Source organism: Schistocerca americana, chromosome 6, assembly GCF_021461395.2.
Source record: "Schistocerca americana isolate TAMUIC-IGC-003095 chromosome 6, iqSchAmer2.1, whole genome shotgun sequence".
In the NCBI taxonomy this organism is placed as follows: domain Eukaryota; kingdom Metazoa; phylum Arthropoda; class Insecta; order Orthoptera; family Acrididae; genus Schistocerca; species Schistocerca americana.
The window spans coordinates 326,274,671-326,346,759 of record NC_060124.1 but is presented as its reverse complement, the minus strand read 5'-3'; positions in this window follow the sequence as shown (position 1 = coordinate 326,346,759).

Genomic DNA, 72,089 nt, shown 5'->3' with positions numbered 1-72,089 from the left:
CTCTCTGGTACCTTTACCTTTCTTTTAAAACCAAACTGATCGTCATCTAACAGATCTTCATTTTTCTTTTCACTCTTTTGTATTTTATCCTTGTCATGAGATTGGATGCATGAACTGTTAAGCTGATTGTGCAATAGTGTTTTCGAGAAGTCCTCCCTCTCTAGAAGCCTTCCATGCCCTCTTTCAAGCTCCCCCCTCTCTGTTCTGCTGCTAACAGTAAAATTGCCACTGTAGTATTAATGTCACCTCCTTGCTTTCAGTTTCTATTTGCTGATTTCTTCACATATTTCCTACAGCCATTTCATTTTTGCTGCTCTACAATTGCTGTTTATTTTATTCCTGAGGGATTTCTATTGCTGTTCTCCTGTCTTTATGTAACCATTTTTGTACTTCCCTCTTTCGTCGATCACAGTTGAAGTGCCTTCGCAGTTAAATTCGTTATACTTAAGTTCCTCAGTCCAACATCTGTGACTGCCCTTTTTAAAGGTGTCCACCCTTCTTTTACTGAACTGCTTGCTATGATGATCCTTATCGCAGTATCCACATCCCTACGTTCGAACTTAAGGCAATTTTAAGTAAGTCTCGGTACTCCTGCGTACTTCAGCATTCCACTTCCTTTAGCTTCGATTTTATCGGACATTTCTCATGAAGTTCAGTCTACTCTTCGTCATTAATAAATTGTGCAGTCTATATCTGGACGTGAGAACGTTTTATTCTCGAATATCTGCTTTCCAAATCTCCTTCTGACCATAGTGTAATGCAGGTGGGAAGCTCCTGTGTCTCCGGGCCTTTTCCTAGTCTACCTCCTACTTTTCGTGAACAGAGTAGTCGCTACTAACATCTAAAATTAACTGCAGAACTCAATTAGTCTTTCTCCTCCCTCATTTCTACTGCCAAGCACACATTCACTCTCATTCCTTTTTTTCATTCTTCCCACTGCAACCTCGTTCCAGTCCCCATTGACTATTAGATTTTCATCTGCCTTTACATACTGAACTAGTCCGTCAGTATTATTATATGCTTTATATTTCTCTTCCTCTGCTTATTGTGGTGTTGGCAGGTATAACTGAACCGTCGTTGTCGGCGTTGGTTTTTCGTCGATTCTGATGCGAACAAATCTATCGATTCGTTTAAAACTTTCGGGCTGATAGACCATCACGATGCGTAAAACGTTCCTCTACAGTTCGCCACTTTACCTGTGAGGATGTCTCTTGCACTCGGAGATGAAGCATCAAGGTGAATTTTTGTTTATCGACCACGGAAGTTTCAATTGAAGTTAGTACCCGTCGTGAAAGCCTACATGACAAGACCAAACCTATGACTGAAATATTCACATTAGATCCCTCTATGCCTTGCCTTCGTACACATAACGAATCCTATTCACGCTCCAAGTGACAGCACCCCATATTTATCTGACCAGAAGGCCTTACCTTCTCCACATTGCACGTAGGGGGTGGAAAACGGTTCATGATCAAACAAGTCATATACAGAACATCAGTACATTGTTTCCTTTCGATATTACTGGCTTCCCATCCCCTATGGCTGGAACGTCTTAACACTGCTCAGCGGCAGTCAGTAACACCAGCAAGTAGCATCGGTAGTGGCGAGAGCCGGAGAGAGGCTTTTTATTTTGTGATAGGCGGCATGCTATTTGTGGAGCGCGCGGCGTGGTTGACATCGATCAGCTGCAGCCGCCGGCCAACGCGTGTTTGCTTTCAGACCTGCTCTGCAACTTTCATTTCCGTGACGGATGGCTCTCCGGCTCGCTTTATTAGAAATGGCCCCAATATCTGCCCGAACGTATAAGTGGGAACCCGGAGGAAGGTAATCAAAGTTCCTACAACTTTGGCTACACTTTGTTGTTAGGATTTAGGATTTTAGCGTCAGCAGTTATATGAGAGTTGAGTGATGAGTAACTCGTCCACTGAATAAAAATTCTTGGTTTATTCAGCGCGTAAATTTCAAGCAAAATTCCAGCCCTTCGACGAATGTCTTCACCATCGTCGTTAGGGCTAAATCTGACTGTCGTGAGACCTTTTTCTTCCTTTCATGTTATTTCATCCCCCTCCCACATATGAGCTGGGCTTTGGCTGTCAGTGACACATTCAACCTGCTCTTCAGAAATAAGGCGAGAGAATACTTACTTACGATACAAAGGGATTTCAAACATTGTCTGCGAATGGGCATTGATTTAAATCGCTGGGGGAAAGCTGAATATTTGTCCCTGATAGGGATTTGAACCCCTGCCCTGTTCTCTAGACATTTGCATTGGCCACCATCTAACAAAGTGGTCATCGCAATCGCACGAAATACCATGGCACACCTTCCGTCAGGTTCAAATTCTCGACTTGTCCACACCCATGTCCTTTATCCCCTTTACTCGCACAATTTCGCTGATTCCCATACTAGTTCCAGTCTGATGTGTATCTGCACTGAATGGATCAGTGATCAATGGTCTCTATAGTGCAGATGAACACCAGTCTGTAACTCTTACCGGAACTGGCGGAATGCCGCAATTAACGATGATAATGGGCTATGGGCAGTAAATTCGAAGGGTGTGGATAAGTTGAGTCTGACGGGATGTGTGCCAGGGTATTCCGTGCCTTTGCGATGAGCATTGTGTTTCTATGATGCATTAGTCAGCGCATGTGCCTAGCGAGCAGGATACACCGGTTAGAACCCTGATTCAGCACAAATTTACAGCTACCCCACTGATTTCAATTAATGTCCACTCGCAGTCACTGTCTGAAATTCCTCTGCCTCTTAATTCGTGGTAGGTTCTTAATCAAAGTAGTGACACGTCATGTGTGTATAAACACTTACTTAATGGTGAGATCTTTGAGAAAATTCACCTATTACGTTGATAACTTAAATGTCAATAGTAAAAAGGTAAAATGGTAAACAATAAGAACACACTTAAAGAAACAGGTAGAAAACGCTTATCTTAAGAAGGAGCACTCCACTTCCACTAAAACTGGAAGGGTGCCCCAGTAACTGTTGTCTGTTGTTGAAGAGGAAATACGTTGGCGCTGCCAGATGCTTCTAATAGATTCTACTTCAAAACACTGCCTCGAAATCTGACGGAAAATACGAGATAGTGGTCTTGTATAAGGTACTCCAGAAATAAACCCTCAATGTCTTCACTGCATTGCAATGCTATTGATGACACTGCCCCCAAAGCACCGTTACTAAACACGGTTTTCCGAAACTCCTTCACCAAAGAAGACGAAGTAAATACACCAGAATTCGAATCAAGAACAACTGCCAACATGAGTAAATTAGAACCGGATATACCCGTAGTAGCAATGCAGCTTAAATCACTAAATAAAAGAGAGGCATTGAAGTCAGACTGTATGCCAGACAAGATCGTTTCAGAGTATGGTGATGCGATTGATGCATAATTTGCAGCCATATATCACCGATCGGTCGTCGAAAGATACTTACGTAAAGACTTGAATGTAGTTCGGGACACGCCAGTACTCAAGAAAGGATGTAAGAGTAATCTGCTGAATTACAGACATGTAACACTTGCGTCGATTTGCTGTAAGATTTTGCAACCTGTTTGTCTTTGAACATTATGAATTACCTCGAAGAAAACGACTCATTGGCAAATAATCAGCACGTATTCAGAAACTATCGTTCTTGTGAGAGACAAGATTCTCACCAACTAATATGTGCTGCCGACTGGAGGTGTCAAACTGACTCCATGTTTTTAGATTTCTAGTGGGCTTTTGACCACGTTCCTCACAAGAGGTTTCTAATCAAAGTGCATGCCTACGGATTTTTGTCTCAGTTGTGCTACTGGATTCTTCATTTCCTGTCATAAATATCACGGTTCGTAGTAATTGACGAAACTTATCGAGTAAAACAGAGCTAATATCTGGTGTTCCCTAAGGAGGCCCTCTGATGTTCCTGGTCTAGATCAAAGATTTAGAAACAATCTGAGGAGTTCTCTTAGATTGCTGGTAGATAAAGAGGTAATTTCCCGTCTTTTAAAGTCATCAGATGATCGAAACCAATTGCAAAATGATGCAGACAAGGTATCTGTAAGGTGTGAAAAGTGCCAATACATTCTAAATAGTGAAAAGTTTGAAGTTATCCACATAATTGCTGAAAGTAATACACTAAATTCCTGTTACACTATAAACCACGCAAATCTAAAAGTGGTGAATTTAACTAAATAGTTATTGATTACAACAACGGATAACTATTAGGATCGATCTCATACATAAGTTTGTGGGGAACGCGCCTCAAAGACTTTAATTTATTGGCAGAACACTTGTAAATTGCAACAAGTCTACTAAAAACCTGCATGTAGTACCCTTGCCCTTCCTCTTATGGAGTATTATTGCGCGGTATGGTATTCGCATCACATATTACTGTCCGAGGACACTGAAGAAGTCCAAAGCACGGCAGCTAGTTTTGCATTATTGCAAAGAAGTGGGTACTGTGACATAGATATTATATGTGAACTGGGATGGCTATCATTAAAACAATGGCGTTTTTGGTTGTAATAGAATCTTCTCAGGGAATTCCAATCACTAACCTTTTGCTCCTAATGCGAAAATATTTTGTAGACGGTCACCTGCGTATAGAGGAATAATGTTCATAATAAAATATGAGTAATCGGAGCTGTCAGGGAGATATTTAATTATTGATTTTTCCTGTGCACTGTTCGAGAGTGGATTGGTAGAGGAATAGTTCGATGAGCCCCTTGGCAGGTGCTTAATTGTGAGTTCCAGTGGAAGTATGTAGATGTAGTTGTAAGAAGCGTGAGATGGAATTCTCGTATGTTCAGACTTAATCTTATGTTTGCTTATTTGATTCTGCTCGGTTTCAGTTGGTTATTTAAAATTCCTGTACTTCAGGTGAAGCTGATGTACAACACAGCAGTAGCAACAGTTCGTATTGACTGCCCGCGCCACTGCTGCCACAATGGCAAAAGAGTATTATAAATCCTGGGTATGCTTATGTGGACTTTATCTTCAACAGGTCGCAACATTAATTATTTTGGGTGGCCAGACAACCCATCCTATTCCATACCTGTATAGGACTCGTTCTGATCATACTCGTTATTTCACCACCATGTGCTTTTGTCCTCTTGGTTTGGTTGAATATCATCGCAGCTTGTTTCGTTGAGAGAGTTTTTAATTTTATTTTATTCTATTTTATGTCTTTTGCTTACGGTTCCTGGCCATACAGGCATTTCGCGAGTGGAAAGCTGATGCAACCGTGTGTTTCGAGGGGACCTTTATGTCAGTTTTGACGATACCAGACTAAGGTCATCACAGCTCGCAGTTCCCACCGGAAGATACCTTCGACCCGGCCCGGAATGGAACCCGGCTTCCTTCGGATAGCAGCCCGCCTCCCTGACACTGAAAGTCGCGAGCTCTATCTTCTTATCTCGTGTTTTCTACTGAAAATCTCGTGCTTGTACTCTTGTTAACTTTACTAGTACAGGGATCGCCAAAACTTTATTTTTTTATTGGTCCTGTGCGCAACAAATAACTTACTTGGTCTTTCTGCTGCCACTGCTTGATCTGCTGCATTCCATTATTTAACAAAAACATAAAAAAACCTATTATTCATGCTGAGTGCAATGCATGTTCTGTATGGCGGCTCCGGCTCCTGCTGTTGCTGCGGCTGCTGCTTACTACGACTACATATAATTCAAGAGAAAGGGGTTTGGTCAAATCTAAACTCGATAAATGATAACCCAAACAAAAAACTATATTCAGAAAGCAATTCTTTCTCATTCAATTAAAAAACGCTAGAAGTTCTTTGAACAATCGCTTCGTTTGTAAATCTGCCTCCAGTGGCATTAAAGCAAAATTACAAATTAATCAAACACTTGAGACAGAGTGAAATACTTCTCAACTGAATACATAGTGAAAAAATTCCCTGACAATTACAAAAGAAATCAGTGACAAAAATCAATACTTACTCTAACAATGGTTTCCCCTTAAGAATTCAACTTCTATCATTATCAAAATTACCGTTTGCTGCTACCCACATACACAAACCCTTTTCTTTAAATTAATAAGCGCGCAGCAAATTATAAAAAAATATCAACTCAATACCAAATCCTGTGTCGCTGCCGGCGGACACGGCAGTACGGCAGCTCGGCGACGACCCCTCGCCTAACACACGTGCGCACCACAGCAGGCGGGCTCCTACACTGGCTTCAAAACTGCCACTAGTTAATCCGTGCGCTGCGAGGCGCGACAACAATATCTTAGATTCCAGAGCTTGTGTGTGCGCGCTGTAGCCAACCTTTACATCCTAAGAGAGTATTGCCAACTCTCAACACCGCAGCTACCGAAGCTGATCCTCGACAGAGTTGACATATGGATATCGTGTCTGGTCTTTTAATGTCACAGACCGAGTACTCGTTCTTTCTGAACACCGTCGTCAGATTATAGTTCTAGGAGCCAAAGTGGTACTTTGCCAAAGTAGCACAGAATCTTTGTATTGAGATTTTCAGCACAGGTCTCTTTTGAGTTGTAGGATAAAAACTACGCTTCTTTGAGATACCGGAAGTCAGTATGCATTGGTTTTCTATACGCAGAATGGCCAGGTACTTTACCTGCTTCCGTTCGACCAGCACGTCCAAGAAAGACAACTTCCCGTCTTTCTCTACCGTTGCTGTCTCACGTTGGGATGCATACTGCCGTTATGGTCTATGAGCAGCTGCTGCGTCGGACTGCATTATGACCAGATAAAGAATGTATCGGGAACTATTCTGCAAAAATAGGATGGATGGAGGAGGCACTATACAATACTCGTTCTTCGAAATCATCCGTGATAAAATTAGCCATGGGTGATATTAGAGGCGAACCCGTGAATGTTCTATCAGTCATTTCCTAATAATACCCACAGTAAAAAAATGTGTGATCGACAAGATGTGTCGAAACAATTTTAAAGTATTCAGGGAAGAAACGAGCGGCCAGTAGTTTAAATGTGTCTTCTACAGACACCTAGATAAAAAGGGATACCACTTCGAGACACATCATGATTTCACTTGAACTTATCCACATGCGCCCTCTACGCATCTCATCATGACGTCAACCAATCAGATGCAGTCTTTTAGGCATACGAGTGGAAGTCTCGCCAGCTTTACGACGATGGTGGAGGCAGTCATAAAAACCTTGCGATTTTATCAGAATTTAACGCTGCAAGTTAAACGAGAACTTTTATTCAAGAAATCGTCCGTCACGAGTGACAAGTGACTGGATACGAATATTTCAGTAATAACAGAAATAATAAAAGGAGGCATCGACGGGCTGGGATAGAGTGATCGTGGGAAACAGAGTACGGGTAAAACAGCAACGGTTCGCGTATTTATTTCGACCTGTTTCACTCTTCACGTGCGAGATGCTTCAGATATTGCTCTGGTGGCAACACGTTCGAGGTCGTCAATGGTACGGCTCCGTGCTTTAAGTATATCACGTGCTGGCCTCATGGCAGTGAGAGTGTGTCTCGGCTTGCTGCTGATGAGCGAAACCGGTCATATAAATCAAATAATGGGCATCCTGTGGTTGTTTGATCTGTACATAAATGACAAAAGTTTCCTTAGAATTTCCTCTTCAATGGGACTCAATCTTTATTTCAGTATAGTCGCCGGATTATCAGATATACCTTTTTCAATGATGAGTAAGTTACATGAGCCGATACGAGGAAGTTCCATCTTCCGTTTCCACAATCAGTTCCTCTGCACCACTTGGATTTCGTCATAGGAGCCATAATGTCCTCGACAGGCTTCCTACATTTTAACAAACATATCAAAATCAAAGAAACACTAAGTATTGGGTGCTTAATGATGCCACATGAAATTAGCGGTCTAATGCTGTCTCGTTGCAAAAACACCTATTTCTTACTTCGATTTCTCCAAACGTTCTTTCTACAGGTTTTTGAGTGTTTTTCTAACGAAGTATTGCCACGGACCTTCCCGCAGTAGTAACACCGTCTCCCGCCATGTCGATGAAGCTAAGAGCTGTTGGCTAGCACTTGGATGTGTGACAGTCCGGTCTGCCGAGCGCTGTTGCCAAGTGAGGTGCACTCAGCCCTTGTGAGGCAAATTGGGAAGCTGCATGGATGATTCTGAGAAGTAGCGGCTCTGGTCACGAAAACTGACAACGGCGGGGAGAGCGTGGTGCTCACCTCACGCACTCGATACCTGCATAGAGTGACGCCTATAGGGTGAGGATGACACGGCGATCGGTCTGAAAAAGTTGGGTGTTCTGAGACCCGTTCAGATGTAGTTTCGTTTATATTAATGAGGCCATGTAATGGTATTTTCACTTATAGAAAATCGAAATGGATGACCTCATCGGAATCCCAAAACGTGGACGCTAAAGTAATGGTATTGTTCCAGGTCCACTAGCCTTGCATCCGTTTATCCGGTGCCGCGCAATGCTAATATCAACAGAGCCATTACTATAAATAGAATTCAGGCTTACCTTTCAATCTTGGTCCATAGCTGCTTAGAATGTTTTGAAAGATTTTAAGTCATATGACCACCTGCAACTGTCAACTATTGGATCATTCTCTGTACCATCGTATAATTTCGCTTCTAGTTCATTTTCAAATACTTAGATAAATTGATAATGATCAGTAGCTCTGCATTCAGGACGACTGGGTGGCAATGGTAAAAGTCAAACATCTGACAAGGAATGACACTGTTGCTCATATGACGCGTTTCGTAATTGATCCATGGCCAGATTTCTACAAAAATATAAGATACAAAATCATTCTATTAAATGTAGAAATGGGTATATATAGCATTCCACTTTGATTGAAATCACGTGGCACAAACTACTACAGGTACCCAGGAGCGATTGCTGCACGTAGATATGGCAAACTGTAAGTGAAACAACCATCTGCAGACTACAGACACACTTCAGCAGTGTGCTGACGAAGATGATATTTTTACTATCAGGCGGTATTAGAAAGTGTATAGTAGTACCAAGGCACATCAACTAATGTACATTAATTATATTGTGTGTGTGATGGCTGTGAACCAACTTAGTACGAAAGAGAACTTTTCTTTCCAAAAGCGTTAATGACAAATTGGGATTGCGACCCAGTCGGCGTGGATGCAGAACTACTGATTACGATAACAGAGGTCACCTGCGTAACTTTATGTTCCATTTATATTAGATAAATTTTTTGACTGGGGGATCAAAAGTAATCTGCCATGAAAAATAATGCCATACCGTTCTCTTGCACGTTCTGCATACAACACATGTCCCTAGCGTTGTACGGTCAATGACAAAATTCGCGAAACTTCTCGCCTTTCCCTTATCATGAAATGCAAAGCTTCACTGTGTGTTATCACGGCACAGCAGGCACAGGGCAGGACAGTGCTGTCAACATACACTCAACTAATGTGTCAGGATACCGGATACAAAATAGGTGATGCTAACTGGACCGAAGATCTTAAGGAAAGAGGAATTTGGAGCATACGAAATAAAAAAAAATCTATTTCTTACGTCATGAAACAAGGGACGAAAGTATTGATCCATAAACTTTACAACCAGCAACAATTGATTTCTTCACACTGTCGGCATTGTAGTACGACACAGTGTGGACTTTTGAAAACGAATGTTCGAACTGCTTTGTAACTTTATTTTTCGCACCACATTTTATGTTCTACAAGACTGACACTTTTTCTTTTACATTCCTTTTATCACAGTACCGTAAACTAACACAACAATGAGACTTCAGTGCCGTAGTTCACACTTAGAATAAATTTCTAACAAGTTACAATAAATAGGTGTTTACGTCAAACAGAATTCCTGAGTTAACTGTTGGGATACCATCGACGGTGGCTACTGTTGCAAATTACTGTCAGCTTTATCAAACCACTTAGTGGGTATGGACGTTCAGCGGGTCGCTAAATTATCGACAACGAAACCCGTTAGCGTGTTACTTTACTGGTATTAAGATCATACTGTACATAGAACTGCTGGCGGTGGAGGTGATTCGGTGGGTGTTGAAATTTGTAACTCAGGGGAGAATCGTGTACGAGAGCCGTAACGTATCAAGCAAAAGGGGCAATCAAAAGTTTCCGTTTGAGAGCGTTGCTGCAGCGTATATACAATGTAGCGCAATGTCGATGCCTGTATATAAACATCGAGTATAAATGGATAAGTGTGACACTTCTGTCCATCCGACACTCTTACGGTAAATGCGGAAACGTAAACTATGGCGACATTATTACCAAACAGGACCAGCGCACTGTTATTTTTTTCTTCACAGACGAAGGGCAAACTATGGTAGACATCCATAAGTGATTGAAGAATATGTGCGGGGCAGAATGTCTGGCGAAAACCATCGTTGCGGAATGGTACGCCGAGTGGTGCCGTTGCTTCAGGGTAACGTCCATCCCCATATCACAAATGTCGTAACGAGCAGGCTACACCAGCACAAGTTTCATGATCTCTCCCCATCCGATTATCACGCCTTCCGTTCCTTAAACGCTCATATAATTTCTGTTTTGTTATTCTTAAAAAAAATCTGCACAATTTCATCTAGCTCAAAAGCATTTTCATGTCCATTGGTGCAAATATTGTTTTCAACAAATTTGACGCAGAATCGAAAAAAAGTCCACAGAGTTGTGGTAGGAGACTAAAATTGGATGTATGAACATAAGCCAGAATCGAAGTATCAACAAACTGTTGGTTTGTTTGAAGATGACACGATGCAGTTCAAAGAAATTGGTCGCTTGTTACTTTTGTATAATGTTGGTCATGTCACAATCTCAGTTTAAGAGTAAGCTGTAGCAGCTCGCGCGCTGGTCCAGCGGGTAAACTGGCAGCCCCGGGTACAGGTGGGCAAATAACTAAGGTGCGGGCAGTTTGACGGTCGGAATGTTTCAAATGGAGTTATACTGCACCGGCAGGGGAACCGTGAACACAGGTGCCCAAGCGGCTAGCTCTTGCGCAGATGCATGCAATTGGGTCGGCGGTGGCTAATCTACCCAACCTGCACCTGCCCGCGGGTGACCAGCTGTTTAAAAACAAAAAAAAAAATCTCATTTTGTTCGATATCGTGGTTCCACTTTTTCGGGGCGGACGTCCCATAGCACGCGTTCAATTTCATCGATGAACCATTCACTCAGTATTTTGTTGCAGACGGCAACTATCCCTCTGACCGAACACGCCGAGCTACCGTGCAGGCGGCTGGTGGCTGCCCGGCAGTGCCCGCACTCAATGGGGCAGCATTTCAGTAGCTAATTCAGAGGATAGAAGAACAATTTGTTTTCCACAACTAGAAGAATGTACCGGAACCCGTAGCTATTCTTCATCATGACAATGCCTGCTGTCACTCATCATGTAAAATAATTGGTTACGAGATAGGGAATTAATGTATCATTGACCGTATTCACGTGGTTTATCACGTAGTCACTTATTTTTGTTCCCTTATTTTAAATAAAAAGTACGTGAACAGTGAGTCTCGTCACATCCGTATTCACATGTATTACCCGTTAGTGACTTCTTTTTGTTCCCATATTTCAAATTTAAATAATCATCATTTTTGTCACTTTCGGATCCATGAGGTTTACCATCTAGTGGCTCCTTTTTATTCCATTACATCAATCAAAATTGAAGTTCGGAAAAAAGCGGTTTATCGTTACTCTCTAATCTTTATTTATCATCTTGTGTCTTCTCCTTGATCCACTATTTCTAACGCATAATTTCCCACCTCCGTATACACGTGTTTTATCACCTGGAGACTTCTCTTTATTCCATTATTTCAAATAATATATATATGAACAGTGGATTTCATCCCATCGTGAAGCTACCGAGTTGAAAAAATGGCTCTGAGCACTATGGGACTTAACATCTGCGGTCATCAGTCCCGTAGAGCTTAGGACTACTTAAACCTAACTAACGCTGATAGAAAGCACCGAAGCTGAAATCGTTATAGGTACAGAAAGCTGGCTTAAGCCAGAGATAAATTCTGCCGAAATTTTTACAAAGGTACAGACGGTGTTTAGAAAGGATAGATTGCATGTAACCGGTGGTGGAGTGTTCATCGCTGTTAGTAGTAGTTTATCCTGTAGTGAAGTAGAAGTGGATAGTTCCTGTGAATTATTATGGGTGGAGGTTACACTAAACAACCGAACTGGGTTAATAGTTGGCTCCTTTTACCGACCTCCCGACTCAGCAGCATTAGTGGCAGAACAACTGAGAGAAAATTTGGAATACATTTCACATAAATTTTCTCAGCATGTTATAGTCTTAGGTGGAGATTTCAATTTACCAGATATAGACTGGGACACTCAGATGTTTAGGACGGGTGGTAGGGACAGAGCATCGAGTGACATTATACTGAGTGCACTATCCGAAAATTACCTCGAGCAATTAAACAGAGAACCGACTCGTGGAGATAACATATTGGACCTACTGATAACAAACAGACCCGAACTTTTCGAATCTGTATGTACAGAACAGGGAATCAGTGATCATAAGGCCGTTGCAGCATCCCTGAATATGGAAGTTAATAGGAATATAAAAAAAGGGAGGAAGGTTTATCTGTTTAGCAAGAGTAATAGAAGGCAGATTTCAGACTACCTAACAGATCAAAACGAAAATTTCTGTTCCGACACTGACAATGTTGAGTGTTTATGGAAAAAGTTCAAGGCAATCGTAAAATGCGTTTTAGACAGGTACGTGCCGAGTAAAACTGTGAGGGACGGGAAAAACCCACCGTGGTACAACAACAAAGTTAGGAAACTACTGCGAAAGCAAAGGGGAGCTCCACTCCAAGTTTAAACGCAGCCAAAACCTCTCAGACAAACAGAAGCTAAACGATGTCAAAGTTAGCATAAGGAAGGCTATGCGTGAAGCGTTCATTGAATTCGAAAGTAAAATTCTATGTACCGACTTGACAGAAAATCCTAGGAAGTTCTGGTCTTACGTTAAATCAGTAAGTGGCTCGAAACAGCATATCCAGACACTACGGGATGATGATGGCATTGAAACAGAGGATGACACGCGTAAAGCTGAAATACTAAACACCTTTTTCCAAAGCTGTTTCACAGAGGAAGACCGCACTGCAGTTCCTTCTCTAAATCCTCGCACAAACGAAAAAATGGCTGACATCGAAATAAGTGTCCAAGTAATAGAAAAGCAACTGGAATCACTCAATAGAGGAAAGTCCACTGGACCTGACGGGATACCAATTCGATTCTACACAGAGTACGCGAAAGAACTTGCCCCCCTTCTAACAGCCGTGTACCGCAAGTCTCTAGAGGAACGGAGGGTTCCAAATGATTGGAAAAGAGCACAGATAGTCCCAGTCTTCAAGAAGGGTCGTCGAGCAGATGCGCAAAACTATAGACCTATATCTCTTACGTCGATCTCTTGTAGAATTTTAGAAAATGTTTTTTGCTCGCGTATCATGTCATTTCTGGAAACCCAGAATCTACTATGTAGGAATCAACATGGATTCCGGAAACAGCGATCGTGTGAGACCCAACTCGCCTTATTTGTTCATGAGACCCAGAAAATATTAGATACAGGCTCCCAGGTAGATGCTATTTTTCTTGACTTCCGGAAGGCGTTCGATACAGTTCCGCACTGTCGCCTGATAAACAAAGTAAGAGCCTACGGAATATCAGACCAGCTGTGTGGCTGGATTGAAGAGTTTTTAGCAAACAGAACACAGCATGTTGTTATCAATGGAGAGACGTCTACAGACGTTAAAGTAACCTCTGGCGTGCCACAGGGTAGTGTTGTGGGACCATTGCTTTTCACAATATATATAAATGACCTAGTAGATAGTGTCGGAAGTTCCATGCGGCTTTTCGCGGATGATGCTGTAGTATACAGAGAAGTTGCTGCATTAGAAAATTGTAGCGAAATACAGGAAGATCTGCAGCGGATAGGCACTTGGTGCAGGGAGTGGCAACTGACCCTTAACATAGACAAATGTAATGTATTGCGAATACATAGAAAGAAGGATCCTTTATTGTATGATTATATGATAGCGGAACAAACACTGGTAGCAGTTACTTCCGTAAAATATCTGGGAGTATGCGTACGGAACGATTTGAAGTGGAATGATCATATAAAACTAATTGTTGGTAAGGCGGGTACCAGGTTGAGATTCATTGGGAGAGTGCTTAGAAAATGTAGTCCATCAACAAAGGAGGTGGCTTACAAAACACTCGTTCGACCTATACTTGAGTATTGCTCATCAGTGTGGGATCCGTACCAGGTCGGGTTGACGGAGGAGATAGAGAAGATCCAAAGAAGAGCGGCGCGTTTCGTCACTGGGTTATTTGGTAACCGTGATAGCGTTACGGAGATGTTTAATAAACTCAAGTGGCAGACTCTGCAAGAGAGGCGCTCTGCATCGCGGTGTAGCTTGCTCGCCAGGTTTCGAGAGGGTGCGTTTCTGGATGAGGTATTGAATATATTGCTTCCCCCTACTTATACTTCCCGAGGAGATCACGAATGTAAAATTAGAGAGATTAGAGCGCGCACGGAGGCTTTCAGACAGTCGTTCTTCCCGCGAACCATACGCGACTGGAACAGGAAAGGGAGGTAATGACAGTGGCACGTAAAGTGCCCTCCGCCACACACCGTTGGGGGGCTTGCGGAGTATCAACGTAGATGTAGATGTAGAACCTAAGGACATCACACAAATCCATGCCCGAGGCAGGATTCGAACCTGCGACCGTAGTAGTCACGCGGTTCCAGATTAAAGCGCTTAGAACCGCACGGCCACATCGGCCGGCAGCTACTGAGTCCTTCCGAAATAACCTTCATGAGCTACTACCATCAGAGTTGAAAGGCAAATTGACAAATATCTTGAGAAACTGTAAAATCATTTGTATCAAAAAAAGTGTTTCCTGCTTTGTTTTGGTAAAAACGTGAAATACGATGCTTTTTGCGTTTGCCGTTACATGTGTCGCATTTCAACAGACCTCTTGAGGCTCATGGGAGTCTTTTTAACACACGGTTGTATTTAGGGACGAGTCTACGAATCTAAAATTCTAAAATCTCTTTATAGTACTCTCTGTTACTCTGCAACTGGAAGCAATTTCCGTGTAAATGATAGTTCAGAAAACTGTCATACTTTTTCTTCCACCCTCATACCTCCTTCTCCTCCCCGCCCCCTCTCACTTCCTCCCAGCCCTGTTGTACACTTGCGCCACTCAGACGGCTCTGCTCATAAGATCTTCCGTTCTCGCACGTATATCTAGTGAACCTGCGTCTGTAGTGTGGAATCTGATGTCATCAGACGTGTCTATTACGATAATAGTTTCGTGTAAATGGAGTAAATCAACATTATCTTTTAACACAAAATTTAGATTTTGATTAAAATACAAGCTACAGTTTTGCAATTAGGGAATTTTGTTCGCTATTCAGTCTTCCCCGCACAATATTAAGAAGATACTCGCTAAAATAATAAAATTCGTGTTATTTTCAATTTTACGTTTCTATTCAAGTTTATTTCTTTCGAAAATTATAAAACTTTTGTCCTGTAGTGACAGAAGATAAAGCATTTTTGAGAAATTAATTCCAGAATTAAACTGAAATTTCAACAAATACATTGTTTTCACCAAAACTTGTTTCGAAAATACTTTACCTTTTTTATTTTCAAATCAATATTGCAAATTAATGGAACAATAGATATTTAAAGGCTACAGAGCTACGTTAGTGCAGATACTATGGATGCATGATTCTTAAATAAGCCCTCTTGTACAATATGTCAACAACTGAAAGCCCTGGCCGAAATCTGGTATTAGGACGCGGCTGGAAAAGAACGAAAATGCATACGAGAAGAGAGAACTCTTACGAGAACAACCATCGTTCTGGTCAGCCAGTGATACTTACGGGTTCGCAATGTGAAGCAGGACGCGTAGTGTCGGACGTTGTCCAAGAAAACTTCACGTCTGTTTTCGAGGACATTTTCGTATCGACAGTGTCGTGTTTCTCTGTACTCATATTATCCATCACAACTCTCTCTCTCTCTCTCTCTCTCTCTCTCTCTCTCTCTCTCTCTCTCTCTCGTGGCGGTCACGAATTATAAAGCAGTGTAACGTGATAGAATTTTTCAATTTCATATTAACAATCAATAAATTTTCGAGTATTTGCTAACCTCAAATATAAACACAGATTTGACCGTGTTATTTTGCAGGTATGTTCGGCACTGCAACAATCAGTTCAGCCTGCGACCATAAAAAGTAAACATATTGTTCCAGAGGTTGAAAATACCGCTACAGTTGTAAGGTTCTTTTATTATCACACCACCGATTTTGGGCCCTTTTACGCCCATCTTCAGATGTCGTACTGAAAATAACAAGAGACTTATTGTTTCCTGCAACTGCAAATTGCAAATTCACGAAACCCCGCAATATTAGGAATAGGCTTCATCGGGAGAAAGGCATCATTGATCAATGAGAAAACAAACAGTTCGGGTTACCACATACAAATTTGAACAGTATGTATGTTAATTTACTTTCATTTTAATAATCCAGTGGTACGTCTGCATAACGTTCCGTAAATCGCTACGTCCCTGAACAATACACCATTCTGTGTGTATGTAATGCATTTAATGCGAACTTAGTGTGAGCAGTCAGAATTGAGTCCTGTTCGTACCAGTGCCGACACCGGAGACTGTCAAAGCGTGAGACCAAAAACTTGGACATCGTAATAGAGAAGTGATGCATGAAATTCAAACGATGTGGTGTAAAAAGTTGTAGCAGCTTCTGTGCTCCAAAGCCTAACTGCGAATAAAATGCAATTAAAACAAGAAAAACAGTGAATTGTGCATTAGATACTACACCTCTCTCCTTCTCCCTGTTTTTTTTTTTAAGCCTATATTTTCCATCTTCCTTACTTTGTAAGACAAAGTTGTATACACTGGTATTTTTCACGGAAACATCAACGGAGCGTCTGGAGTAGAACACTGATATCGAGCCCAAAGCTAAGCTTGCAACAAGAGGCTGCGGTTGAGTACATCCTGTATCGCCCTACAAAGCAACGTTCCTGTTAGCTTTTTTGGTGTTTTGTGGCACCATTGCAGTCACAGGGATGCAACGTGGTCAACTTCACAACTTTTGCTGGCTGCAAGAAGGGTAGATGTCGTATGATGATGATCTGGCCACAGCATGTCACACAGCAGTTATAGGTTACAGTATCCTGTGGTGCACGTGTTATTTCTTCCTTTAGACGCTTTTGTTTTCCCTTTGTTAACCAGTGATACTACTTTAATCACTCTACACCTAATAATGTAAAATAATTTCGTTGGTTGAAATAGCCCGTACAAATAGTGAGACACTAACGACCAAATTGTAGTTAGTAGTAGTAGTTGACAGTGCTGTACCTGTAAATAAAGATATAAAACTCGTAACGGCAAAAGCTACAAACAGAAGTGTCTTTCATAAAGTATATGTGCTAATAATTTACACGGAACTGGGCGACGCATAACAAATGAATAGATGTTTTAATGATATGCTCAACGTTTGAATATACACTGAAGAGCCAAAGAAACTTGTACACCTGCCAAATATCTTGTAGGGCCCCCGAAAGTACACGGAAGTACCACAACGTGACGTGGCATGGAGTCGACTGATATCTGAAGTAGTCCTGGAGGAAATTGACACATGAATCCTGCAAGGCTGTCCATAAATCCCTAAGAGTACGAGCGGGGCCGATCTCTTCTGAACAGCACGTTACAAATTATCCCAAATATGCTTAATAGTGTTCACGTCTCGGGCGTTTAATGGCCAGCAGAACTGTTTAAACTCAGAGGAGAGTTCCTGGAGTCACTGTGCAGCAATTTTAGATTTGTGGGGAGTCGCATTGTCATGCTGGAATTGCCCAAGTCAATCGAAACACACAATTGACGTGGAAGGATGCAGGTTATCTGACGGGATGCTTACATACGTGTCACCTGTCAGAGTCGTATCTAGACGCAGCAGGGGTCCCACATCATTCCAACTGCACAAGCCCCACACCATTACGAAGCCTCCACCAGCTTGAACAGTCCCCTGCTGTCATTGCAGGGTCCAACGATATAATTTGAAACGAGACTCGTCCGACCAGGCAACATGTTTCCAGTCATCGGCAGATCAATGTCGGTGTTGACGGGCCCAGGCGAGGCTTAAGGCATTGTGTCGTGCAGTCATCAAGTGTACACGATTGGGCCTTCGGCTCCGAAAATCCATATCGATGATGTTCCATTGAATGGCTCGCTCGTGACACTTGTTGACGGCCCAGCATTAAAATCCGCAGCAATTTGCGGAAGGGTTGCACTTCTGTCACGGTCAACGATTCTCTTAAGTCGTCATTTGTCCCATTCTTGCAGAATCTTTTTCCGGCGGCAGCAATTCTGAGATTTGATGTTTTACCGTATTTCACGGTACACTCGTAAAATAGTATTATGGGATTATCCCCGCTTCATCACTACCTCGGAGACGCTGCCATTGTAACAGCAGTAACCGATCTAACAACTGAGACAGACACGTGTGTTATGTAGGCGTTGCCAGCCGCAGTTCCTTATTCTGCTTGTTTACGTATCTCTGTGTTTGAATACGCACGCCTATACCAGTTTTTTTGGCACTTCAGTGTATATTTCGACTTTGTTTCCTCCACATCAAACGCTCATCCGCATCTGTGTCTGCTGGCATGGATGAATAAACATGTAAGTAACCTGACATAATACACAGTACCTCTATCGTACCAGCGGTTCTTGCTTAATATGCAGGCATGAGGAACACTTATACATTGAAAAGGACCAAATGAGCAAAGAGAGTTTGTCAAACCATAAAAATCAGAGCAGTGTTACTAACTTTATATAATCAGCACTTGACGTTGCTGTTTAAATATATCTGAAAACTCAGGTAATGAGTCCACAACATAATATCTCTTATTCTTCGATTAGTGATACAGAAATATCAGGAGTAGTAGACAGAACTCGACTACAGTATCTAGATCATCTAGATGACTCATAACTGTCTAATGAATTGAAATCAAGGGTCGACATATCAATTGGTGTCAGCAGTATGATGTACTTGTCGTCACTAGTAGCTATGTTAATTATGGTGATACACAACGCCTGACAAAAACGTGAAGCACCCAGGAGGAAAGAAGGAGAAAAAATGGACTTTCACGCTTTGAGACGGGTTATGATTTTATTACAGTTATTACAAAGTCGAATCAAATTGGGAAACAAATAAGCAGTACGAGCGCACTCATCAAAATGGCGTTGCACCCATTCTGGCTTGGACGCACGCGCATATTCGATTGGAAAGGATATCACAAAGCCATCGTGTCCTCTCCTGACGCAAGCTGGTTCACAATTTTTGACGCTGGTTGTTGATATCCTGGATCTTGGCACCATGACCTAGTTGACGTCCGACTTACATGATCTGGTCAAATACGTGTCTTATCAGGAACAGTTCTGGGGACCTTCATGGTTAAGGGATACCTGAGCACCACGCAGATTTCTGACAGAGCATTGTTGTGTTGAAAACTGCCACCACGATACTGTCGCATGAGAGGTAATACATGAGGACACAGGGTGACCCAAATGTACTGTCATGCCATCAGAGTTCTCTCAGTCGCTACCAGCCGTGAACTCAACTCAAATCTCATGCCTCCCCATACTGCGATGTTTGGAGTAACAACGCTGTGCCTCTCCAGAAAATTGGAACAATGAGGTCGCCGTCATACTCCACAACAATAGTCATCCGTGACACTGCAGAAACGTGGTTCATCGCTGAACACAATGAGACATCACTCATCAGCAGTTCAGGCTTCCGGTTCCAATCGCGGCTGGTTGTGATGCGGTGATAATGGCAGCCTTACCATGTGACTTTAATTCCCTAGTCCGGAAGCTGCTAATCTCAGGCCAATTGAGTGGGATGACACAGAATTTCGCTGCAAGTCGATTAGTTGAGCATACAATGTAGGCTTTCACAGTCAGTGTTGTCTTCAGTTAAAACTTCCGGGCTGATAGGACGTCCTCGATGTATAAAACTCTCCCCTGACGTTACGTCTCCGACTGCGGGAGACATCCTGCGAGGTAAAGCGGCAAACTGCAAAGAGAACTCGACGAAGCGCTGATTATATAGGCAGTGCAGAGGGCGCCACTGTCCCACCGTCGGGTATGAGACTGTCTCTGGTAATGCCAACATTCTCGATTGAGAGTATTCGATCGCCACGTCTCCGGTGCAACGCTGACATCCAAATTTTATCCAGTTTAACACCTCCATATTTCCTGTTAAAATTATAGCGGTGTTCATCAATCTCTATAGCCTCTCTTTACATGCGCGTATATTAGTGAGAGGTTATAGATATGACGCTCGTCTCGCTGTATTTTATTTCATTATTACCTTCCTAGTAAACATGTTCTGCTACGGCCGATTTATCCGTGTGACCCATGTTCAACAAGACGCGTGTTCACACTTCTCTTTGTGGTACCGATACCTGCCCACAACTACATGGAATTTTATACACCTCTGGTATAGCCAAGGGATGTCGTGCATTTTTTGCGATCTTAAATATACTTTTGTTTTCCTGGTGGGACTAAAAATAGTTTCCAGCCCATACTTGCTTAACACTTCCCCAATGCGGTATGTGATCTTACTAATGAACGGAAGAAAAACCTTGCCGTTGGGCGACTTTTGTTCGTCGTTCCTTTCATTGACAAGTAAAGGGAAATGAGCGTGGGCCCGAATGATATCCCCGTCAATTTTACTATTGTGTCGTTATTTACAATGATTCCGGTAAATGAATATCTCATGCATAGCGGATATTTTTCCTAACGATATTGTGGCATTACTCCGATACTGCCTCATCACAATCTTCTTTCAATAAAACAGTGAGTTTTATGAACAGATTGACGGGATGACTGGGGGCAGTCCTCTTAGTCCTACTGTGGCTAACTTGTTTATGGAGACGTTTGAACAACGGGCGTTGCACACGGCCAGTAAGAGACCAGCCGGATGGTATCGCTATGTCGATGATACTTTCGTAGTATGCAGACACGGAGCAGAGATGTTGGATGTCTTCCTTATACATCTAAACAGCATTAATCTGAAAATCCAATTTGCTATGGAGAAAGTAATGGGCAACTGAATTTTCTTGATGTGTCTGTAATTAAACGACGGGACTTAACGTTGGGACATAGGCTGTATATAAAGGGCACGCATATTGATCGTTATTTGCAGAAAGATTCAAACCACCATCGTGGACTAGAAAGAAGTGCAATAAAAACCTTGATAGACAGGGCGTACAAAATTTGTGAACGTGTTCATTTAAAAGATGAGACTGAACATCTACGGTCGACTGGCTATTGTACTAAGGAAACAGATCGAGCACTTTGCTCTAGGCAGAGAATGAGGGGCAACCACGAGCAACAGAAAGGTGTTTCTTCCGTTCATTAGTAAGGTAACAAATCGCATTGGGAAAGTGTTAAGCAGGTATGGGGTGGAAACTATTTTCAGATCCACCAGGAAAATAAAAGAAAATTTAAGATCGGCGAAAGATGCACGACATCCTTTGACCACAACAGGGATATATAAAATTCCTTGTGGTTGCGACAGGTTTATATCGGTACCACAAAGACAAGCGTGAACACCCGTTTGGTTGAACATAAGAGAAATTGCCGCCTAGGTCACACGGATAAATTGGTCGTAGCAGAACGTGTGTACCAGGAAGGTAATCATGAAATAAAACTCAGCGAGACGAGTGTCACATCTAAAACATCTCATTATTATACGCGCGTGTATAGAGAGGCTATAAAGATTGATAAACATCGTAATAATTTTAACAGGAAAGAGGAATGTGTTAAAGTGGAAAAAATTTGGATGTCAGCGTTGCACCGGAAACATAACGATCGATTACTTTCAATCGAGAATGTTGGCATCACCAGAGACGGTCTCATAGATGACGGTACGTGACGGACAGTGGTGCCCTCTGCAGCGCCTGTATAATCAGCGCTTCGTCGAGTTCTCTTTGCAGTTCGTCGCCTTACCTCGGAGGATATCTCCCGCAGTCGGAGACGAAACGTCAGGGGAGAGTTTCCTAATCGACCACGGCGTGTCAGACCGGAAGTTTTAAGTGAAGTCTGTTAGTTGTTCTCAGATGGTAGGCGCAGATATGAAGAGATTATCACGTGTTTGGTCCACGGTAAGCCGATCCTTCCCTGGGGTGGTCAGACGTGTTCGTCATCAGCCTTAAGGTTAAGTATTTCTGCGCTCACGTTACAATGCAACACTGAACAACTGTACCATCCGGATGCCCCAATAATCTGAATGTTACACAATTCGATCATCCCACCAAATGAAGACCCATAATGAGGTCCCATTATGTTTGTGGCAGGTGCTGATAACACTATGTGGCATCTATCGTTTCTTCACAGTGATCACATCGTACGCTGTTCATGCCCCTTTTACGTGTATACCCTACCAGGACTGGTAAGAACACTAAGCACGAAAAACATTAATGGGCTACGTCGAATATTCTACATGTCACAGAGAAATGTAGTTGTAGTCATTTATACAACCCCCTATGGTGTGTACGCTTGCTAAGTTACGCTGACATCTGAAGATGTCTTCCGGTGCTTCACCCCTTTCCTTCCGACGTTTCAATTTCTTAACGATATAATTTCATAGAAAAATTTCAATAAATTATATTAAGTGCAGCGACATGAACATTACAAAACGAGTAAACTGGAACATTACGACAAATACAAGTCTCTATTAGGCATTGCAATGTAGCTAACTTGTCATTTAGAGTAATTCGGGATACCTTCACTGCAGCAATTACACGATACATTTGGTATAGACCTGTGGGCAGTGATAGATAATGGAGACGTTGAACGTTGATCCAGAGGCAACACTCAACTGTAGGGCGTACTATAACTGGCTGGGCAAGTCAAGTCGTGGATGGGACTAGCACGGTTCAAGTGGCTCTGAGCACTATGCGACTTAACTTCTGAGGTCATCAGTCGCCTAGAACTTAGAACTAGTTAAACCTAACTAACCTAAGGGTATCACACACATCCATGCCCGAGGCAGGATTCGAACCTGCGACCGTAGCGGTTGCCCGGCTCCAGACTGCAGCGCCTAGAACAGCACGGCCACTTTGTAGATCACCGAGGGGATAGGGTATACCAAGCGAAGCTGAATGTGTGAACACTGCTAATTATTAAAAAAAACGGTGTATTCGACATAAAACGCCGCTCACCCAAAATCGTTGTCATAGAAATTGAAATACAAGATCTCGACAGTGATAGCAAATGTAACGTATGTTATACCACGGATGAGTGACAAGAATGGGGTAATTTTAAGTATTTCTATCCCTCATTAGGACTTCGCTGTACATGGTCTTTAATGAACGTGTAGGCAGAGAGTGAGGTGGGCACACGAGCGCTAGATGACAGCATAACCGCAGTGCGACGTATATGAAGGTTACGGACTAGTGTTCATAGCTCGAGCGAGACGGAGATTCATGTCAAACGACACAGGAATTGAAAACATGTTTACATTTTTAATGTTCAGAATGAGTTACGGAGTGCATACGTAGAGCACATAGCTTGGTAGTGGAAACCTCAGTAATTGTGTACTACACTGAAATTTGTTCCTGGTTGTTGCCACCTATGCATCATCTCCAGTCATAGCGCTCTGCAGACCAACAGCTTAGTAGCTGGTGTAGGTACACTGCTGCCCTCACGATAAACGTTCATTAACACATACGTAACACCAAGCATAAAATGAGAACTTTAGTGTCACACATTGCTTATAAATGGAAAAATTTCTCAACATCTCACTAAATCCACTAATTTTTATGTGATATCCGGCAGCTGCAGTCACTGAAGATCTGCCGACTTGAATACACGTTATTGGAAAAGCATAGCCAGGGAAATACAGATATCATGCAAACGCAAATGAATGACTGCTACCACCTCTGACCTCAACTCTTTTCAAGGACGAAGCTCTATGGCTCATCATTATCCTTTATCACCTTTGGAAATTCCTTTTCAAAGCCATAGTAAATGTAAAGCGATTTAATGACGCGCATGTTGGAAAAACCGTATCGTCGTCGTTGCACGTCAAATACGTTAGTTGGCTGGTCTGCGAGAACAAGATGTGCACTTTTTCGTTTCTCATAGCCATGAAGATTGTAACACCAGTGGAAGTGAGCCACTTAAATTCGTCACACAACAAACTGATGGAGGTGGTGGAACCGCAATATCGCAGAGTACATGCTGACACAACAGCAAAACCTTGTGATGTAGAGGACGCAGCGTAAGAACTTGGCGACCACACCCAGGGCCGCAAGAAAGCGTGTCGATATCTGCTGCGCTCTGCGATTTATGTCTCCTGTCCGCTCCAACGTTTTCCACAAGACCGCGCAGCGAATATGCAGATCGCCTTCGACAAAGACGATTTCTTTATGCCTCTAGAAACCAAATATTGGACAACGGTGCTTTTCAAAGCATTCAAAATACGAGTATTACATGACATATCTCGTCTGGAAAAAGAGGTCGCCGAGCAAAGAATATACGTCTTCTTTTTGTATTCCTCATTTACCTACTTTCCTTTAGGCATCTGTTCTCCTCATTGAGCCAGCCTTCATTGTGATGACATTGTTCTAGTCATTTCTATACACCCGCTTAACCCATCATTATCTGCTAAGAATTCAAATCTTCATTACTTCCGCAGTTACTAGGAGTGGTTTTTGCTCACTATTTTATATTTTAATCTTCTTACTTTAAGGTACTTGCTTGTAAATTATCTCAGAATATTTGTTAACGCTCCCAATCGCATTCTCCGGTAACAGTTTTTCCTACATTTCTTGCCACCTTTTCAACATTTGTTTCTTTCACGTCTCACGTTACCATGTTCCTGTAGCCTATGAATTGTTCCTATGCAGAAAAATTGCCTTAGATATTATCGTAACGATATTTTAAATATTTTTCTATGTCAGTAGTAAAATAAAAAAAAATTCAATTCTTCTTCGTCTGCTATTGCTATGAGATGGGTAGTAATAAATTTTTAATTACCACCTCAGAAAAAGACAAGGTTCACTTATAAGACTTATTGATGACGTCAGTTCTCCTCTACATATACCGTCCGACCAAAACCTCCGAGACTGCTTTTACTCCTGACGTATAAACGACACCAGCGCAGTAACTACGGCGGCAGCTTGAACTGACAGCTGATACGCATTCGACCACATGCTGCACGCACACTCCATCTGATTACTTCCTGGCCGTTCTAGTTCTCCTCTACTGTGTCACGTTATTAGCGTAGTTACAGCTTGGTAGCCGCGGTAGTCCATTTAGATCCTTTGGATGTCCCGGTACAGTGCATGCCTTCCGCCTCACATCACTGGCCACCTACATTGTCAGTGCTCTCATTGGAACCGAAGAGGAGGTTGTAGACTTACATATTGTGCATCGTATACGAACCACAAGTGAAATGGAGATGCACTTCACATTATGAACTAGCTCGAGAAGTTGAAAACCAAACAAAGAACACGTTTTAAGACGCTTTCTCTGGAGGGCAGATTGAATTTGAGTGAGCAACGGCCTGATTGGCAAACTTCAGTGCAGAAACGGCACAACGTATCGAAATTCTTTAACAATTATTTTTCAGAACAAGCCACGATGCAACGTTCTATTAACTTTCCTGGCCGTTTCCGACCACCTTGTATAACTGTTTTCGAGGGCACACTGCATGAAGTTGACTTCTGTACAATATATTAAAAATCTATTGATTACGTCGCATTCAAATTCGAGGACAATGGTAATTTTCACGAATTAACGTGAAGTTTCTTTAGCCGGAAGATTACTCTTGTGAGAGATTTTTCTGAAAGTAAGTTTCGAATCGTATCGAATACGTAACTCGCTATAATACTGACCGTTTTTAAATACGTTGATGGAAATGGAAAGTGTAACACCACGAACAAACACTCTGATATTTATCATACTTTGTGGAGATGTTCATTACCGAATGAGTAACAAATGATTTAACTTTTATCTATTCAGATTTGATTTTCATCCTCGAATATAGTTTGTGGTGTGTACCGCAAGGCACGAATCCACTTTTGTATTACTTGCGGCGTGAAAACAAATCGCCTCTAAATGTCATGTTGCGGAATTTCTTACCACACCTGAAACACATGCTGTGTCATTTCATGAATATTGAAGGCTGGCAGCTGAAAGCAAGCGTCTTCCAGTTTCAACCTAGACATGCTCTAGCGATGACAAAAAAGGACCAAGTAGGCCACACGTAGTCGATACGCTCCGCAAGGTGTTTTTTGTACTGACTATCGATATTGTCGGGAAATAAGCCATTTGCTGTCCTGGTCATGAAGGATATAACAACAAGGGTCTACCATTCTTGACACATACAGACAAGCTTTCAGCATCCTTTTAACTATTACGAAATCAGTTGTGTTGTTGTATTCAGTAGCTCCCTACCATCTTGATTTCAGATCTTGAAAAGTACGAGTCTCTAGAAGCACGTCTTCTTGTGACCTTCCACCAGGTCGTCTAAAGACACGTTCCCGTCGATATAGCCGCCGCAAACAGGAGCGAGAATCATCGCCGAATGTCACTGAATGTCACTCACCGTCTCAGTTGACACTTTCTCTCTGCACCACAGAGTTCACTGCTGTCTGTGCTATGGTGTCAGTGGTAAACAGCGCGTGGGAACGAGAGATCTAAACTCAGTTTCCAGCCACCTTTTGGGAGTGGTTCTTTATGGAACTCTGTAACCTCTGCACAGATTTCAGCTGTTGTCATACATCTATTCTTCGTAGCCAGTCGAACAATTCTTCAGCCTTCTCGAGGTGTAGCTCTTCTGGAAGGACCATCGCCTACTATTCCAGGCACAGGGTTATTACATTTTTTCACTACCTGTTCAGCAGTCGTTGCACGTCAGCAGACTCAATCTGTCGATATAATTGTCTCATCTCCCTCTTGCTAACTGTTCGATCTTTCTCATAGTCCGAAAGATAGCGGTAAGTTGGACTTGGGCGTCCTCTGGGGATACTGGGTTGCGATCTCTACCTGGAAATATCCAATAACGTTTCAAACACAATAACCATCATGTTCTCGTACCATTCCTTACATGACGGAATGGATTTATCCTTGTACGGGAAGTAGTTAAAATAGTCCCGCATTTTAATCCTCATACACTACAGACATGGAAGTGTGGTTGCGTTCTGCTGTAAGTAGGCTAAGACCATAAATATTCCTGTGTAATATGAAATAGTGGGCCCACCAAGGAAAAGTGTCACTCTTTCTAAATGTGCCGTAATTGTTTCCAATTAGGACACGTAAGTTTGAAGTTTGGCCCAAAGGCACCTACATATTTCGCTCTAATGGTGCGAAAGCGTGACGCCCTGCGAAGTCACCCCAAGGCCCGGGGACACTTCAAGCATCAAGGCGTCGACACATACGAAAAAAGGCCACGGCTCAAAAGTTCATGTGAGCTGTAAAGTGTGTTAGTTATGTCATATTGGCTAGAACTACCATAAAAATTCCGACCAAGGCTATCGTGGATCTGTGGCACGATGAGAAGGTGGACACACCTCCTCTTGTCCACCTGTGCATGGAGGTCAGAACCGCGACGTTCACTACTGAAATTACACGGTTTCTTATAAGTGGCCGAGCAAAATGTTCCAGCTACACAGCAGTACCGACACGAAAAGCCCTCAGAAAGTGACATGTGAAGCTCGAAACCACCCCTTTCCTTGGGCCACTGATTACCACAAGCGTCGTTTTCGAAAACGACAGTTCACAGTGCGATGAGAAACGGGATGAAAATCATGACATTCGCCACTATCGAGCTACCCACTCCTCCCCCTTTTCCCCATCACCAGTACTGACGATTCCGCTCTGCTATGCAGGATGGAACCACTAGGGACAGTCTAAAACCAGTCGACGACATCTGAACATGATCGCAGTAGCAAAGGGTGTTTATGCCTTTTTAGCCTTCTCATTTTGCGTCGTCCTGATGCGTGATAACGGAGAGGGGTGTAACATTGACATCTGCGTGAATGAAATGGCAATAGTAAGCTCTAAAGCTCCCACTTCACCTACACCCGTGCTGCCAACCACGCATTTTTGTTAAGTATATTAAAAGTGTACATGTCAGAAACACTGGCATGCATCCAAATGAGTCGTGCTTTCCAGCTATGCTAGTGCCTGAGGGTAGGCAAGCCCCTCATATATTTTATCTTTAATTTTTGGTCTTCTGACCAGTCGCAATTCATGCAAATCTCTCGTATTACCCACTGCTCACGTTAGCTTCAGAGCATTTATAGACGACAACAGATTAGGCTCACATATTTCGTAGTACTGGTGATTAAAATTGAGCCGTGGTAAAAATTTCTGTTTTGAAGAGCGCGCCGCAGCGCCCTCAGTTTCTGGCGGTGTCTCCCTCTGGTGGGAAAGGGGAAAGGTAGCCTGTCCACGTGCATTTAAGGGGCGCTATGAGCTCGCCAGCCGGTCAGTCTGGGGTGGTCTCGGTTAGTCTCTCGTCCCCAGCTTGCTAGTCTGTCTCTCGTTCGAATTTGTGAGGCAGTTAGTGTGTCGTCCGGAGTGCTAGTATGTCTTTTGTTCGGATCAATCTTTAAGCCGGATGGATGAGAGTCTTTCCACTCCGCCAGTAAGAGAACTCAGCGAGTGGTCGCCCGGTCGGGGCTAAGTTCCTGCACCTGAGTCTGCGTGTTAGGCCACCAGTCTGCTCGAGTTGCTCAGGAAATGGTCATTGGCGGTTGGATCGATCGGTTGGTCGGTCGCGCACTGAGACACAAGATGACTTGTCCGTTTTGAGCGTCGGTGTATGTGAGGTCGCCACGTGAGTCCAGTGGGCCGCGCCGTATAGAAAGGGGTAGTGGCTTCGCGGTCGACAGGAGAGCAACAGGAGTCAATCCACGACATCGGTCTGGCCGGTGCGAGCTGTGACGCCGTGAGATGGGAGATCGGCGCGCCTTCCTGCGTCCGTTGAAGCGTCTGGCAGCGGACGGTTCGGGAGAGCGATTTTGGGGTGCTGCGCCAGGTCTTCTCGAGAAATCGCAGTTTATTAGAAGTTAAGTGATTGGTCACATGTTGTTCCATTTGTTTCATTTGTTAAATTCTACTTGTTTTCCTGGTGAGGTCACCAGCCGCTTAGTTTTGGGGTCGTCCCACCTTTCTTCTCCATTTGCCCACCCGCGGGAAGGTGGTTACTTATGAATTAGATAGTCTGTTTTTCCCCTGTGGAGTAGGGGTGGGTTAGAGCAACCTGCAGTTCGGGTTGTTCGTTAATCTCCCTATCAATCTGCCGTACATTAGTAGCTGCCTCTGTCATGTTTGTCGGATTCGGTGTGTTAACGAATTTATTGCTTGGAGTGTAACGGCCTAATTCCTGAAACATGTTTCGATCTCGTCTATCATCTTGAGAGGCGGTATCTGTGTACGGTAGAGCATGTTAACTTGTTTGGCCAACCTTGTATATTTTTATATAAGATTTCGTTTCATGGGATTTTATTTAAATGGTCATTTTAGTATATAAGTGTTCCACCCTTCACTGTAAGACTTTTCTTAGAAGTTAAAATAAAGTTGCATCTTCGGTGCAAGTTAATCTTTTAATTTTAGTGTTTTGTACCATTTCCATCCCTCCTACGGGGTGCATAGTTTGGGTGCTTGTGTGAATTGTTAACACTTTTAGTTTAAAATAATCTGGTGTGTTGCAGATTTGCACCAGTGTAGTCTTTCAGAGGTTGTTGTGAGCGGTCGTAACTACGGCCGTGTCAAAAGGGAGTGGCATGGTTCTCAGCCCGAAAGCTCATACAGTCAAAAATTTGTTTCGTTCTGCCTCTGAATAAATTGTAACTTGACATTAAGAGGGTACTTTCTGATTATAATTTTAAATCTGTTTCTTTTAAAAAATGCTTTAGGCACCATTAAAGTGAATGATATACCATTTGTTAAAAATGAATTTGCTTATGATTTCATCAGTTAATTCCTGGAAACTAATTCTACGCTCACATACTGTGATTAAATGTGTTAATGTTGTTGATGAATAGCTAGTAAGTAGAATAAATTCTTAAGAATATTTTTTGAAAATAAATCCGCGGTTCAAAAATTACGAACAACTTCATGCTCTTCATTATTAAGTAGTCACACTGTAGTTTAGAGACCTTGAAGTTTACCGAGCACTCTTTGTAAAGCTCTACATGATTAGTCGATTGCTTACGTTTATCAGGTCCTGATTCTTCATGTCCGAGAATATTGGAGAACGTGTAGGTTAGCTATGACCTAGGTATGAAGAAAATTCGACAGGTTTTGAATATGTCTAAAGGTCAACACTAGGTGGATTTCACAGTTATTAACGGCTGAGCTACATCCTCCTCGAAGGAAAGGAACAGCAAACGTTCAGCTGATTATGACGATTATTTCGAGTATCTAATCAAATAGGACGCCTCTTCATTCTGTCATTCTGTCACTGAGACGCCGGAACAAAGCGGATAAGCAAATAGTAGGGACAGTGTCACCATTGTCAAAAAAGAAGCAGAACTAATACTTCATTGGCGACATACGTGTGTTTTTCTGAACGTTGTGGTGCGTTGTTGATGCCTTAGGAGACAAGCAGGACTTACTGGCGTCCATGTATAAAGGTATGAAGCGAAATCACTTTGTGCAACCTTCCAAGTCTCATAGCTTCCTGCAGGAAACCGTGCCAGCAACATTATTCACAACAGACATTCCAGTGAGTGCCTCCTTTAGTATGTAAGACCATTTGTTCTCCATTCTCAGTGTACCAAGCAGCCACTGCGTTCTTACTTTTTGTCTTAGCTTGTAATAGGATCGTACATACTGTGTGATGGTTTCTACCAGATGTAGAACTAATTTCAGAATTGCTGTACTGATCTCTGTTTTCGGGTAATATGTTTGCAAATGCTTACAGCAGCATGTGTACACGGTCCAGTCACATTGTCACAACCACCTATGTTCAAAGTTAAGATGCAATAACCGCTTGCAGATGGCAGGTGGCAGCACCAGCAGCTGTGGGTATATGAAGTGTGTCAGAGGCGTTGAAGTTGCGGAGGGGGACGCGGAAACAGTGCAGTCGTTGTTTTAAAGCGGAAACGAGACGATTTGTCTGATGTCAAAGGGACATAACCTTTGGCTTTCAGTACAAGGCTGGAAACATTTCCGAAACGGCTAAATTTGTAAACTGAGTGCCGTCGTGGGTAAACTGTAGTGTGCATGGAAAATGGCGCTCTCTAAATCGGCACCAGACAACTATAGTACTCCACTAGCCATACGTGACAGGGATGACCAACGGCTGCGGAAATGTGGGTGGGCGAATAGGCGTGCAGCTGCTGAGTCATTGACCGCTGATATGAACAAAGGGGGTTGGAACAGTGTCTCTTCAACGACAGGATAGTGCAACACGTGTGGTACGAAGAACATCAGCAGCTTACCGTACTCTCTTGGCCACCAAAATTCCAGATTTAAGCCGAATGGAGAATCTGTGGGACCAACTGGATCGGGCTGTTCGCACCTTGGATCCACAGCGTAGAGACCTAGCACTACTAACAAATGGGGTAGGAACAGTGTCTCTTCAACGACAGGATAGTGCAACACGTGTGGTACGAAGAACATCAGCAGCATACCGTACTCTCTTGGCCACCAAAATTCCAGATTTAAGCCGAATGGGGAGAATCTGTGGGACCAACTGGATCGGGCTGCTCGCACCTTGGATCCACAGCGGAGAGACCTAGCACTACTAATAAGTGGGGTAGGAACAGTGTCTCTTCAACGACAGGATAGTGCAACACGTGTGGTACGAAGAACATCAGCAGCTTACCGTACTCTCTTGGCCACCAAAATTCCAGATTTAAGCCGAATGGAGAATCTGTGGGACCAACTGGATCGGGCTGTTCGCACCTTGGATCCACAGCGGAGAGACCTAGCACTACTAACAAGTGGGGTAGGAACAGTGTCTCTTCAACGACAGGATAGTGCAACACGTGTGGTACGAAGAACATCAGCAGCTTACCGTACTCTCTTGGCCAACAAAATTCCAGATTTAAGCCGAATGGAGAATCTGTGGGACCAACTGGATCGGGCTGTTCGCACCTTGGATCCGCAGCGGAGAGACCTAGCACTACTAACAAATGGGGTAGGAACAGTGTCTCTTCAACGACAGGATAGTGCAACACGTGTGGTACGAAGAACATCAGCAGCTTACCGTACTCTCTTGGCCACCAAAATTCCAGATTTAAGCCGAATGGAGAATCTGTGGGACCAACTGGATCGGGCTGTTCGCACCTTGGATCCACAGCGGAGAGACCTAGCACTACTAACAAATGGGGTAGGAACAGTGTCTCTTCAACGACAGGATAGTGCAACACGTGTGGTACGAAGAACATCAGCAGCTTACCGTACTCTCTTGGCCACCAAAATTCCAGATTTAAGCCGAATGGAAAATCTGTGGGACCAACTGGATCGGGCTGCTCGCACCTTGGATCCACAGCGGAGAGACCTAGCACTACTAACAAATGGGGTAGGAACAGTGTCTCTTCAACGACAGGATAGTGCAACACGTGTGGTACGAAGAACATCAGCAGCTTACCGTACTCTCTTGGCCACCAAAATTCCAGATTTAAGCCGAATGGAGAATCTGTGGGACCAACTGGATCGGGCTGTTCGCACCTTGGATCCACAGCGTAGAGACCTAGCACTACTAACAAATGGGGTAGGAACAGTGTCTCTTCAACGACAGGATAGTGCAACACGTGTGGTACGAAGAACATCAGCAGCATACCGTACTCTCTTGGCCACCAAAATTCCAGATTTAAGCCGAATGGGGAGAATCTGTGGGACCAACTGGATCGGGCTGCTCGCACCTTGGATCCACAGCGGAGAGACCTAGCACTACTAACAAGTGGGGTAGGAACAGTGTCTCTTCAACGACAGGATAGTGCAACACGTGTGGTACGAAGAACATCAGCAGCTTACCGTACTCTCTTGGCCACCAAAATTCCAGATTTAAGCCGAATGGAGAATCTGTGGGACCAACTGGATCGGGCTGTTCGCACCTTGGATCCACAGCGGAGAGACCTAGCACTACTAACAAGTGGGGTAGGAACAGTGTCTCTTCAACGACAGGATAGTGCAACACGTGTGGTACGAAGAACATCAGCAGCTTACCGTACTCTCTTGGCCAACAAAATTCCAGATTTAAGCCGAATGGAGAATCTGTGGGACCAACTGGATCGGGCTGTTCGCACCTTGGATCCGCAGCGGAGAGACCTAGCACTACTAACAAATGGGGTAGGAACAGTGTCTCTTCAACGACAGGATAGTGCAACACGTGTGGTACGAAGAACATCAGCAGCTTACCGTACTCTCTTGGCCACCAAAATTCCAGATTTAAGCCGAATGGAAAATCTGTGGGACCAACTGGATCGGGCTGCTCGCACCTTGGATCCACAGCGGAGAGACCTAGCACTACTAACAAATGGGGTAGGAACAGTGTCTCTTCAACGACAGGATAGTGCAACACGTGTGGTACGAAGAACATCAGCAGCTTACCGTACTCTCTTGGCCACCAAAATTCCAGATTTAAGCCGAATGGAGAATCTGTGGGACCAACTGGATCGGGCTGTTCGCACCTTGGATCCACAGCGGAGAGACCTAGCACTACTAACAAGTGGGGTAGGAACAGTGTCTCTTCAACGACAGGATAGTGCAACACGTGTGGTACAAAGAACATCAGCAGCTTACCGTACTCTCTTGGCCACCAAAATTCCAGATTTAAGCCGAATGGAGAATCTGTGGGACCAACTGGATCGGGCTGTAGGCACCTTGGGTCCACAGCGGAGAGACCTAGCACTACTAACAAATGGGGTAGGAACAGTGTCTCTTCAACGACAGGATAGTGCAACACGTGTGGTACGAAGAACATCAGCAGCTTACCGTACTCTCTTGGCCACCAAAATTCCAGATTTAAGCCGAATGGAGAATCTGTGGGACCAACTGGATCGGACTGTTGGCACATGGGTCCACAGCGGAGAGACCTAGCACTGCTAGTCAAGGCACTGAAGCTAGAATGGCTCCGCATTCCTGTCAGCACCTTCCTGATACTCATTAACTTTTTTCCTGCACGTCGCGGAGCAGTTCACGCTGCTAAAGTTGGCTACTCAGTCTCTAGGCAGGTGACCACATTAATATGACTGGACCTTGTTATGCATCTATCTGGCATAATGGGATGCTCTTGCAGTAAGACTTCCGCGTCTAACAACCCACAAAGGAATGGTAGACATTCAAATTAGAGTAGAGAAAAGTAAAGAATCACACCTAAACACATTTTCTTCATGATTTCTTGTAATAACTTCATAATTTCTTGTAATACTTCGGATCAGTACCATCGCTTCGTACGTACCGTAGTCGAATAACTCTGCGGTAGTCTGTTCGTCATCGTAACGCTATTCTGTTTGAGGAATGTCTTGATGAAACACTTCTCCGTTGAACACTAACGCCGGCTAGGTTATCCGGAAAGAGTTCCCAATGATCACTCAAGGATACCAATTTAAGTGACATGTTACATTCGTAAGTCGGTATGATCTCGTGCGTTCTTGTACAATATCGACAAAGTTCTCTGGCCTATAGTTGCCTGAAAAGTTCTTTCAGACAGTTATGAAATACAGTCCTACTACTCTTTCAACACCACTCAACAAATCTAGAAAATGTTTATCAAACATTAATTCCCTAATTTGCAGTCCTATACGTATTGCTTCCTTTATTTTTGCTTTGCTAATTCATAGAAACGACTAGGGGAGAACTGGGCTGAAGGACAAGTCGTATTCCAATTTTTTAAGCTGAGTAACAATAGACGGAAATTCATGGAAATGACTGATTATATTCTACAACTACTGAAGTATAATACGGAATAGTCTAATTAACTTACGATTAAACTAAAATATTTAAACAATTCAATTTTCACAATGTGGCACACTTCGCCACTGAATTTTAAAGTAAGAAACAAGGGACAAAGCTTTTTAGCGTAAAACCAAATACACTCCTGGAAATGGAAAAAAGATCACATTGACACCGGTGTGTCAGACCCACCATACTTGTTCCGGACACTGCGAGAGGGCTGTACAAGCAATGATCACACGCACGGCACAGCGGACACACCAGGAACCGCGGTGTTGGCCGTCGAATGGCGCTAGCTGCGCAGCATTTGTGCACCGCCGCCGTCAGTGTCAGCCAGTTTGCCGTGGCATACGGAGCTCCATCGCAGTCTTTAACACTGGTAGCATGCCGCGACAGCGTGGACGTGAACCGTATGTGCAGTTGACGGACTTTGAGCGAGGGCGTATAGTGGGCATGCGGGAGGCCGGGTGGACGTACCGCCGAATTGCTCAACACGTGGGGCGTGAGGTCTCCACAGTACATCGATGTTGTCGCCAGTGGTCGGCGGAAGGTGCACGTGCCCGTCGACCTGGGACCGGACCGCAGCGACGCACGGATGCACGCCAAGACCGTAGGATCCTACGCAGTGCCGTAGGGGACCGCACCGCCACTTCCCAGCAAATTAGGGACACTGTTGCTTCTGGGGTATCGGCGAGGACCATTCGCAACCGTCTCCATGAAGCTGGGCTACGGTCCCGCACACCGTTAGGCCGTCTTCCGCTCACGCCCCAACATCGTGCAGCCCGCCTCCAGTGGTGTCGCGACAGGCGTGAATGGAGGGACGAATGGAGACGTGTCGTCTTCAGCGATGAGAGTCGCTTCTGCCTTGGTGCCAATGATGGTCGTATGCGTGTTTGGCGCCGTGCAGGTGAGCGCCACAATCAGGACTGCATACGACCGAGGCACACAGGACCAACACCCGGCATCATGGTGTAAGGAGCGATCTCCTACACTGGCCGTACACCACTGGTGATCGTCGAGGGGACACTGAATAGTGCACGGTACATCCAAACCGTCATCGAACCCATCGTTCTACCATTCCTAGACCGGCAAGGGAACTTGCTGTTCCAACAGGACAATGCACGTCCGCATATATCCCGTGCCACCCAACGTGCTCTAGAAGGTGTAAGTCAACTACCCTGGCCAGCAAGATCTCCGGATCTGTCCCCCATTGAGCATGTTTGGGACTGGACGAAGCGTCGTCTCACGCGGTCTGCACGTCCAGCACGAACGCTGGTCCAACTGAGGCGCCAGGTGGAAATGGCATGGCAAGCCGTTCCACAGGACTACATCTAGCATCTCTACGATCGTCTCCATGGGAGAATAGCAGCCTGCATTGCTGCGAAAGGTGGATATACACTGTACTAGTGCCGACATTGTGCATGCTCTGTTGCCTGTGTCTATGTGCCTGTGGTTCTGTCAGTGTGATCATGTGATGTATCTGACCCCAGGAATGTGTCAATAAAGTTTCCCCTTCCTGGGACAATGAATTCACGGTGTTCTTATTTCAATTTCCAGGAGTGTATATTTTATTGTGAAACATGATTAGAGTTAAATTGTGTACACTTTTTTCAAATTAATATCAAATTGCGTTCCTCAAGTTCTGTGCAGAGGTCGTGGGCCCAGGGGTAGCAAAACTGACGCAATCCGCTGCTCTTCTGGAATTGAGTTTGAAAATTTTTCTTCGTAGTACATGCACTCTCTGCCTTCATCGTTATCGTCAGAGAGAAATCTTCTGGGGGTTGGTTTCCCTTGCTATTCTTTTCACTGCTTTTCGTCTCTTCAAATGCTTTCCTTTTCTTCAAATGCTTTCCTTTTTACCTTTTTTATAGTCTTTTTCTTCTGTTTCTTTATTTTTTGCTTCTAGGTCAATGTAGTAAAGACTTCGGAGCCCTTCTTTCAGTCACATTCCCTCTCTATAATAACTACGCAAACAAAGCGTTTATCATGCTTAAGGGTAACTAAAATCGGGAAAAATTAATGTAGATACGAGGTTCAAGGGTCGATTGTATCCTCTACGGAGAATCCGTTAATGTATTTCTCACGCGATGCCGCTACCTCATCCCCACGGGACGCCAACAGCCACTTTGCCCGCGATGGACACTTTGGCCAACTCTCCCCTACGTGAATCAACGCAACGTTCTTGCATGGCATTCATAAAATTTTAATGTGCAAAAAAGGTACATAAACACTTTTGCAACCAACAGAAAGGGTATTCACCACAGCCCCCCACTTCTGCAGCAGTATTCCTTTAAGACGAAATTTACTGAAATTTACAAGCATGTGCCACTAATTAAAACTGGTGAAGTGTTTCCGTAATGGACTCCACATTTTCGCTAACTACCATGTCATCCTCCTTAGAAACAGTACAGCGATCGCAAAGAAGAAGGGGAAGCCATGCCTTTAACAGCGAAGCAACCACCTCACACTGTGATTTCGACAAATATCGGTCACGAAAATTTCGTAGACACGTCTTTCAGCCGAAATGTGTTGATCATTTGATTCAAGGTGACCTTGAGGGGGTACCGGAACTCCAGGCACTGGCCGTCATCTGAGGTGGCCGTTGCTCCGTCTGGGTGACGCAATTTTGGAAAGACATCGTTTGGAGCAGGTGGCATCTTGGAGGAAATCTGATGTCATGAGAGGCCATAACTTATCAGTCAATGGCCCTGAGGCTCCAGCGGTCTCTTCAGAGTGACCGGAATTCACTGCTGATAGTTACGATTCCAGAAACTTACCCTCCTATGCTTCGCCATGGGAGCCAATGACTTGCAGACACCAGTTCCTGGTTTCAACCTGAGCCGATGAAGGGTTCTTTCTCTAGATTTAGCGAACGTTTTTTTTGCGGAGAATATCGAAAAGGTATTTGACGAACTCTCTTCCCTTGGTAGATTACGAACTGGCTCCACCTAAACTAAGAATATAGTTTCTACCAATTTATGGGTGTTGCTCTTCCGTAAACCACTTGTCACATGGTGCTAGGTACAATTTTTTACCGTGACCTAACACTGGTGACAGAGTAAGATGTACCTGAGCACTTGGAGAAGCGAGGAGTCTACTTCGCTCCCTGCCGTGTACGTCGGGACGCACCAGACAACGAGGTAGACACTGGTGCATTGATGCTCGCTTTTGAGGGGAAATCGCTACCAGAGAAGGTTGCAACCAGGGTTTACAGTTTCGATGTGAAATTGTCCCTTCTACATCCCAGTGCGGTTATTTAATCAGTGCTTCGGACGTATGTCTTGAGGGTACACGTATGACTTCATCCATGATCTCTGTGGTAGGGCACTTCACGAAATTTCGCCCTGTGTACCACCTTCTGCTTGTGTCAAATACGGGAACGTCGACCCTTCCTGGTCCCTAGAATGCATATTACAGAAACTGAACACCTCTGATAATCTCTCATTTTTTTCCACTACGTACTATGGCCAGCCTGTGCCAATATCTGGCATATTGAGCCGATCTATGTAATGGACCGAAGTCATTGCCACAGCTACTCAGGATCGTCGAAGTGCCCAGTAACCTTTGAAATGACATTATTCGGATGCCATCTTTGTCACTTTCAGGTGGATCAGTGCGAAGGCTCGCTATCTAATTTGATGCAATAGGAATGAATACTGGTAGTCTACTTGGGAACATAAGCATTTTCATCCCGGTTTTGCCTCAAGGTCCATAGTCTACTGGCATGCCAAAGGTCATCAACTATTCCAGGTCTCCACCATGTAGTATTTCTACCAATGTGTCGATTCTGGCCGAATGTTGTAAGTAGGCTGTTAAGGTTTCTATACTGGTAACTCCACGTAGCGCTCTGTATGAAACTCACTGGCTGCGCTGTGCGCAGTCTGTGGCTGGTTGGCATTGTTGTAATATTCGCTATTGTAGTGTTGGGCAGTTGGATGTGAACAGCGCATAGCGTTGCGCAGTTGGAGGTGACCCGCGAGCAGTGGTGGATGTGGAGAGTGAGATGGCAGAGTTTTGAGAGCGGATGATCTGGACGCGTGTCCACCAGAGATAGTAAATTTGTAAGACTGGATATCATTAACTGCTATATATATTATGACTGTTGAACACTATTAAGGTAAATACATTGTTTGTTTTCTATCAAAATCTTTCATTTGCTAACTGTGCCTATCAGTAATTAGTGCCTTCGGTAGTTAGAATCATTTATTTAGCTGGCAGTATTGGCGTTCACTGTATTGCAGTAGTTCGAGTAACAAAGATTTTTGTGAGGTAAGTGATTCATGGAAGGTATAAGTTATTATTAGTCAGGGCTATTCTTTTGTAGGGATTATTGAAAGTCAGATTGCTAAAAATATTGTGTGTCAGTTTAGTGATCAGAATAAGTAAAGAGAGAAATGTCTGAGTACGTTCGGTTTTGCTCACCTGTTTGAAAATCAAATAACGTTAGGGGTTTACCAGTACAGTAATTCATTAATTTTTCTAAGGGGACGTTTCGATGTCTTGCATTCGCTTCTCGATGGGGCTCGGAGTTCTCTTTCTATCTAGCTGCCTTTCGCAAGCATAAAAGAGTAGTTGAAAATACTCCCCACGCTTTACTCTCTGTCATCCCGAATTACACACTGACTTCTGAATGTCACCCAAAGATTCCATCTACTCAGGGTCTAAAGCTGTATTTGGCTAGAAGGTGTTTCACGTATGGAGTGGCGAGATAGTATGTGTGCCGCGTGGTTCTACCTTGGGAATATTTTAAGAATCTCTCCACCTTCCGTGGACGGCGCCGTCTGCCAGTGTGACGCTTTCCGGTGGCAGTTTTCGCGCTATGGTGCATGCAGCAGCCAGGCAGGGAAGGTTTGTCTCGGTACGTGTGAGAGTACGGACCTAGAGATCAGGATGGACAGTTGGGGTGAATTTCTTCCTCCTCCTATGGTGAGGCATGTGTGTATTGTGTATTAAACCTGGGACCTAGAAACGACGGAGAGGGTTCGTCCCGCCATAGCCCTCAATGGTTCACAACCCCACAACAGGCTACAGCAGTCCACTGACCCCACCGCCGCCCCACACAGAACCCAGGGTTACTGTGCGGTTCGGCTCTGAGTGGAGCCCGACGGGAACGTCTCATACCAGACTTGTGTAACCCCAAATGTTTGCGTGGTAGAGTAATTATGGTGTACGCGTACGTGGAGACAGTGTTTACGCAGTAATCGCCAACATAGTGTAACTGTGGCGGAGTAAGGGGAACAAAACGACATTCGCCGAGGCAGATGGATAACCACCTTGAAAACTATCTACAGGCTGGCCGACACACCGGATCTCGACACTAATCTGCCAGGCAAATTCATGCCGCGGTCCGGCACGTCTTCCCGCTCGGGAAGTAGCGCGTTTGTCCGCGCGGCTAGTCGGGCGGGCTGTGAGGAATGTAGTGAAATACATAGTTGTTGTGACAGGCTTCCCATCACGCCGTAATAGGCCACGTATTGGAGCTGTGTTGTGTTAGGTATTTTCAGCAGCCGAAGTTTGCTTTAACTACTTTGCTCAGGCATTCCACCATTGTTACATATTTTGTCGAATGTAGGAAGCAACGTGATGTACTATTTCTACCAGATGTATGTTTTGTGAGAACTGGCAAACTGTCAGTGATTTTCTGATCGGTGTTGTGAGTCTTTCTGTTGCTAATCATCCATAACTCACGTGGAGTCAAATGCATTGGCTCTTTTGTAAGGGGTTTAACTAGCAGCGCTTGGCTAGCTGTTGCAAATAAGTCTTGTGTTTATCTTGAGTGCGAGCCACAAGTAGCAACATCATTGACAATTTTCTGGTCTCATCTTTTGCCTCAATGACCTTGTATGTGTGTGTGGTTTGAGCATCACGACTAGTGAAATCGGCTTGATCTCTTTGCTAGATTTCCAGTAAGTTGTGCCATTCCTAAAGGGATATTTACGGTTGCCATCTGTGCGAAATGTCTGGAGGTTTAGTGATCGAAAGTTTATTTCCGATGCTTGATACTGTCATATGAACATTGAGATCTGGTTTACGCAATCCGATTTAAATCCTGTATTCGATTTCCGTAGTAGTGACTGTACCTCTGTAGTGTTCTTGGTCTATCATGTATTGCATGTCCGGCAGCCGGTTATAGCCCCACTGGGAGTGGCTGCACTGTGACGTGTTATAGATGATTCGGCACACATGTATCGTGCATCAATTGAGGTAGTCCAAATGTGAGAGCTTGTTTGGTGCTGTGCGGCATGACAAACGGTTGTCAGCGTGGGTTTGTAGTAAGTTTCGGAGGCGTAGGTGTTGCCGACCTCCTCTATATCATGTGTTCGGGAATCTGTTATAGCTCCCTTGTGTGTGGTTCCACTATGACGTGTGATGTCGCATGTTTTGCCAATACAAGTACGTGAATGATCGGTTGCTTATGTCGTATTTTTCTTGTCTGGTGTTTTGTAACAGCTGTTGTGTTGAGATCTGGTGTGTTTGAGATCTTGATTGACCCCGTATATCAGTGGTATGATACGAGTAGTGTTGATTGACGAGCAAATAATTTCAGCATGAGGACGACCCGAAAGTTTCGCGTATTTTTCTGTGTTAAACCGTGTGAACTAAGACTGGAGGCACTACGTTGCGTTGGATGTTTACTCTGTTGTGGTGTTCGACGATTTGCGGTTTGGGAGAGCTGTGTTTCACAGTGTTTTAAATTGACTGAAAGTGTTTTGTGAATTTGTTCTTATCATGTTTGTTTCCGTGATGGACGAGCGTGTCCGTGTTTAATTGTGTCCCTTTGTAGTTGTCTTGAGTGTTCCCATTGTGTTTTTGGTATTACTTGTCTGTTGATAAGCGTGTGGCTTCAGGATTGCCGTTGTACGTTTTGGGTGGTTTTAGGAATAGAGCCCCTTGTGAGTGATGGTACGAACAAGCTATATATTTGTCTTCAAAAAATGGTTCAAATGGCTCTGAGCACTATGGGACTTAACATCTGTGGTCATCAGTCCCCTAGGACTTAGAACTACTTAAACCTAACCAATCTAAGGACATCACACACATCCATGCCCGAGGCAGGATTCGAACCTGCGACCGTAGCAGTCCCGCGGAACCGAACCGAGCACCTAGAACCGCTAGACCACCGCGGCCGGCATATTTGTATTCGTGGCTCATATTTCGTACATGTCCATATTTAAAATTGAGCCGCGTAGTATGTAAGGAGGTGTGTTGGTTGTTGCCGTTGTTCACTTTTGCTAAGGGTGGTGTTTATGTTTTATCTGCAAGTCCTACACCGATAAGTGTTATCGTGCTGTAGTTAATGGCCTAAGGCGACTTTTACTCAGGCTAGTGCCTATTAGCTACATGGGGGTTAGGTCCGCGTCTTAAGACCTGCCTCAAGTTACGCCTAGTGATCACTTTCGTGGTCATAGTTCATCGTTAGGACCTACTGGCATATGTACATGTGACGCTTAGCTCGTTGACGTTAACCAATTTGATCGCTCTTGTTTAATTAGCTTGCGAGTAGTTAGAGCGTACGGTACTTCCTCTTCTAATGATAGGTAACTTTCATTACTAACTGGCCTCACGGATAGATGCTGACTATATTATTTTTAACGCTGAATGGTCGTTTCTTATCCTTTGTGCCTGTTCTTTTCATGTTTAGTGTTTATTGAGGTCAGAAACTGTTTTTCTGATAATTCTAAGACAAAGCTCAACTGGTTTTGTCTGGTTTGGAATATCATTAGCCAGTGGTGGTGTTGCTTGTAGAGTCCGCAGCTCGTGGTCGTGCGGTAGCGTTCTCGCTTCCCGCGCCCGGGTTCCCGGGTTCGATTCCCGGCGGGGTCAGGGATTATCTCTGCCTCGTGATGACCGGGCGTTGTGTGATGTCCTTAGGTTAGTTAGTTTTAAGTAGTTCTAAGTTCTAGGGGGCCTGACGACCATAGATGTTAAGTCCCATAGTGCTCAGACCGATTTGAACCATTTGTTGCTTGAAGAGAGACCCAGTTACTGATCTCTGTTGCAGAGCAATAATGTTCACTTTCCGTGCGTCTTGCACTCTCGACAGACGATGGGATGTGCCAGCATTGCCACAGAACACATCTGGTCCAGCCGGTACGGGTCCTTACTTCTGCCACCTAGCTCAGTCGAGGGACCTAGGCGGTTCAAATTGGCGCCGTATTTGGGGATTTATTGATGAAATTTCAGAAAAGAGAAATAATTTAAATAATATTTTGAAAATAAGTTGGCGGCCCAAAGAAAAGGATCTCTGTTGTAAACACCCAAGGTTCCACACTTCTCACAGGCTCCGTGCCGTTTCAGTATCCAACCAGGAAAAAGCGAAACGTCATCGACAGCTACCGATCAGTTAGCCTCATCTATGTGCTCTGCAGACTCCTTGAAAGATTATGCGGGGTACCGGAATCACGGACCGATTTTTCGCCCTATGAGTGTTGTTTTCTGGATCGACGATTCATAATCGAGAACTGATTAAGTTGCAAAAATCAATCCGACAGGTATTTTCTACTCGACAAAATTTGACTATAATCGTTTTCGATCTACGTAAGGCATACACCGCCACTTGATGTATTAGTATCATTCGCCTTTCATGAATGAGGTTTCCGAGACTTCCTACCGATTTTTATTCGTCAGTTTTGATCGCAACTGTTGTTTCGGGTTGGAGCAAGAACGAGATGTAGTCTTCTGCACCTGCTGTTCAGTCGTGCAACGAAGAAACAATTACTGAAATAAAAGAAAGGTCGAAGGGTGGGTTTAAAATTCGAGGTGAAATAATATCAGTGTCAAGATTCGCTGTTGACATTGCTATCCTGGGCCGGCCGAAGTGGCCGTGCGGTTAAAGGCGCTGCAGTCTGGAATCGCAAGACCGCTACGGTCGCAGGTTCGAATCCTGCCTCGGGCATGGATGTTTGTGATGTCCTTAGGTTAGTTAGGTTTAACTAGTTCTAAGTTCTAGGGGACTAATGACCTCAGCAGTTGAGTCCCATAGTGCTCAGAGCCATTTGAACCATTTTTTTGCTATCCTGGGTGAAAGAAGGAAAATTTCAAGATTTGTTCAATTGAATGAATAATTAATGAGTACGAAATATGGACTGGGAGCCAATAGAAGAAAGACGATAATAATGAGAAATAGCAGATATGAGAACAAAGTACATGAAAATTACGAAATTCTTCTGGCTTGGCAGCAACGTAGTCTAATAGGATCGGAGCGAGAAGGTTATAAAAAGGATACTAGGATCGACAAAGAGACCATTCCTGGCCAAGATAAGTGAACTAGTGTATAACATAGGTCTTAATTTGAGAAACAAATCTTTGCCAGTGTATGTTTGGAGCACTTCATTGTATGGTAGTGAGAAATGGGCTGTGGAAAACCGGAAAAGAAGATAATACTAGCATCTGAGATGTGGTGCTACTGAAGAATGTTGAAAATTGGGTGGACTGATAAGATCAGGAACGTGGCGGTTCTCAGCGGCATTGGTTGGGAAAGAAGTATATGAAAAACAATGGCAAGAATAAGGGAGACGGAATAACTTACGTGGTACTAGGGAGAACTGTAGAGGGTGAAAATCGTAGAGAAGCCAGAGATTGGTATGCACCTAGCAAATAATTGAGGTCGTCGGGTGCAGTTGCTACTCTGAGATGAAAAGGTTGGCAGAGGAGAGAAATCCACACTGGTTCACATCAAACCAGTCTTAAAACTGGAAAAAAGAGTACAACGCGTGTCTTGAATTTCTGTTGCTGTGTCATGGTCCTCTCAGACCTGCTTGCCTACCTAGCGCTTCGACGTATTAGGACAGACTCTATTTTTGGGATTCCTCTTTGATAAAAAACTGATATGGTTGGCCAATATTCATCCAGCTAGTTGCATGGAAAAGCTCTTTGCTTCCTTGCCCACGTCTGCGGGGGTACCATAACGCTATTTCACTCCATGCTTGTTGGACGGTTGTCACATCTAGACTGGACTTTGGTTTCAAGTTTCATGGCTCAGCAGCACCTTCAGATTTGAAATTATTGGAACCAGTCCATCATCAAGGAATGAGACTAGCCACGGACGCCATTAACAGAGCCCTACATTGCCTTAAACAGATCTTCCTGCCCGAGCTTTAATTTTTAATTGTTCAATTAGATGTCTGCGGTCTATTAACATGTTTTGGCCACCTCGTGATACGTGCTATTCATAATCATTTCTCCGTCTTCGATCGTAGTGTGTACTCAGTTGCCTTTCTCTGGATGCCAAATCATCTGAGTATCTCGCTGAATGAGCTGGCCGAAATTTTGTCTAGAGAAGCGATTACTAGCACAACGACCTCTCCTCAGTTGGGATATCTGGTGGGTTACAGCCTTCGCACTGTCAAGTGGACTGCTACTGAATGGCCCTCGTCCTTACATTCTGCCGGCCGCTGTGGCCGAGCGGTTCTAGGCGCTTCGGTCCGGAACCGCGCTGCTTCTACGTATCAAATTTGAATCCTGGCTTGGCCATGGATATGTGTGTTGTCCTTCGGTTAGTTACGTTTAAGAAGTTCTAAGTCTAGGGAACTGATGGCCTCACATGTTAAGTCCCATAGTGCTTAGAGGCATTTGAACATTACATTCTTCCCGGAAGGTGTCCACCGGCCGATGTCACCTAAGTACCGGTCACATGAATTTATGCGAGTCTTCTGTAACGAACTAACCCCATATTGTGGTCGTGGTGCCACCCAAAAAGTAGCTTACATTGTTGTGGAATGTCTGCTCATAGTGTCTCTTTATACAAAGCATGGTTTCCCAAATTCTTTGACTCTAATGCTGACAAACTACGTGGAGACAGCTGTACAGGTTCTTCGTTTCCACATGAGAGTAGTTTTTTTCTGAGGTATAAGGTTTTATGCTACTTTTGCGGTGGGAGAAGGTGGTTTGGGCTTCAACCGCTGTATGCTGCTTACGAGGGATCTTCAACTCAACCTCCTCTGCCAGCTGCCTTGGTCATCGTTTACTCTGTTTTAGTTGTTGCCTTAGCTACAGTTTAACTTTTTTCTCTCACACCCTATATTACCTATTAGCTGTAGCACTATGATGAAGGTAAGACCTTACCTTCTTCAGAGCTGAATTTTTTTCTGAGGGAAGGAAAATTTTTCTTTATGCTTTAATGTTCTTAGGAGATTTTGTAATAGTTTTGGATGTAATACTTCTACAAAAATATATACCCGTTTTGAAATTATACTTTGTATATTTGGCTTTTTATATGAACTAAAATAACTAATACTGACTATTCAGTAATTACCCTGCAAAATAACAATAATAATATTAATTTGTACAGTGGAATATAACTAACTAACCATTTCCACGTATTACGGCGGTCGTAAGATGCTGAACACTGCTGCATTAACTTTGTAAGTAGGCTGTTTAGGTCTTATATTGGTAACGCCACGTAGCGCTCTGTACGAAAATCACTGGCTGTGCTGTGTGCAGTCTGTGGCCGGTTGGCATTGTTGAAATGTTCTCTATTGTAGTGGGCAGTTGGCTGTTAACAGCGCGTAGCGTTGCGCAGTTGGAGGTGAGCCGCCATCAGTGGTGGATGTGGGGAGTGAGATGGCGGAGTTTTGAGAGCGGATGATCTGGACGTGTGTCCATCAGAGACAGTAAATTTGTAAGACTGGATGCCATGAACTGCTATATATATTATGACTTTTGAACACTATTAAGGTAAATACATTGTTTGTTCTCTATCAATATCTTTCATTTGCTAACTATGCCTATCGGTAGTTAGTGCCTTCAGTAGTTTGAATCTTTTATTTAGCTGGCAGTAGTGGTGCTCGCTGCATTGCAGTAGTTCGAGTAACGAAGATTTTTGTGACGTAAGTGATTTGTGAAAGGTACAGGTTAATGTTAGTCAGGGCCATTCTTTTGTAGGGATTATTGAAAGTCAGACTGCGTTGCGCTAAAAATATTGTGTGTCAGTTTAGAGTTGATCAGAATAGGTAAAGAGCGAAATGTCTGAGTACGTTCAGTTCTGCTCAGCTGTTTGAAATTCAAATAATGTTACAGGTTTATAAGCACAGTAATTCATTGATTTTTCTAAGGGGACGTTTGAACTTGTTGATATTTTGATAGTGAAGCCCAACAGTTGGCAGCACTTGTGCGTGGTGAAAGGGTAGAAAATTCACACATAGGGAAAAATATTTGTGTTGCAACTAAGAGACAGTAGAATTTAGTGTACTCAGTTGTAGCCAGAGAGTCCGAAGGGGATCAGAGCAGCGGAAAAGGTTTTGATGCTTTCTCCAAGACTCTCCTGTTTCCATTTTTATCAGTTTGACTATAACTGGTACGGGGGCGGGAGGTGGCAGCTATGGGAGGAATGGCCTCCGTCTGCCACCACTACCCCTGATGCCATTATTTCCATTCTCCTTATCATATTATTGTCGATTCAACTTGTCTTCATTAGGTTCTTAGCCATTTTACTTTCACTATTCTACCGGCCAGAAGGCATTTTCTTCATCCTTAATTGTTTTAGGCCATGATTTTGTTGGCAACTAATCAGATGCTGGTGAGTTTCCTCTCGCCTCAGATGAACGCTGCCAACCGCCTCATCTGTTCTCCGACCTGCATATCTGTCTGCCTCACTTTCACCTCTCACTAAATTTTTTGTTTGATGTAGCATCAAGATTGCTTTCATTGCATCGAGTTCACCATTCCTACGTACTTTCAAGATTCCATGAAATTTCTGGTTGAAGATACCAGCATCAGATGTTACAGCTCTTTACATCTTACATAAATTTACGTTATCTAAAACGTTATATAGATCATCAAACCCCTCCTTCCGTTATCAAGCGTAACGTGAAAAGTGCCTCTTTATGCCTCTACCTTTCCTAAAGCAAAACTGAGCTTCATCTAACAGATCGTCAGTTTTCGTTTGCATTTTTCTGTATATTATTTTTGTCAGCAACTTCGTTGCATGGGCTGTTAAGCTGACTGTGCCGTAGTTATCGCTCTTACCGGCTTATGCTATCTTCGAAATTGTGTGGATGATCTCTTTCCGAATGTCTGATGGTATATCACCAGCCTCATACTTTCTATATTTCAATGTGAATAGTCGCTTGGTTGGCTCTTCCCCAATGATTTTAGAAATTCTGATCGAATGTGATATATTACTGCGGCCTTAATTAATTGTAAGTCGTTCAAAACACATTCAAAATCTGATTCTAGTAGTGGCTTCCCTATCTCGTCCTTGTTCCTTCTTCTGCAACGCCGGGATAGATCGATTGGCGTGAGTGGATGCCGGGAGTGTAAGCTACTCGTCTGCATGTGTGTGCGACCTAGGAAGACCGTACGTTTCTGTAATTGATGTTCTTGCGTACTGATGTACTAATCGATGTTTAATAGAGAAACGGGTGGCTGTGTGAAACTGGACAGTTATCTTTAACGAAATTATGTAGCCCGCTGCCTAGTTACTACGTTTATTTCGAAAAATAAATTCCCCTGGATTCTGAAGAATTGTTGGTAAATCACTTATAAACTGCCGATGCTCTGTCATAATATACATTGTAGTGGAAAATTATCGCCTGAAGCATTGTGACACTAACTAATTTCGTAATGTAACCAAAACAGTTCTATTTAAAGATTTTTTTAGAACACTGTGAAACAGGAAACTCTAATGGAGATTGGCTGTGCATATAGCGAGACGAAATTGTGACAGATGGACTGAGGAGGATCTGTATTGGATTATTCACGATAAGAAGATACATATAAGACGAGAAAACAGAAATGACGAAATAAAGAAACAAGCAGGGCGAGCATGAATGCACAGGAATTGATGATTGTGATGTATGAAGAAGCCTGGTGACATATATGTCAAAAAATGATTGCAGATGACGATGGTGGTGGTGGTGGTGGTGGTGGTGGTGGTGGTGGTGGTGGATGATGATGTGAGGCCCCGAGTTTAATGACCTGGAATCAACGAAAGATACAGGCATTTACAACATAAAACTTACATGAGAATGACCTTAAAAATTAATTACGACTTCTTGAAAGGATATTTAAAACATTTTTGTGGATTTTATATACCATGTATTACAAAGCTCACTTCTAAACCAGTTGTAAAAATTGTGCTTACTTTTTGCGTTTTTCGAAACTAACTGGCACTTCATGTCTGTGTGTGTCTGAAAATATAAATATGAAGTGCAGTGAAAACAAAAACAACTATCCAAACAAGGAAACCATGTTTTTAGTACTGACCATCACATGTTTTAAGTATTTCAAATTAGTTATGGTACATCAGTTAATCATGTGAGCTGGAATGGGTGGCATCGATTAGCCAAAATCTCACTAAATTTCAATTAAAGAGTTGAGGGGAAGGAGGGCAATAAAAAATCTCACGTTAACACTTTAATTCAGACAATATACATTACTATAACGGATAACGTTTTGTTTTGTAAGTTTAAGGCTGAGAGTAGACAGTATTAGATTGCTTTCCTGAAATGAACTGAATGCTTCACACATGTGCGTGAGTGGGATTCCGCTATTCGAAACAAGTATTGCGGATATGTCAGATTCCATCGGGTAGTTTCCTGCTGAGCCGGTCGAAATCACTGCGTGTCAGTGACTCAGTTGTGATATTCTGCAACGCGTATAAAGCCGATGTTGTTATACTCAACAGGACTTGTATGAAAACGTTTACTACGTTATCATACGGTTTACAGAGACGTAAAGACAACGTGGTCTGTCATCTGTAAAGTAAGAAAATGTCCAATGACATTTAATGTACGAGCCATGCTTTTTAAGTAAGTGCCGTTTGGAAATAAAGTAAAACAACTAGACATCCCTTAGCAATTTTATTTTCGCATGAAAGCCTGCAATTTGATTTGCTTTTCTACGTGAGTCCCACCAATGTTAAGGCGCTTATTGTATTCTATACCAAGCCGTAAATACCATCCTCCCAGATATCTGCCATCTGATAGCTTTCGATAATTCAGACGATCTGTAACAACTGCATAAAGCACTCTTCTTGACGCTTAACTCATCGCATAGCATAGACATCATAAAGCATCTGTTCTGTCACTTTTCCATCAATTTTCTGCACAAAATCGTCAATAATGACTGAAGATCGTCCACTTCGTTCAAAATCGCGCACATTTTTACTGCCGTCTTTGAAAGCGTTCACCCATTTCCGTACCATCCCATCGCTCGTAAGTTTCAAGAATTGTGCTTTATGTAATTGTTACAGAATTTTGGAAATATCGAATTTTCTTTGGGATGGTATTCAAAGCTGGTTGTACGATACGGTAAGTGCCTTAATATTGGTGGGAATTATGCAGAAAACTAGAAAATGGTACAAGCTTTCATGTAAAAATAGAAGTGTTAGATAAGTCTAATTTTATTTTTATTTCAAATAGTACGATTCGTATATAATATACCAATAAAAGATCAATTTTTTTAGAGGTCCGTCAAAACTGTTAATACTGTGTTCACGGAACATTTTTAACCGCCCGTCTCTGCCTGATCGTCCGAATACTACCCAGGGTTGGCGTGCTTAAAATAAAGTGTTTTAATCTCGTGTTGAAAGCTCTATATAATACAGTTTCCAATTAAAACTGTTTTTACTGAAATGTTTGTTTCGATGTTTAAAACAAATAAATATGTTCGGAAAGTAAGGTCGCAATTGTCGCGGAATGCAAACAACACTGAAAATCAAAAATGTTTTATTTGAAACAGCTAGCTACAGCTTCCCGCTACCTGTCAACACAGTCACCGCTCCGACTGAGACTTTTATCGTAGCATTGTACAACTTTCCAACACCCTCGTCATAGAATGCAGCCAATTCTTTACGCTGATCTGCAGCTTGTTGTTTGTGTCAAAATGTTGAATTCATAGCCAGCAATTCATGTGAGTAGAGAAGAAATTCTGGGGGAGCCAAATCAGGGGTGTATGGGAAACGCTGTAGGAGCGTCCTCGTTGCCCAGGCAGTGTGGGCCGAGAACTGTCATGAAGTAATAAATGCAGACAGTTATTTTATGTTGTTTGCACGATATCAGGCGAAATCTCATATTTTGTGGGAGACGTTATTTTCTAGGCATCTTTATGTGCTCACTGTGCTTTCATAACTGGATAGAGTGACGTAACACGATCGACGGCCATACTACGGACACTCATCGGATTGTTCCTACCATCTCCAATTCGCGACCGGCCGGACCTTACTTTCGGAATAGCCCACATGTTTATAGACGACTACACCAAAGTCGGTTTATATCATGATTTTAGCATTCTATGTAGTACGTATATGGCTCTGTTTACGTTTTCCCCCAATTAAAGCCTCTTTTACCTGCTTTAGATCTTTCAAATTCTAAAGGTGGCAGGGGTAAAATACAGGGAGCGAAAGGCTATTCACAATTTCTACAGAAACCAGACGGCAGTTATAAGAGTTGAGGAGCATGAAAGGGAAGCAGTGGTTGGGAAGGGAGTGAGACAGGGTTGTAGCCTCTCCCCGATGTTACTCAATCTGTATATTGAGCAAGCACTAAAGGAAACAAAAGAAAAATTCCGAGTAGGTATTAAAACCCATGGAGAAGAAATAAAAACTTTGAGGTTCGCTGATGACATTGTAATTCTATCAGACAGCAAAGGACTTGGAAGAGCAGTTGAACGGAATGGACAGTGTCTTGAAAGGAGGGTATAAGATGAACATCAACAAAAGCAAAACGAGGATAATGGAATGTAGTCAAAGTAAATCGGGTGATGCTGAGGGAATGAGGTTAGGAAATGAGACACTTAAAGCAGTAAAGGAGTTTTGCCATTTGGGGAGCAAAATAACGGATGATGGTCGAAGTAGAGAAGATATAAAATATAGACTGGCAATGGCAAGGAAAGCGTTTCTGAAGAAGAGAAATTTGTTAACATCGAGTATTGATTTAAGTGTCAGGAAGTCGTTTCGGAAAGTATTTATATGGAGTGTAGCCACGTATGGAAGTGAAACATGGACGATAAATAGTTTGGACAAGAAGAAAATAGAAGCTTTCGAAATGTGGTGCTACAGAAGAATGCTGAAGATTACATGGGTAGATCACATAACTAATGATGTAGTATTGAACAGAATTGGTGAGAAGAGGAGTTTGTGGCGCAACTTGACTAGAAGAAGGGATTGGTTGGTAGGACATGTTCTGAGGCATCAAGGGATCACAAATTTAGCATTGGAGGGCAGCATGGAGGGTAAAAATCGTAGAGGGAGACAAAGAGATGAATACACTAAGCAGATTCATAAGAATGTCGGTTGCAGTAAGTACTGGGAGATGAAGAAGCTTGCACAGGATAGGGTAGCATGAAGAGCTGCATCAAACCAGTCTCAGGACTGAAGACCACAACAACAACAACAACAACAACAACAACAGATCGTGTTTTACCAACAGGTGTCATTCTATGCATGACTGCATGTCACAAGTGTATCGTATCGTCGCACTACATTCGGTGTGGAGGATTATATACACTACATTTCATATCTGTAAAAATAAATAAATAAAAAGTGTCACATTTTGTATCTCCTGGAAGGTCTAATAATGTGAACATTTCAAATATGAAAATTAGCTTCTACAAATGAAGTCGTAACTAACAATTGAAGCTATTTTAACTTTATGGCAGCTGATCCGTGATCGATTCACTCCACTTAATGACGATACAACTACGAAAAATCATTTAAACTGAAGATAAGATAATAAAAACTGTACCTCCAGCGCGCTCTTTTACGATACGCTGTGCAAACCATAAGAGATAGCTCCATGCATCTAGTATTCAGTTGTGGGCCTCAAAAAGATCTGATAATCTGTGAGCGAGGGCTTGTCTGTATCTCTTATGGTTCACCTACAAACTCCATTTTATTTATTCCTTAGTCGGTGCTTTAGAAGTCAAAGTGCGATTGTGCGTCAACAACACAACATGAACTTATACTCTCGTAGACTTACGTAGATCTTCTTCAGATCAACACTCTGGTACTACTGAATTTGACTAAGCTCTTATAATGTTGGCCTCTATTGCAAAACAGAGCTAGCTGCACCCGAAGCTGTCACGCTAAGTCTGTTGCATGATATACAACCGCGTGCTGAAAAGTAATGCCTCTGAATTTTTTATATGTAAACTCTTAAAGCTTTTTAAATAAAAAACTTTATTAATACTGTCTACCTTTATTCTTCAATTGCACATAATTGTGTCGCAACGTAGTCACCCTGCCGACGAACTCGTTTCTCGGAACGAGAAACCAAATTGTTGATACCGTCACTGCAGAACGTTTGACTTTGTTGACGGAGCCACAACCTAATTTCTGCCAGCACCGCTTCATCATTATCGAACTGAAGTCCTCTAAGATGGTCTTTACGTCCTGTAAATTATAGAAATCGAATGGAGGCAAGTGGGGGGCAGTACGAAGGATGATCAATGACAGTGAACCCAAGGCATCAGATTGTTGCAGATGTCGCAGGGCTAGTATTAGTTCTGGCGTTGTCGTGTTGAAGCAGAGAATGAACAATGTGTGGACGAACTCAATGAATTCGTGAAACTCGATTACAGCCCGCTGTTTCTAACTCACCGACATAGTTGCGGTACACACCACCATCCTACACTCTACAATTCGGAGACCAGTGGCTGCAGATGGCTGAAAATATTTAGACTTGAATAAATATGTAGAATTTTTAATAGATTTTGTTTCATTTAAAAAGCTTTAAGCATTTTCACCCGAAAAATTGTGGATCATTACTTTTCAACAAGCCTTTGTAAATCAAAACAGCCTTCGTAATTCAGAAATTATTCAATATACCAGGAAGAGGTTTTCTTCAAATGAAGGTATGCAGATGGGCAGATATTTTGCTGGGCAGTTTATTTAAAGAATGTTTACATCTTGGACTGTGCGGCTGGTCCCGGCGGAGGTTCGAGTCCTCCCTCGGGCATGGGTGTGTGTGTGTTTGTCCTTAGGATAATTTAGGTTAAGTAGTGTGTAAGCTTAGGGACTGATGACCTCAGCAGTTAAGTCCCATATGAGTTCACACACATTTGAACATTTTTTTGTTTACATCTGTCAAAATACAGACGACACAATGGAACGACGTTCTTCAAGCATCATTCGACATCCCACTGTACGATTTATTAGATTCAAGCTGTCCGCAGAGAAAAAGGCACGTTTTTATACAGATATACATTAAAAGTTCAAAGAAGTGGGTTTTAAACGTACATTATTATGCAGATATATATTAACAGGAGTTTATTTTATGAAATTTTTACATTCTGAAACCATTTCGCTGCTGCGGGCACGTATACACGTCCTGCTACGGCGTTCCCCAAGTGTTGTGGACGTCTGTCTATAGGCGCGCCGCTCCCTACAGTGCTATGATCGTCTGAACGCATCCTGAGCCGCCGACCTCTCACTGGTGCGGACGAGTTACTTCCATATCTAAGCGAACAAAAATGTGGTTTCGGGTCAGTATCTTGAATAGTTTGAGATATAACACTTTTTATGACAAAGTGATCTGCGAAGCGTAAGGAAGTGAATAGGCGCGTCGGACGAGACCATTCTTCGGGCATAAAACCAAAAACCACACAACGAAAATATGAGTTATTCTCCCGCTCTTAATTTTAAATAAAATTTCCATATCTGAAATATACTTAATTCACTGCAATGTATTAACTAAAACCAAACATACGCAAAATTTACCCAATAGGTTTTTACCTCTGCAAAATCTTTTAGCGCAATGTTTTACTTTGATGCAGCATAATATATAGGACATATAACGAATAGTAATTCAGTCAAGCGAATGTATAAGACAGCAAGGTGCACTAAAATCAAATTTTTCCCCTAATAGTTTTCTTAAAAATTCATGACAAGTATTTCATAGCAGTTGGCAAGTGCGCATAGACGAAACTCGGCGCCTCCCGGCCGACAATCCGATATACACTCCAACAACCCGTGAACGAAATGAGATATCACTATTCTCTCAGAATTAAACAAAATGTCGATAACTTATACGTTTTGGACACTGAAATGTATGATTCAAAATTAACCGTACGCAAAATTAGTGCAATGGGTTCTTATATCCGAGAAGCCTTTAAAATTTCGTGCAAAGTTTAATTTCATGTGGCACAGTAAGTGTGACGAATGACGAAAAAACACTCAGTTCTTAGACGATTGAATATGTCAGAGTAGTATGTGGAAAAACCAATTCTTTATTAACTAATAGTTTTCGAAAAATGGGATGATAGATCTTTCATATCGGCGGGAATGCTGTCTCGCAGTGCAGGCACCAGAATCAGGCGAATGTACAGGCATCACAAAAGCCGCCTCGTAACGGAATGCAGGGAACACCTATGCAGATGCAAAAAGGATAACATCCGCGCCAGCTGGTCTGCACGTAGATAATGATAATGGAGATTGCCGTTCATGTAATGCAATTTCGTTTATTCACTCAATTGTATATTAAAGTATAACATAATGATTTGTGTCACCAATGAAACATTTCGTCATCTCAAATAAATCAAGGTCTTTATTTTCCATTTTTAAATAAAAATTTTAATTATCAGTTTCTAACGAACGGGAAATGAAAACTATTCAGATAAGCGATGACGAAAATAAAATAGTCAGTTTTCCCCAAAACCTCGTACTCTGGCACAAGGCGTGGCCAAGGAGAAAATTTCACAGCTTCGAAAGGAACATGAGCTTACAGAGAGTCGGAGAATGTTTTTAATTGGGGTTGACACCGAAAGTTAAATGATAGTAGAGGTCCGACGGGAAACTGATAACTTTTAAAAATGCTTGAAAGGAAAAAAGGGACATTGTTTATTCTAAAAACAACGGGGAACGTCATAAAGCTACAGGACGTTTGCTCTCGTAAGACAAAAGCAGCTAAATCACTGACTGGAGGAGCAACGGTCAGACCATCTTAAGATCATTGTAAACACAGCTATGTTTGGTGCTTCTGCCGAAGGACGCTAACAGTGTAAATTTGTTCGCCCCTCTCATACCACATCTCATCTACACGGAAATCTCCTACAACTCGGATTCAATATATCTAGAAGGGACACATACACATTCGCTTGCTCTTCAGGAAAGTAACAACTCCAAGGTAAAGAGGCACGTTGCGAACATTGCCGTAGAGCTCATTCGATCACAGACCTATCATCATATTGCTCACGCACACCAGCATTTCTCTGTGTCTTCAATAAAGTGTTAAGTGTCAGGCACTTCAGTTCTCGGTGCAGATAAAGTATTTATGTGCCTCAGGATGATAAAGCACGTTCAAAAAATGGTTCAAATGGCTCTGAGCACTATGGGACTTAACATCTATGGTCATCAGTCCCCTAGAACTTAGAACTACTTAAACCTAGGCAACCTAAGGACATCACACAACACCCAGTCATCACGAGGCAGATAAAATCCCTGACCCCGCCGGGAATCGAACCCGGGAACCCGGGCGCGGGAAGCGAGAACGCTACCGCACGACCACGAGCTGCGGACAATAAAGCACGTGTTCCCACTGAATCGTCAATAGTAAACAAACAGGCACATTCCTCACGCACGTAAAACACAGAGTTTTTCTGCCAGATAACGTCTTCATGTTTGCTTCTTAATATAGGTTAATTCTTAACGTAGATTAATCTGTGAAATTAAACCTGATAAGATGAAGCGCCGTGAAGCTGTTACACACAGTGGGTCGACATAGATCAATCACTATAATAAGTGCCAAACACTCTCCGTCTACGGCAACATCTCAGGCTGCTGATTTCAATCGGCTTTTGTCTTTTGAAGCTTTTAAACTAACAATAAAATATCGTCAAGGCACAGTATTATTATTTCGTGCAAAATGATGAAAATCTGTGCTACTCTGATGTGATTGCACTCATTGTAAATCACTTCGAAGAAGAAGACTTAGATGCCGTGTTCTTAGTAAGTAATACCCCAGGCAGAAGTGCTTTTAGCAAAGCAGAACGCCGAACAGCTCCTCTGAGCCGAGAATTGACAGGCCAAATTCTTCCTTGGCGTGTCGCAAAAGCTATCAGGCGACGAAGCCACACCGCATCGCACCGCCGTCGCGTTGGTTGCCTGAACAACCCCTGCCACTACACGTCGTTCCGGCTCCGACACTTGCAGCGAGCCCTGGAAAAGGACTTCGCGTACAACAGACCAACGCACAGAGAGTGTGTAAATCAGCAAGAGAGATCTCACTCCTGCCACGAACCTTTTGCTGCATCCTCCAATGTGACGCGTGACCAGTCGCGAAGAAGTGTACTTCGGCCGTGCTAGTATTAAGGACCGCGCCCGCGCCAATCACGGCAGTTACGACGCAGCCAACCGAGAGAAATCTGCTCCGGACCCAGTGCCGCCTCGACCGCACGCCGCTTTCACCGCCAAGGACCTCGGCAGCGTGCTCGCAGGCACGTTGTTATTCTGTCAGACTCATTTGGCAACACTAACAACTGTGAACTCGTACAGATCGTACCCTACGTGTTAGTTTGTTCCAATACGCTCCGCTCAAGGAGAGCGAGGACTTAAAATGTTTCGTAATCAGACTTGTAGAGAGCAACCTCTGACTCTAGAAGCTTTAATGGAGTTGTTCCTTCAGTCCAGACTTACATTTCAGGAACTTGCGTTTAGTTGTGAACTTATTTTCCTCTTACGAACCAATTACGAAGTTATACTTATATGGATTTGGTGTCTGTTCTTTCAGACTTGTCCAAAGAACAGGCACCATTGATGACCTGCAGCCGTCTAGAACGAAATCAGAATCACATTGATACCTTCAGCTGCTGACAAGCGTTGATATATGTCAACAGGGACAGGTGAGCTCTTACGGGACTTGGTAAGAATGTCTTCCACGAGTAATGAGTGTGTTGGAGTGGGAATGTAATGTGTGGACATAAAAGGTGAGAATGGGGGACTCGCAGGAAGCGTGCATGAGATAGTTCCTGCAGTCGCACTATCCTCTGTGCCCTCGGTGGCTCAGATGGATAAAGCGTCTGCCATGTAAGCAGGAGATCCCGGGTTCGAGTACCGGTCGGGGCACACGTTTTCATCTGTCCCTGTTGATACATATCAACGCTCGTCAGGAGCTGAAGATATTAATATAATTCTAATTATAAAATTTGTTACATGTTTGCGAAGGTCAACAAAGACCATTTGTGTTTATCCTATTGTGTTCTTACAGATGGAGGATAAACGTCATGCTAGTGTTTCTTGTGGAAGTGTTCCATGTCCAGGACACTTCACTCATCGCGACTCCTATGGATCATGGAAATCAAAGTGGCATAACTGTGAATCCTACTCCAGAAGTAGCACTTGCCCGCCAAAGGCAAAGGTCCCAAGTTCGAGTCTCGGTCCGGCAAACACTGTTTTAATCTGCCAGGAAGTTTCGTATCAGCGCACACCTCACTGTAGAGTGAAAATTTCATTCTACTGACAATCTCTTTTGATGAATGCTCAGACTATTCGTAACATATGCTGCAAGACTTACAGCATCTACTTTTGTTCGTATGTGAAACTGTTGAAACACACAGGCCCAACGCTGCATGCAACAGATTTTGTTAGCCATCGGACTGAAGAGCTGCTATACGGCGTTTACAATAGGCTGGAGTGGCTGCACAAGCAGGGTGTATATGCGTGTAATGAAAGTACTTTTCTGCAAGAGGCTGCTCCCCCGTTTTATCAATGTACTTAATTTACTTTTGTATGAAATTCCTATCTCTTGATGGTGTGAAATGGTGATTCAATCAATCCAAAAAACAGCTCATCACAGAAGTAGAGACTGTATTAGATTTATGGCAGGCAGATTTGTGCATCTAATAACAGCCGAATTTTAAGCTTTTCGATCCGACAAGATATCATATATTCGTAGAGGGAAATGAAGCATCCTCTGCTCTCAAAATGAAAGAGCGGGACCCAATGTTTTTCTTTTCGGAAAATGACGAGAAATTCCAATTTTTATTCTGAAGTTTCTGTCAGTCGGTAGTTCACCGTTAAGTGTAAAATGAAAGTTTCACGGAGCTCATTATCTTGGCGCATCAAATCTTCATCCAAAAATATATATCGACGAGCAGTAATATTACGACCATCTGCTCAACTCACAAATCACTCATCAAAAGTGATAGGGTACATCACGTTGACCTATAATTATGAGATCGGCCAAGACGCAAGGTTTTACGGTGCAGTTAAAGAAAAAATCAGAAAGTTATCAATTTTTTATTACGTCACAAGAAGAAATACACTCCTGGAAATTGAAAAAAGAACACATTGACACTGGTGTGTCAGACCCACCATACTTGCTCCGGACACTGCGGGAGGGCTGTACAAGCAATGATCACACGCACGGCACAGCGGACACACCAGGAACCGCGGTGTTGGCCGTCGAATGGCGCTAGCTGCGCAGCATTTGTGCACCGCCGCCGTCAGTGTCAGCCAGTTTGCCGTGGCATACGGAGCTCCATCACAGTCTTTAACACTGGTAGCATGCCGCGACAGCGTGGACGTGAACCGTATGTGCAGTTGACGGACTTTGAGCGAGGGCGTATAGTGGGCATGCGGGAGGCCGGGTGGACGTACCGCCGAATCGCTCAACACGTGGGGCGTGAGCTCTCCACAGTACATCGATGTTGTCGCCAGTGGTCGGCGGAAGGTGCACGTGCCCGTCGACCTGGGACCGGACCGCAGCGACGCACGGATGCACGCCAAGACCGTAGGATCCTACGCAGTGCCGTAGGGGACCGCACCGCCACTTCCCAGCAAATTAGGGACACTGTTGCTCCTGGGGTATCGGCGAGGACCATTCGCAACCGTCTCCATGAAGCTGGGCTACGGTCCCGCACACCGTTAGGCCGTCTTCCGCTCACGCCCCAACATCGTGCAGCCCACCTCCAGTGGTGTCGCGACAGGCGTGAATGGAGGGACGAATGGAGACGTGTCGTCTTCAGCGATGAGAGTCGCTTCTGCCTTGGTGCCAATGATGGTCGTATGCGTGTTTGGCGCCGTGCAGGTGAGCGCCACAATCAGGACTGCATACGACCGAGGCACACAGGGCCAACACCCGGCATCATGGTGTGGGGAGCGATCTCCTACACTGGCCGTACACCACTGGTGATCGTCGAGGGGACACTGAATAGTGCACGGTACATCCAAACCGTCATTGAACCCATCGTTCTACCATTCCTAGACCGGCAAGGCAACTTGCTGTTCCAACAGGACAATGCACGTCCGCATGTATCCCGTGCCACCCAACGTGCTCTAGAAGGTGTAAGTCAACTACCCTGGCCAGCAAGATCTCCGGATCTGTCCCCCATTGAGCATGTTTGGGACTGGATGAAGCGTCGTCTCACGCGGTCTGCACGTCCAGCACGAACGCTGGTCCAACTGAGGCGCCAGGTGGAAATGGCATGGCAAGCCGTTCCACAGGACTACATCCAGCATCTCTACGATCGTCTCCATGGGAGAATAGCAGCCTGCATTGCTGCGAAAGGTGGATATACACTGTACTAGTGCCGACATTGTGCATGCTCTGTTGCCTGTGTCTATGTGCCTGTGGTTCTGTCAGTGTGATCATGTGATGTATCTGACCCCAGGAACGTGTCAATAAAGTTTCCCCTTCCTGGGACAATGAATTCACGGTGTTCTTATTTCAATTTCCAGGAGTGTATTTGTTTTGTCATTTTTATCCGACTCAAAATTAAAACTTCTGGAAAGGCTTGGAATTCCTGGGACCGATATCTCGCCAGTATGAGTGTCAATAACGGCAAAACTCGTCTAGATTCTCAGATCCAGGGACGGATAAACTGTCCAAGTGCATAATTAAGTTTGCACAGAACCCTCGGAGTGCGAGAGCTAATGGTACCTGAGCAGGTTTTTTATAACCCTCTTCAGTTTACATTAATATTGTAGATAGATTAAATTAATTTGATATAACAGTGCTTTCGACGTCACTGTCGTGAAGCAGACCACGAAACGTTACTTTAGCTCTGTAATTTGTTCCGAATAGTCTTGCATGAATTTTAGTTCTATTTCGCTCTTATGTGATGTTTGTAATCCACACTTCAGGATCGTCCATCAGTCAAAGCGGCTGATCATTTGTCATAGTTTTAACAATTTCATATAGAATATTGACAGCATTAATACGTTCACTACTGTTTCCACGAATAGCCTACGTTTATCATTCACGTTAATTTGCAGCACAGAAATTTGGCTGACGAGGAGTGGCGTCGAGATTTTATTTTGTCTTCATTTAGTTTTCCATCATGAAAGTTCGCTGCCTCAAAATCCATAATGTGATGTCGCCCTATCATGTTCAATTGTTTTACGATTTCACTGACTGTCCCAACATTTGTCTTTTTCATTAACTCAACTTCGTAGACTCAACTTCGTAGACTACACGATTACCATAAATCAGTTTTACGGAACTGGTCTATCCGATACTTCTGTTCTGTTAACTTTTAGTGCGAACATGTTTTGTTGTTTTTGCTGTGGTTCTTACGCCGGCCGAAGTGGCCGTGCGGTTAAAGGCGCTGCAGTCTGGAACCGCAAGACCGCTACGGTCGCAGGTTCGAATCCTGCCTCGGGCATGGATGTTTGTGATGTCCTTAGGTTAGTTAGGTTTAACTGGTTCTAAGTTCTAGGGGACTAATGACCTCAGCAGTTGAGTCCCATAGTGCTCAGAGCCATTTGAACCATTTGTGGTTCTTACAAAAAGTGAAGGGAAACTTCAAGTTACTGTAAACGGTCATAACTTATTTTGTTGTTGGTCCACATTCGAAGAATCTGGTAGATTTCTGGAGGTACGTGCCACCAAATATGTGCGCACAGGTCAAGCAAATGCCATAGATTGGGAACTGGCTGTTGTTCAATGCACATCTGGCACCCGGTAACGTCCAAGATGTGACCCATCGGGTAATGGTCAGTTGAATATGGTAGCCGAATGTGAGGCCACTATAGCGACTGTGTAACGATTCTTTACTTGCGACATGGATAGTTACCTTTCTGAAAGATGCCAATAGCGTTGCGGAAGGCATCGACCATGAAAAAACGCCGGGGGCCTCCAGTAACATTCGGATGGTCCGCAGCTGTCACGTTGTCCAGCATTCGTCCTTGATACGGTGTATGTTCGGACGACGGCATGCCCTGACACGTCAGTCGACGTGGGGGAGCAAGAAACACAATGTTCCACGCACATGTCGTGTTTCCATAATGAATTTTTCAGTCTGAATGTTCGCTGATACGAAACTTCCTTACAAATCAAAACCGTTTATTGGTCAGAGATTCGAAAGCGGGACCTTTGCCTTTCGCTGGCGCAAGTGCTCTACCAACTGAGCCACCCAACAAGCACTACGCATTCCGTGAGTGCATCTCCTACCTTCTAACTTGACTTCGCTGGAGAACTTCTGAAGATTTTGAGATAGCAGATGTATTTTATTGTATTGTATGTTAACCGGGGACCTAGAAACGTCGGAGAGGCTCCGTCCCTGCCGCAGTCGCAGTGATCTAGAACTCCATGACGACTGCCACAGTCCACTTCACCCCTCCGCCGCCTCATACCGAACCCAGGGTTATTTGAGGTTCGGCCCCCGGTGGACACCCTCCCCCCCCCCCCCTCCCGCCTCCCAGGGAACGTCTCACACCAGACGAGTTGGCATGGTAGAGTGTAGCTAAGGCGGAATAAGGGAACCAGTCCGCATTCGCCAAGGCTGATGGAAAACCGCCTAAAAACCATTCACAAACTGGCCGGCTCACCGGACCTTGCATAAGTCCGCCAGGCGGATTCGTGAGGGGGGGTCAGGCGCTCCTTCCTACTCCGGAAAGCCGTGCGTTAGACCGTTCGGGTAACCGGGCGTGCAAGATAGCAGATATACTGGTGGAAGTAAACTATAAAGTCGCGTCGTAGTTCGTGCTTGGGTGCTGCGTTGGTTGAGCGCTTACCTGTAAAAGATGAAGGTACCGAGTTCAAGTCTCTGCCAGTACATATAGCGTTCATCTGCCAGGAAGTTTGACGTTGCCGTTGACCTGTGATCGAATCTAGATGACGTTTTTCCCACTGGAAACGCAGTTGAAGATGTCGTTGGACAACTTGGGAATACACAAAGATCGTCGCGTGTTCAAGAATGTGCAGAGAACGGTATGATCCGAAACACTTGTTTCCACTGGCACTGTTCTCTGTCTGCAGAACTGCCACAGCTTTTACCGTCCGACTGCAACTTGCATACATGCTCGCTACAGTAGAAGGCGATCAAACAACTGGCGTCGCTGCTTCCCAGGTGCCCGAGCCACAACAATCTGTCTTTTTTCATAGTGGCTTAAATCAGTGGTTTTCCCCATCTGCAGCTCATATGGTCTCTAGGACATTCGTCTCTGCTCCTCTTAAAGAGGGTTTCAGCGATGCAAGTTCAGATGACTGAGGGTAGAGTGCTGGACAACCTTACATCAGTATTTACTTCATTTGCAGATTAATAAACTATTACGACTACCATATTTTTATCTTATCTAGTACCTTCCAGTACCTGTAGCAGAAGCAAGCCATTAATGTTAATTTTACCCTGAGAAGCAGGTCAGGTATTGAAGTGTAGATCCGTGAACGCAAAATGGACATTCTGTACTGACAGGTGTAGCCCTACGTCAGTTACGACGTAATTTCGTCAGTCCTGCGATGGGCACTGGTCATAATGTTTTTCACCATGAACGTGAATTGAAACTACTAGTTACTATGCCCAGTCACAAATTATTTTTGTTTCTGTATTCGTTTCGAAAGAATAACCCCCCATCTAAATCAGTTAAGAAGTTTACTGTGTATTTCGTGCACTACTTTCGAGTATCATTTGGCAGTGGCTTTTAGTGGTCCTGTATTTTATGCATTGCATGCAAATCGTATGCACTAAGTTTAGGAAAAAGGGCTTGTAACCACTGAAATCCAGTGCTACAGGTTACCCAAAGTTCTACTTTCAACAAAGAGATGCGTCATTAACAGATGACTGGGAGCACATGCTGGAGTTTAACTCTCCGAATTGCATAGTTTAAATAACATATTTTATAACCTGTTACAGTATACTGATGTATATCTTTTGCAGCAACCGTGGTAAAAACGGATCAAAAGTGTTAGCATTAGAAATTAACAGTACATAAAATATCGGACTGATCAATTCTTTATAACTGATTTATGGAGATGAAATAGGCTACGAATAATATTTACTGTCTGGTAATTGGAAGTTAATCAAAATCAATGAGGTAGACAAATGCTGGGACAGTCAGTTAAAGCGTGAAATAATTGAACATAATAAAGGGGTTTTCCACTAAGCATAGGTAACTTTTAGATTGGAATACGTAATGAAGACGATATAAGATCTAATCTCCTGAAATAAGGCACGAGTCAAATTTTTACGCTGCACGTTAACGTCAACTATAAACATGGGTAGTTCATGCAAATAGTTGTAACCGTATAAATGCAACTAATATTCTAAATGTAGATGTAGGCATTGTGAGAAATGATCAGTCTTGCCGATTGATGGACGATCCTGAAATGCAGATTGTAAACATCGCATAGGAATAAAAAAGAATAGGTGACATGCAAGAATTAACGGAACAAATTATTCAGCTGAAGCAAGGCTTCATTTTCTATTTGACGAGAGTGATGTCCAAAGGCTTGTTATATTCGCTTAATTTAATACAGGGAAAATGTCAATGTAAACTGACGAGGGCTATAAAAAATTGGCCCGGGGCCAGTAGGACCTGCGCTCTGAGGATTTCGTATCAACATAATCTTGTATATAGACAGTACATCCGTCCCGTGAACTGAGAATCTCGACGACTGTCGCTTATTGTCGACATTGATTCGAAGAGTATCCAGAGTGTTTTCATTGTAAGTTTCAAGTAGGGAGAAAACGACAAATTAAATATTTCTGTCGTGTGATATGATAAACATTTACAATCCTCTGATTTTTCCTTTACTTTTATCATGAAACCTTGCTTCTTGTCACATCTAATGGTTCTACGTCAACGTGAAGTAGCGTATTGGTTTCGATGAGTGACTTTGCGTGTTGCGAAATATGGGACATACATGGCCGTGTCTTTTAAATGCATTTACTTATAAATTTAAATATTTCACACTGCCGAAGGACCATAGATTTAAGTATATGATATAAATTTAAACCAGATATGTCTGCCCGCTCTTGGGAAAAAGGGGGCTTAACAGGAGGACAGGGAGTCGGATAGGAAATGATAAGAGAAAAAGTAAAAAAAAAAAATTATAATTATCTGACATTGTTACATATTACACATGTCGGACTTCTTCTTTACTTGTACCACGAAACCATACTTCTTGCCAAATTTTATCACTCTTGGTCAAGGGGGAGAACCTTATAGGTTTTGATGAGTTAGTTTGCGAGTGTCAAAACATGTGACACACATGCCATTATCTGTTGAATCCAGTGGCTTAGAAGCTTCAATTTTTTCTGTAAACCTTGGTGCGTGACAAAAATTTTATACTGATACGTCAGCCCGTTCTTGAAAAATAGTATTTTTAACAGTCGAATAGACGGGCTGAAAGAGGGACAACAATGTGATCCTACGAGGTTTCCATTTTTACCAGCTGAGGTACGGAATTTTTGGACAACATGGTTGTGGAGAGAAGCAGCGATTAGTATGATCAATCAATAATTTAAGAACGTTCTTAATCACATTTATTATTGTTATACTACCGCCAACAGGTTTCAACCCGACGTAGGGGACGTCTTCTGGGCGTTTACACCATTGGTCGACTGCTGGTGGTGTCACTGCTGTCTACGTAACGACAGGAGTGACACAACCAGCAGTCGACCAATGGTGTAAACGCCCAGAAGATGACCCCTACGTCGGGTTGAAACCGGTTGGCGGTATTATAACAATAACAAATGCGATTAAGACTGTTCTTGAATTATTGATGCGGTACGGATCCCTAAAGATAAATACATTTCTGAAGGAGTCAAAAAGCTGATACACTGTGAAAATATCCTTTGTTAATCTCTATGTTGTAATATGTTTTGTGTCACTGGGCAGCACAGAACTTCTGAGCCGTCACACAGCATCGCATAACGGGGCAGCGGTACCCAGAAAACAACGTGGATGAGAGGGCTACCGTGAAGAATCAGCAGGAACTACGATGAGGCAGCATCCACAACCGGCAGTTGCCTTATAATTAAGGCAATTAACATTGTATTAATAAAGTGAGTTATACTTGAATTGAATTAAAGACTTTTTTGCGCCTGGATAGAACTGCAGCGTTATTCATAAATACGTCCAGCGATTTAGAAGACGCCTGCACGGAAATTGCTAGAAATACACAGAAATGCACGGAACATCCGTACTAGTTTCGAAACGTAATACGCACTGTACCGTAGTCGTGGAGCGCATCACCAGGGGCAAGCATGCAGGCAAGTCAACCGCTTCGTATTCTGGCACTGAATGAGTTTGCTCCTGGAGATAGGCAACCCACTGAACGGCGTTCTAGCGTTGGCAGTTGTCGTTTCGCTTCCCCGGCCACAGCAGCTACGACTTCAACGGCCTGCACGTACGTAAGAATTTTTGCCGCATCAGAAATGGTATGGGTACTGAGCATCTGTAATATGAGTAAACATATAGAGATGCGCTGTCCGCTGTTATATATTCATTTTCCTGTCCTAGTGTAAAAATGGTCGGTAGACCATTTCCTGTCCGCAGCTCGTGGTCGTGCGGTAGCGTTCTCGCTTCCCACGCCCGGGTTCCCGGGTACGATTCCCGGCGGGGTCAGAGATTTTCTCTGCCTCGTGATGACTGGGTGTTGTGTGATGTGCTTAGGTTAGTTAGGTTTAAGTAGTTCCAAGTTCTAGGGGACTGATGACCATAGATGTTAAGTCCCATAGTGCTCAGAGCCATTTTTGAAGACCATTTACTGCACCTTGTTTATTTATTTACACACTTTTATCGAATGATCCTGTGCGGACAATGACAACTTTCCATTAATGAACGTGTCAACATGTTAACAAAATTACGAGCAAACGTTGCGAATCTGCAGCAGGTGTTCCACATTGGATTCGGACCAAAAGGTTGCTTCAGCATCTGGCATCGTTACAAAATCGAAGTAAAATAGGATGAACTAACTGAAGAGTGTTGTTGCTCGTTCGTGTGTGAACTACTCGGTTTAAACATTTCACTGAAAGACGGAGAGGAAAATAATGCCGATCCTCTCACAATCAAGTGTAAACATTTCTCCTTGAGCCGACTTCGATTCCTAGCGTGTCCCTTATCAAACTTTTAATTGTCCAGTATCAGTAAGTGTGATAAGCACTTTTGCAGTATTGAGTGGTGGGTCTTCTTCTGTTTCTTCTTTTCCTCTTCAGGTATTCGGTGAAGTTGTCTGTTCCGGCAGCCATCGTTGCTGGAGGTCTTCAACTTTCTCTTTTTCCTGGGCATTTATTATTTTTAGCCTTTAAGGGGAGTTTGAAGTTCTCCGTTCTTTCTAGGTATTCGTTCCATTTTTTTCTATAATTTAGAATTTTAGCATTCAGACTGAAAATTTTTAGTTTTCGATATCTTGATTCACTACTCCGTCTTATATTGTGCATCCTCACATCCTTCAACTCGTCTCAGGAATTTCATTTAGTGCATGAAAATGGCTCCCTTTCTTTTTACTTGTCACCCTCGTCTCACTTCCTTAGTGCTGTGTGGAACTGAAACTGTTTTGGACAATTTAATTTGAGTATCTTTTCTAGTTTTTAAGGATTCTGTTAATTGTTCCACATACCCGTCTGAATTTATTAAGGTTGATTTCTGTATCATTGCTGTAGTCACGTGTCACCTAAACTGAAGTGGTTTCCTTTCTATAAAGTCCTCTGATCTACCACTAATTTGCTTCTAATGTATTCTTTTCTCATTAAGGCCATAGTCTTAGTTTTTTCTGTTGAGATCTGCATGTCAGATTTCACACTTACCTGCTTCAGTAAGTGAATCATTTCCAAGCACCTCTTCTTCATCTGCTAGGATCACTGCATTATCAGCATGTAGTAAGTTATCTAAACGAGTCCCCCTGTCTACATACATATCTTTTTGAATTTCCTTATTCCTTATATGCATTATTCCATGTACATAAATGTTAAAGCTCGGGAGATACAGCAGCCTTGTCGTACTTCTTCATTATTTTGTATCTCAGAGTAACTTTTCCGCTAAGATATGGAGTGACAGTCGTGCTCTGATACGAACATCTTATCGCATTTATTAGATGTTTCAGATACACAAGATCGTTATCATCTTCCAAACTTTCTGTCTGTTCACATCGTCAGAAGTCTTTTTTAAAATCGATAAAACCAATGTGTGTTTGTTGATTATATTCTCTGCATCTTTGTAGTAACTGCTGAAAAATAAAAAGTGCGTCTATCGTAGAGCGTCCAATTCAGAAACCCACTTGTCCCTACAGCAGTACTACTTCTGTTACGTTTTGAAATCTTGTGTTTAAGATATTAGCATGTATTTAGTGTGCTGAGTGCAGTAAAGCTATTCCTCTGCTGTTATTGTATGGGCTTTTATGTGCTTTTTCAAAAATTGGCATCAGTCTGGTAATCTTCCACTCTCCACCGATACTCTCAATTTTGCAGCGTTCGTTTAAGAAATGCAGCAGTCGTAGATGTAGCATCATTTCCTCATATTGTAGTAATTCAGCATTAATACCTTGTCTTTCTGTCGCTTTTCTGTTCTTAAATTATGTTAAGGCAGACAGTATTTCATCTAAACCTTTCTCACCTATTTGTTAAACTTCGGTTTCTTGTGGTGTATCATAAAATTATAATCCTGTGTAATAATTTACTCATTTTTCTTTTTCAGTATTGTTTATTTGTATCTTCGCTTTTTCTGTTGTTTTTAAGACCTTATGTGCGATTTCCTTGTCCTTGTGAACGTTATCCTTCATACCAGAAATAAATTCCAATGTTCTTGGTGTGACTTTCTTATTACATATTTATTCTCTCCGTACATTATTACTTCTTTCTAGCTGTGGGGTTGCTTAAGTAGTTTATATATGTACCCTATTTCTCTTTAACAGCTTTCATTATATCCTTATCTAAACTTTGGGCCCTTCCATTTCCTAATGTTTTTCTTTTCAACAGGTAATACTCTGAATAACACATTGTTTGGTGTTTGCCATTCATTTTCTAAATTATATTTGGTTTGCAAGACTTTAGTTGACCTTCTCTGGTAAAGATGATTGATATTCTCCACCTCAAGCTAGTATACTTTATAAACATTGTGATCTTGTTGGTTACTTATTTCTTTTGCTATTTTCTTTCTTTTCACAAAAAGATCGATTTTGAAAATTACTAGAAAATAATTTGATCTGGTATCTTGTCTTCTATAGAAGCGTCCGCCCCGATAGCTGTCTGGGAAATGATGATGAGGAACCGGCTGCAGAAGAAGAAAATGTGCATGCTGAACTGCCACCAGTTGAAGGTGACAGTGAAGGTGCTAAATTGTGCTACTGCTAAAGACTCATTCTTTGAATGCTGTAATTAATGGCTGCAATTATGTGTCACCTTATTTATGTCATTTCATTGTAGCCATTTTTGTTACTGTTTTTGTGGAGTGAAAAAAAAGTGGTCAGCGTGACGGATTGTCGTCCTACGGTTCCGGGTTCGATTCCCGATGGGGCCGGGGATTTTATCAGCTCACGGACTGGGTGTTGTGTTGTCTTCATCATCATTTCACCCCTATCCGGCGCGCAGGTCGCCCAAGTGGCGTTGAATGTAATAAGACCTCCACCAAGGCGGCCGGACCTGCTCCGCAAGGAACCTCCAGGCCGATGACACCAAACGCTCGTTTCCATTTTTCCTCTATGAACTTCTGTATCCCTCACTTGACCCACTAGCTTACCATTTAAGAAATTTTGGTAAGTTTTTGATCCAAGACGTCCACTGGCCCAAGTACACTTATCATTATCTCTTTCCTCAAAAAATGAATTTCACACTTTTCTTTATTGTAAATGGCAAGAGATCTTACTGCTTTTCCATTCACATTACATAACTGATCTCCGAAGGGCCCTTCAGTATTGGTTACTGGGATATTTGCAGTTGTATCACTGTAGTCACCCATTACAATAGTCCAGTATCATTGTAATTATTTAGAGTTTTCTGTAGTTCTTCATAGGAAGTTCTAGACTCATTTCCTTTCTTTCTACTGGTGCATATATGCTTGTAATCGTGGCGTTGCCTCTTCTCCGTTTCAGCTCGATTGTGAGTATTCTTATGTATGTTTATATATGTGGAATCGTTGGTCTCTTTTTTTTCCCCATCTCCTATAAAGGACTAAGGCCACAGTTTTAGTTGCTCTTTCGTTTCTTTCTACTACACTATAGAACATAATATAGTAACTTACATACACTCCTGGAAATGGAAAAAAGAACACATTGACACCGGTGTGTCAGACCCACCATACTTGCTCCGGACACTGCGAGAGGACTGTACAAGCAATGATCACACGCACGGCACAGCGGACACACCAGGAACCGCGGTGTTGGCCGTCGAATGGCGCTAGCTGCGCAGCATTTGTGCACCGCCGCCGTCAGTGTCAGCAAGTTTGCCGTGGCATACGGGGCTCCATCGCAGTCTTTAACACTGGTAGCATGCCGCGACAGCGTGGACGTGAACCGTATGTGCAGTTGACGGACTTTGAGCGAGGGCGTATAGTGGGCATGCGGGAGGCCGGGTGGACGTACCGCCGAATTGCTCAACACGTGGGGCGTGAGGTGTCCACAGTACATCGATGTTGTCGCCAGTGGTCGGCGGAAGGTGCACGCGCCCGTCGACCTGGGACCGGACCGCAGCGACGCACGGATGCACGCCAAGACCGTAGGATCCTACGCAGTGCCGTAGGGGACCGCACCGCCACTTCCCAGCAAATTAGGGACACTGTTGCTCCTGGGGTATCGGCGAGGACCATTCGCAACCGTCTCCATGAAGCTGGGCTACGGTCCCGCACACCGTTAGGCCGTCTTCCGCTCACGCCCCAACATCGTGCAGCCGGCCTCCAGTGGTGTCGCGACAGGCGTGAATGGAGGGACGAATGGAGACGTGTCGTCTTCAGCGATGAGAGTCGCTTCTGCCTTGGTGCCAATGATGGTCGTATGCGTGTTTGGCGCCGTGCATGTGAGCGCCACAATCAGGACTGCATACGACCGAGGCACACAGGGCCAACACCCGGCATCATGGTGTGGGGAGCGATCTCCTACACTGGCCGTACACCACTGGTGATCGTCGAGGAGACACTGAATAGTGCACGGTACATCCAAACCGTCATCGAACCCATCGTTCTACCATTCCCAGACCGGCGAGGGAACTTGCTGTTCCAACAGGACAATGCACGTCCGCATGTATCCCGTGCCACCCAACGTACTCTAGAAGGTGTAAGTCAACTACCCTGGCCAGCAAGATCTCCGGATCTGTCCCCCGTTGAGCATGTTTGGGACTGGATGAAGCGTCGTCTCACGCGGTCTGCACGTCCAGCACGAACGCTGGTCCAACTGAGGCGCCAGGTGGAAATGGCATGGCAAGCCGTTCCACAGGACTACATCCAGCATCTCTACGATCGTCTCCATGGGAGAATAGCAGCCTGCATTGCTGCGAAAGGTGGATATACACTGTACTAGTGCCGACATTGTGCATGCTCTGTTGCCTGTGTCTATGTGCCTGTGGTTCTGTCAGTGTGATCATGTGATGTATCTGACCCCAGGAATGTGTCAATAAAGTTTCCGCTTCCTGGGACAATGAATTCACGGTGTTCTTATTTCAATTTCCAGGAGTGTATTTATTACCTCTCATTTTCGCTTTCATTTCTGTGACTGCTACAGTATCGACATTTATGTCTTTTAGTATAATTGCCTTTTCTATCACTGTTTTGAAAATTCCTCTGACAATTCACGTTGCTATTTTGATGTATCAGTCTAACCTTCTTTTATCTTTTTCCATAGATTTGTCATCTAGCTTTGTTACCATCCCGTTTCCTAGGCCCCTTGGGGCACTAGGAGTAGTGTGTGTCTTCCGAGAGTTGTTTACTAGCCATCTGTTCAACACAACTACTAGGTGGGCCAGGGATTATTTCCTTAGCCCACATGTTTTGGTTATTTAAAGGCACCGTAAATTTTGCGTTTCACCATCCCCTGTTGACTGCATAACGTTCCGCCACATTACACCATACATTGTGGGCGAGTCATGCTACTCGTGTC